Source organism: Neomonachus schauinslandi, chromosome 6 (assembly GCF_002201575.2).
Source record: "Neomonachus schauinslandi chromosome 6, ASM220157v2, whole genome shotgun sequence".
NCBI classification, from domain to species: Eukaryota; Metazoa; Chordata; class Mammalia; order Carnivora; family Phocidae; genus Neomonachus; species Neomonachus schauinslandi.
In genome coordinates, this window is record NC_058408.1 from 125718878 (window position 1) to 125790966 (window position 72089).

Consider the following 72089-nt stretch of genomic DNA (forward strand, 5'->3'; position numbering starts at 1 on the left):
GTGTGAATGAGAACAAGAAGTACGAAGTCGGTAATGAGAAGGGCTGGCGTTTGTTGAACCCACGTGATGGGCGAGGCACCAAGTTCAAGGTCTTGGGAGCCAGCCCTTGAGATAATGTGCTGGGCGCACTGCCTCGCTTCCACAGACCCTTTGGAGAGGAAACGAAGTGGCACAGATCCAGTGGGAGCTGGGAAAAGTCACAGGGGAGGTGGGCCAGGCATATTGGTCAATGGTAAGCCAATGGGAGGCAACAGCCAGAGAAGTGAGGAGCTGTGTTTGGGCATCTAACGTCTTTGTGGAAGGAAGGTTGGAATTTGACACTTACTAGGGGTTTCTCAAACCCCCACCAAGGTCAAGGTCAATGAGTGGCCTATGGACAACTACAGATTCCTCCCAGGAGCCTCCAGAGTCAGCTACCCTTACTAGCAATAATCATAAATGACCGTAGCAGCTGTTTGGGTGAAGGCTTTCTGTGCCAAGCACTGTGCTAGGATACATTTGCTTGTTTCTGTCTCAAAACCACCCTGCAAAGTTTAGTTTACGAAACGGGCTCTGAGTCATTAAGTGGCTTGCTCAAGGTTACACAGCAAGGAAGTGGCAAGAGTCTGGAGGTGGGCGTGCCCCTCCTCCTGAGGGGACAGTCCTGCCTCTGAAATTCACAGTGTGCACCTGCGTGAGAGGCCCTGAAGTCCGACTACGGTAAAGAAACCTGTGGAACTCCCAAAGCCCAGCTCTCCCCAAACCAAACACAAAACGCTTTTTCACGTGAGCATGGAGGGGACTAGAACATGGAGGGGAACATCAGCCTATATGTCAGGATAGAAGGAGGGCCCAATTCCCCTTGATTGGGGCTTTTTTTTTAACACAAAAATATTTTAGAACTTTGGTAGGGACATTTTGGTTTAAAGAAGTGTTTTTAACCATTTTTTTTCACTCGTGTCTTACCCCAAGAGAAAAATTAAATTCTCCCTAACAAGAGAAATGAAATACTAAGAACTGAGGCTTTGTGGAGTAGATCTGCACTTTGGAGGGCCACACACCATTTTACTGTCTCAGACTTCTCTTGCCCCCTTGGAGATACTGTCACCTCTTAGTTTTTTCTTATCAACTAGCAAATCCCTCTAGAGCATTCATTTTAAACTGTGGCTTACAACCCATTAGTGGATCACAAAATCAATTCCATGGGTCTCAATCAACTTTCATTTCTTTAGTGAAACAGAACCCAATAGGACAGAAACTATCGGACACACTGCTCACAGCAAGGGTAAATACTGTTGTGTTAAACTTCCGTTTCAGGTGTGTGTGTGTGTGTGAGAGAGTGTGTGTGAGAGTGTGTGTGTGAGAGAGTGTGTGTGAGAGTGTATGTGTGAGTGTGTGTGTGAGTCGTAAATCTCTCTCTTACCTTCCTTGCCCCAGACAACTAAAGCTTGGGGCTAGGGACACAACCATGCAGACTGAGCAGGAGATTGACACTCTGGGTAGAGATGACAAGCTTTAATGATACAGCCAACACTCACAATCACAGTTGGCTCTTCAGACAACTTGATCTTTGGGGCAAGATTTTGTGCAGAGTCAAGCAACACAGAAGCCCAGGAGCGACAGAGGCAACATTCTGGCTTCCAGTAAGGGAGCAAGATAACTACGTCTCATGATCAAAGTACCTTTTTATTCTTCTTAAATAAAAACCTTAATTTGCTCCGGCCTCCCAAGGGGCTCTGATCCCAGGCCCCCATTTCTTCACAAGGGATGCTGTCCTCGTGTGGGGCCGCCTTAAATGGAAGCCACCTCACCAGAGCAGATTCCAGTCCTCCGGAGTCTCTATCCGTGGCACACACAGCGAGGCTGGCACAGGCAGGGAACACACAGGACAGAGGGCCGCTTTGGTGGTGCTGGTTTGGGTGGTGTTTCTTCACTGAATTTTGGTGACTGCTTCATGGATGGAGGTGGCCACATAATCTAGATTTTTCGTGGTTAAGCCACACATGTTGATCCGACCACTTGGCAGCAGATAGATGTGCTTTTCGTTGACCAGATATTCAACCTGCTTGGCTGTTGAAAACCAAAAGAAATAGGATGAGAGTAGTAGGCATCCTCTCAGCAATGGGGGTTCAGAGATTCCATGACAATTGCCGTTTTCCTTCTTTCCCCCAACACAGAAAAACAAAATAAAAGGAGCTATTTTTATTCAATTCAAAAACATAGGGAAGTATGCTCCATTGATTCTTATTTCTAATCCCCAGAAAGTTTAATATGGCTCCTCCCAATGGGAAATTTTAATGTGGGACTACCTCCCAACGGAAGCTTGCATATTACCTTCACCAGGACACCCTTTTAAAACAAGCCTCAGACTTAAGAACATTCCACTGATATGAAAAACTGGTTTGAAGTGCTTCCTTTAGCTCTTCCTTAACCCCTGGAAGGAAGGGGGTTTGCTTCTCCCCAAACACACAGCAGCAAACTCCCTTTGACGTTTCCTTCTCACAGCACATCGTCCAAGGCCCTGTGCTAGAGGTAGTGGGTAAGTGCTGTGTGCATGAACCTGTAGGCTGAGATACTGCCAAGGCCCCTGTAACCTGGCACTTCTCAGGTCCCTCATTCACACACACACAGGAGGGCTATCCCGCGTGTTTGCAGAAATGCTCATGCAGGAAATAGGAAGGGACTGCCTATCCTTCCCTTATGCCACAATCTCTAGAGATTTTTGGTTTATTGCAAAGGCATGAGATAATTTTATTTGATTTTTGTCTAAATAATTAGCACCCTTAATTAGCACTATTGATTTGAAGGAATGGGTAATTGTCATGGACTGGATATTTGTGTCCCTCCAAAATTTCTAGGTTGAAACCCTAACCTCTAATGTGACGGTATTAGGGGCTGGGGCCTTTGGCAGGTAATAAGGTCTGGATGACGCCCAGAGAGTAGAGCCCCTGTGTTGACAGGAGTGCCCTTATAAGAGACTAGGGAGCTGCTATGTGTGTGCATGTGCGCTCTCTCCCTTTCCCATACCCCCAGCATGGGAGGACACAGCAAGAAGGCAGCTAGCTGCAAACTCGAAGAAAGCCCCCACAGGAACTGACCACGCTGGCCCCCTGATCTCAGACTGCCCAGCCTCCAGAATGCTGAGAAAAAAATGTCTGTTGTTGAAGCCAGCTAGCCCATAGTATTATGTCACAGCAGCCCGAACTCAGATGGTAATAAAATCTTAATAATCAGAGGAGCAGAGGGAGGTAAGATGGTGGAAGAGTAGGGGTCCTCGTTTCATCTGGTCCCTTGAATTTAGCTAGATGACTATCAAATCATTCTGAACACCTATGAATTCAACCTGAGAGGTAAGAAAAGAATTGCTGGAATTCTACAAATAGAAAGGCGACCACTTTTTGCAAGGTAGGAGGTATGAAGTGAATTGGAGGGGATTTATCGGAAGATAATCAGCAGGGGAGGGAGCCTCCGGAAGCTGGCTACCGGAAAGTGATACAGCCCCAGAGCGCAAAATAGGAACTTTTAGAGGTCTGCTCTGGTGAGAGACATCCCTGCCTGATAGGTGCTCAGTTGGCCAAGAGGGGCAGAATCCTAGATGAGACAGTGTGGTCTCAGGATCCCCGGGGTCACGGAAAGAATGGGGGTGCCTGAGTCACTCCAATACTCGGGAGACTAGCTATGGTCAGTGAGCCCAGCAGTGGGTGCTCAGCTTGGTTTGCCATAAAGCAGGAACTGCTGCAGGATCGGGTGACTGCTCTCCATCCAGGGGCCCTACAAGCAGCAGGCCCTCAGCAACCCTCCTCCCTCCCCCAGGAGGATCGGTGCGGGTGCACACTGCAGGAGTCTGCAGAGTTTGGCGCACACAAAAGTGAAGACTGCATTTCCCTGAGAGTTTACTGAAGAGAGAGGGCCTTGATCTTTCAGCTCTGGGGCTGGAGATCAGGGTGTGGCCATTTTATTTTCAGCCTCTGAATCGGCTTGGAAAGCCTTCAGGGAAGAAAAGCCACATAGAAGAACCTGAAGGAGCTTACACTGAGCCTGGCCCCCTGGCAAGGGGTGGTGTAACTCTGCCCAGGCAAAGACACCCAAGAATCAGCACAGCAGGCCCCTCCCCCAGAAGACCAGCTGGAACATCAGGTGAATACCAACTTTATGGAGCACACAGAACTGCAAAACTCCAGCACCAGGGAAAAAAGGTATGTATAATTCGAGGTTTCATCTCATGATTCTTTCATCTTTCAGTTTAAAATTTTCCTTTTCTTTTTTTTCCTTTTCAACTAGTTTCTTATTTTATCAGCTCTTTATTTTTAAGTCATTTTTTAACATTCATTTTTACATTTACATTTTACAGATACACTCTTCATTTCTGGCTTCCTTTCACTGTCTTCAATTTCATTTTTGTATATATATAGGTTTGGCTTTCTTTACAATTTTGGGATTGAGTGTCTTCTAACAAACAGACCAAAATACACCCAGGACCAAATGGATCACCCTGTTTTGTCCACCTGGAAGATTATATTCTCTCTTCCCCCCACCTTTTTTTTCTTTTTCTTTTCATTTTGGTGGCTGACCTCTTTGGATATGTCTAGTGTGTATTTCACTTGGGTCATGGTTGATATTTTGAGTTTGTTCTATCATTCATTCATTCTTCTCTGGGCAAAATGACTAGAAGGAGGAATTTACAACAAAGGAAAGAACCAGAGGTAATACTCTCTGCCACAGATCTAATCAATATGGATATAAGTAAAATGTCAGAGCTGAAATTCAGGACAATGATTATAAAGTTACTAGCTGGGCTTGAAAAAAGCATAGAAGACACTAGTCTCTTAGTGTAGAAATAAATTCTAATCAGGCTAAAATTAAAAATGCTTTAACAATGAGATGCAGTATAAATTGGATGCTCTAACAGCTAGGGTAAATGAGGCAGAAGAGAGAGTCAGTGACATAGAAGACAAGATGATGGAAAGGCAGGAAGCTGAGGAAAAGAGGGAAAAACAACCAATGGACCATGAGGGGAGGCTTCAAGAAATCAGCAATACCATAAAACAAAACAATATTTGAATTATTGGGGTCCCAGAGGAAGAAGAAAGAGATAGAGGAACAGAAAGTATATTTGATCAAATCATAGCTGAGAACTCCCCTAATCTGGGGGGAAAAAACAGGCATTCAAGTCCAAGAGGTAGAAAGAACGCCCCCCAAAATCAATAAAAATAGTTCAACACCCCAGGGCGCCTGGGTGGCTCAGTTGGTTAAGTGACTGCCTCCGGCTCAGGTCATGGTCCTGGAGTCCCGGGATCGAGTCCCGCATTGGGCTCCCTGCTCAGCAGGGAGTCTGCTTCTCCCTCTGACCCTCCCCGCTCTCATGCTCTCTCTATCTCATTCTCTCTCTCAAATAAATAAATAAAATCTTTAAAAAAAAAAAAATAGTTCAACACCCCAACATATAATAGTGAAGCTTGCAAATTTCAGAGCTAAAGAGAAAATCCTGAAAGCAGCTTGAGGAAAGAGCTCCTTAATCTACATTAGACTGGCAGCAGACCTATCTGCAGAAGGCCAGAAAGGCCTGGCATGACATATTCAGGCAACTAAATAAGAAAAAACATTGCAGCCAAGAATACTTTATCCAGCAAGGCTGTCATTCAGAATAGAAGGAGAGATAAAGAGCTTCCAGGACAAACAGAAACTAAAAGAATTTGTGATCATTAAACCAGCCCTGCAAGAAATATTAAAGGAGATCCTGTAAGTGAAGACAAAGCCCAAAAGTAACACAGACCAGAAAGAAACAGAGAAAATCTACAGAAACAGGGACTTTACAGGTAATATAATGGCACTAAATTCATATCTGTCGATAGTTACTCTGAATGTAAATGGGCTAAATGCTCCAGTCAAAAGACACAGGGTATCAGATTGGATAAAAAAGCAAGACCCATCCATATACTTTCTATAAGAGACTCATTTTAGACCTAAAGACACCTCCAGACTGAAAGTGAGGGGGTGGAGAACCATTTACCATGCTAATGGACATCAAAAGAAAGCTGCAGTAGCAATCTTCATATCAGACAAATTAGATTTTAAACCAAAGACTGTAGAGTAATGGATGAAGAGGGACACTATATGACACTTAAAAGGTCTATCCAACAAGAAGATCTAACAATTATAAATATTTATGCTCCTAACTTGGGAGCAGCCAATTATGTAAACCAATTAATAACCAAATTAAAGAAACACACTGGTAATAATACAATAATCAACATCCCACTCACAGCAATGGACAGGTCATCTAAGCAGAAGATCAACAAGGAAACAGGGGCTTTGAATGGCACACTGGACCAGATGGACTTCACAAATATATACAGAGCATTCCATCCTAAAGCAATAGAATACACATTCTTCCCAAGTACACATGGAACATTCCCCAGGATTGATCACATACTGGGTCACAAATCACATCTCAACCAGTACCAGAAGATTGGGATTATTCCCTGCATATTTTCAGACCACAATGCTTTGAAACTTGAACTCAATCACAAGAGGAAATTTGGAAGGAACTCAAACACTTGGAGGTTAAAGAGCATCCTACTAAAGAATGAATGGGTCAACCAGGAAATTAAAGAAGAATTAAAAAAATTCATGGAAACAAATGAAAATGAAAACACAACTGTTCAAAACCTTTGGGATACAGCAAAGGCAGTCCTAACAGGGAAATACATAGCAATACAAGCCTTTCTCAAAAAATTAGAAAAGTCCCAAATACACAAGCTAACCTTACAAAAGGAGCTGGAGAAAGGACAGCAAATAAAGCCTAAACCAGCAGGAGAAGAAAAATAATAAAAATTAGAGTACAAATCAATGAAACAGAAACCAAAAGAACAGTAAAACAGATCAATGAAACTAGAAGCTGGTCCTTTGAAAGAATTAATAAGATCGATAAACCCCTAGCCAGACTTATCAAAAAGAAAAGAGAAAGGACCCAAATTAATAAAATCATGAATGAAAGAGAGACCACGACCAACACGAAGGAAATACAAACAATTTTAACAACATATAAGCAACTATATGCCAACAAATTAGGCAAGCTGGAAGAAATGGACGCATTCCTGGAAACATATAAACTACCAAAACTGAAACAGGGAGAAATAGAAACCCTGAACAGACCCATAACCAGCAAGGAAACTAAAGCAGTAATCAAAAATCTCCCAACAAACAAGAGTCCAGGGGAATTCCACAAAACATTTAAGAAGAACTAACACCTATTCTTCTGAAGCTGTTTCAGAAAATAGAAAGGGAAGGAAAACTTCTAAGTCCTCCTATGAGGCCAACATTACCCTGATACCAAAACCAGACAAAGACCCCATCAAAAAGGAGAATTACAAACAAAGATCCCTGATGAATATGGATGCTAAAAATCTCACCAAGATACTTGACAATAGGATCCAACAGTATATTAAAAGGATTACTCACCACAACCAAGTGGGATTTATTCCTTGGCTGCAAGGGTGGTTTAAGAACCATATGATCCTCTCAATTGATGCAGAAAAAGCACTTGACAAAAGACAGCATCCTTTCTTGATTAAAACTCTCCACAGTGTAGGGATAGAAGGAACATACCTCAATATCACAAAAGCCATATACAAAAAGCCCAGGGCAAATATCATTCTCAATGGGGAAAAACTGAGAGCTTTTCCTCTAAAGTCAGGGACACGACAGGGATGCCCACTCTCACCACTGTTGTTCAACAGAGTACTAGAAGTCCTAGCCTCAGCAATCAGACAACAAAAAGAAATCAAAGGCATCCAAATTGGCAAAGAAGTCAAACTCTCACTCTTTGCCGATGACATAATACTTTATGTGGAAAACCCAAAAGACTCCACCCCAAAATTGCTAGAACTCATACAGGAATTCAGGAAAGTGGCAGGATATAAAATCAATGCACAAAAGTCAGTTGCATTTCTATACACTACCAATGAGACAGAAGAAAGAGAAATTAAGGAGTTGATCCCATTTACAAATGCACCAAAAACCATCAGAGACCTAGGAAAAGACCTAACCAAAGAGGTAAAGAATCTGTACTCTAAAAACTACAGACACTCATGAAAGAAATTGAGGAAGACACAAAGAAGTGGAAAAACATTCCGTGCTCATGGATTGGAAGAGTAAATATTGTTAAAATGTCTATGCTACCTAGAGCAATCTACATGTTCAATGTAATCGCTATCAAAATACCATCAATATTCTTCACAGAGCTGGAACAAATTATCCTAAAATTTGTATGGAACCAGAAAAGACTCCGAATAGCCAAAGGGATGTTGAAAAAGAAAACCAAAGTTGGTGGCATCACAATGCCGGACTTCAAGCTGTATTTCAAAGCTGTAATCATCAAGACAGTATGGTACTGGCACAAAAACAGACACATAGATCAATGGAACATAACCGAGAACCCAGAAATGGACCCTCAACTCTATGGTCAACTAATCTTTGACAAAGCCGGAAAGAATATCCAATGGAAAAAAAGACAGTCTCTTCAACAAATGGTGTTGGGAAAATGAAACTGGACCATTTCCTTACAACGTACACAAAAATAGACTCAAAATGGATGAAAGACCTAAATGTGAGACAGGAATCCATCAAAATCCTAGAGGAGAACACAGGCAGCAACCTCTTTGACCTCAGCTGCAGCAACTTCTTGCTGGACATGTCTCCAAAGGCAAGGGGAACAAAGGCAAAAAATGAACTATTGGGACTTCATCAAGATAAAAAGCTTTTGCACAGCAAAGGAAACAGTCGACAAAAACAAAAGACAGCCGACAGAATGGGAGAAGATATTTGCAAATGTCTTATCAGATGAAGGGCTAGTATCCAAAAATCTATAAAGAAATTATCACTCAACACCCCAAAAACAAATAATCCAATCAAGAAATGGGCAGAAGACATGAACAGACATTTCTGCAAAGAAGACACCCAAATGGCCAACAGACACATGAAAAAGTGCCCAACATCACTCGGCATCAGGGAAATACAAATCAAAACCACAATGAGATACCACCTCACACCAGTCAGAATGGCTAAAATTAACAAGTCAGGAAACGACAGATGTTGGCGAGGATGCGGTGAAAGGGGAACCCTCCTACACTGTCGGTGGGACTGCAAGCTGGTGCATCCACTCTGGAAAACAGTATGGAGGTTCCCTCAAGAAGTTAAAAACAGAGCTATGCTACAACCCAGCAACTGTGCTACTAGGTATTTACCCCAAAGATACAAATGTAGTGATCCGAAGGGGCATTTGCACCCCAATGTTCATAGCAGCAATGTCCACAATAGCCAAACTGTGGAAAGAGCCAAGATGCCTATCGACAAATGAATAGATAAAGAAAATGTGGTTTATATATACAATGGAATATTACTCAGCCATCAGAACGGACGAATGCTTACCATTTACATTGACATGGATGGAACTGGAGGCTATTATGCTAAGCGAAATAAGTCAATCAGAGAAAGACAATTATATGGTTTCACTCCTATGTGGAATATAAGAAACAGTGCAGATGATCATAGGGGCAGGGAGGGAAAACCGAATGAGAAGTCATCAGAACCATGAAAGACTCTTAACTATGGGAAACAAACTGACGTTGCTGGAGGGGAGGTGGGGGGATGGGGTATTTGGCTGACAGGCATTAAGGAGGGCACATGATGTGATGAGCACTGGATCTTATATCAAACTGATGAATCACTGAACACTATATCCGAAACTAATGATGTATTATACGTTGGCTAATGGAATTTAAATGAAAAAAAAAAAAGCAGAGGAGCAAACACTGTGCCAGACAGTATTCTAAGCACTTCATATTAACTCAGTTAATCTTGATAATAACCTTATCTTTCCCATGTATCGATGGCACAGAGGGAAGTTAGAAGACCTTCCCGATGTCATACAGCTAGTCAGTGGTGGGCCTGGGATTTAAGGAAGGCAGTGTAACTCCCAAGTCTGAGCTCTTAGCCATGAGGCTAGGCTGCCTCTGTATGAAAGTAGAAAATCTGGACCCTGTACCCAGTGCTACCATGGACCCCTCCAGACAAAGCGACCTTCACAGGTAGCCTTGACAAGCGTGAGCTGTGTGACTACAGTCAGACAAGCAGACCAGGCCTAGCCTCACACCCTCAGAGCCACAGGCACACCACTCTTTGTAAAGCCGAAGCCCCATTGGTAGATGTGGCTCCAGGGTTCCAATCCTGTTTTTGGTTTGTTTGCTTTTAAGATTTTATTGTTAAGTAATCTCTACACCCAATGTGGGGCTCGAACCACAACCTCGAGATCTAAGAGTTGCGTGCTCCACCACTGAGCCAGCCAGGCGGGCCATATCAACCCTTTTTTTTTTTTTTTAAATGAAAATGAAACTTCTCTCCTTTTGTCAGGGGAGGGGACCATCACAGCAAAGAAGCTAAACTTATGGACTCTTTCCCTAGAAAAAGGCTGATACACACATACACAATTTTTCAAGTATCATTTCAGGGGCTTCACAGATCTCCTAGAATAAGACACGGACGACAGGCTGCAAACCCGTTCTGAGGGACAGAATGTCATAAAGGAAGCGGGGCAGCATGAGCACGGTAGAACCGAGGTGGTGGGTACAATTCCGCCACCTGTTCTGTTTTAAAATTTTTCCTAATAAAATGTTGGGAGGGGAAAAAAAAACATAAACAAAAACTTGTTTTTAAAAAGGGTAAATAGCGCCAGGTGCTAAAAATATAACTTACATGTTATAGGCACAGATCTGTTCTCACGATTTTTTAATTCATAATAAAACTTCCTACTCTGGAGAGTGGGATAATGTGGATATCTTATGCGAAGACATCCCTACCTTGTGAGCTTTTAGAATATTACTACTAAATACCATTTCCACTACACTTAGTATTTTAAAAATTGTAAAGGACGATTTTACTTATTTAAATGAACTTAATGCCCTATTCCAGAATCACAAGGACAATTGGCTTTTACTTTTGGGGAAACCTTATTTTACCCCAAATTATTCCTAGGGATCAACAATATACAGTCGCCACCACCTTTCTTGTTTATATTTCCTTCTGCTTTTTCTGAGCTCATTTCACACAGGCGCCCTGATGGCCCCTGTTTACTGTGCTGCCCAGCACCTCTGATGTTCCATTTACTTCCCCACATCAGGCATAAACTGTCCCTAGAGCCACGGGACACAAGCTCTACACATAGGCAAGTAGCCAAACAGCACCATGTGACCCATGGCTTGGCCAGCAGGTGCTCGGGAGTTATTAAATGAATGAATCCTCTGTCAGCAGGACAACCAATCACTGATATGGCCCACCGATGGCTGCCCAAGATCACGTACAGCTGCCCGCTAGACTTCCAATGGGCTCTCAACTCCCAACTACCAGTTCTTATTTATGAACTAGAGAGATCACTCCATAACCTCTTTTTTTCAGGGCGATGCTTGGAGACTAGGAAAGACCTGTTAAGAAATTAGGTCCTTGAATAATCAGGTATAATAATTATACTTAAGATTAAGGAAAAGCCAAAAGGTACCCGAGCATTTACACGAGACCTTTCATAAAGCAAGGCTCCAGGCTACAAATCCTGTTACTTCCCGGCCCACAAAAATGAAAATATCCTAGTTACGGGTCAGCAGGTTTTCACTAAGAAAACCTAACTTGTTCTGGCCCAAAGTTATGGCTGACCAAAGGGGACAGCTAAAAGAGCCAAACCCAAGAGCACAGGGAGAAGGGCTGTGTCTGATAGTGAGCATTCGAAGTGGTTTGGGGACACTTACGGTTCAAGCCGGTGAAGCTGAACATTCCGATTTGCTCAGTGATGTGGTTCCAGGTTCCAGGAGTCTTGAGGGCTTCTAAGCGTGCCCTGAGTTCAGATCTCATGGTCAGAATCCGGTCAGCCATTGTCTTCACATTACCCGTCCTGAGTGGAAGCAATATAAATATCAATCCAGATTAGGGCAGATAGATGGCTCACAGAAGCATGTAGGTTTAAAAAATGTAATGTAATCTATACACGGAAAATGAGATCATGACCTCCCTGTGGTAGTAGGTGGGTGCCTGGCTGGGTGGACGAGCAGACCAGAGAGACACTTACCAGGCAGAAGGAAGGAAGTGAGCTTCTGATGGAGTTTAGTGCTCATCTTGGATCTACTGGCAGTAATACCATTCACGTTTTAACCCAGAATTCACCTAGGCCCTGACCCAGGCGGGATAATGTACTTTATCAGGCCTAAATGAGCAGACTGTAGATTTAGCTACTATATAAAAATTACTGTTCCAAGAAAAGGCAAAATAGATGCAAATTAAATAAGAATGAAGAGTCCCCAAATTGTCACAATGACTTGCAGCTGGATAAACGATTCTATCAGGAATTCCTTCCTGTGTTTCCTAACTGTTAGGGGAGGAAGCCTAGTACTGGGAGGGCTGGGAAAATGCCCCATTCCTCGAGTGCTTCCTCCTCTGGGCCAGCGCTGTGCACTCACATGTGTGTGTTACACTCACGGGAGTAGGCACCAGCCTCATTTTACAGAAGTACCTGAGACTCAGAATTTAAAGTAATTTTGTCCTGCCTCTGCCAAAATCAAAGGAAGAGAGAGTTAAATGTAAGGGGACAACTAACTGTTCTACATTCCCACACCTCACCCATCAGGCCTCGCGCCTCTTACCATTCCTTAAAGAGCTCAGGGTTAGAGAGGGTCCGGGCCACAATTCGCGCTCCCTGAGCGGGGGGGTTGGACCAAGTAATTCGCACAATCTTCTCCATCTGGGAAAGGACCCGCAGGATGCTATCAGGATCTTTTGCAACCACGGTCAGATTGCCCACTCGCTCATCTAAAGGGAGGGATGAGAGTCAGCTCGGAGCACTGAGGCAGGCGGGGCGGGGCGGGGCGGGGCTGTAACTCAGGAGAGCACTCACTGTAGAGCCCGAAGTTCTTGGAGAAGGACTGAGCGCAGAAGAGCTCGAATCCTTCAGACACAAAATAGCGAACAGCCCAGGCGTCTTTCCCTAGGTCTCCAGATGCAAAGCCCTGATAGGCTGAGTCAAAGAAGGGGAACAGAAACCGGCGCTGCGAGGAAGGAAAGCGAGTCAGGGCAGGAGATCCTTCTGGAACCAACCTGAGACACCAGCCTTCCTTCCCCAACTGGTGCCCGCACAGAATTTCTAACACTACCCATTTGTGCTCGCTCTCCCTTTCTGCATTCAACCACCACTTTACATCTGTTCCTCTGTTCAGCTAAATAGCAACCAACAAATCTAACAATTTCAGTAAACCTTATATTTTTAAGTATACCATCCTAGAGTCACGATGCCACTTTGCCAACAGGACTTATTTGTGAGGCACGGAGGTAGTGTCCTGTGTTGGTGGAGTCTTCCCTCTGAATTCCTGGTGTGATAAGCTTAGTCAGCTTGGTCTCTCCAGGGCTCCCCAACAATCTCGGGGCTAGTCTACCGGGCACTTAAGACGAAGGAGACCGTGGAGTCCCTATTCTCACCCCTCCGACCTCCTCAAAGAACTCCCGACAACTGAGCTTGCCCCTCCTACTGGACTCATGCTCTGAGTGGACACCACTTCTATGCCCCCAACTGTCCAAGCCAGAGGCCAGGGTGCATCCTCCACTCCTGGTAGCTCCTCCCTCGCATCCAGCTACATCCAACCACATCCCGGGTCCTATCACCCCATCTCCTGGGAGCTCGAGAGTCCTTTCAGGTCCGCCCCTGCCACGGCCTGCAGTCAGGTCCCCGTCAGCTCCCACCCGGATCGCGGTAACAGCCTCCTAACCGCTCTCTGGGCCTGTCTCATCTTGCCTCCCTCTGACCCACTCCCTGCTGCGTAGCCTGATGACCACGAAGTTTTGATGACATCAAAGTTTTTCAGTGGCTCCCCACTGCCCTCCAAATAAAGTCCAATGCCTCAGCACAGGATCTGGCCCCCATTTACCTCTAACTCACTCACAACCCCTTAGGACTCTAGGCTGTACCGAGAATTACTTCCAATTCCTTAAATGGGCCATGATTTCTGCCTTGGGCTGTGATCACACTCCTCCCTCTGTAGGGAACATTCCATCCCTGCCAGCCCCCACCTGTCCTCATCCTTCAAGGTGCAACATGGCTTCTTCTGCCACTACTGCTCTCCTAGCATGCGCATGCGCACACGCACACACATGCACACGCACGCACACGCACGCACTCCCTGAAGTCTGGGCTACATGCCTCCACGTAACCCCATCAACACAGCCACAGTACTTGGCTGTCTCCCCAGACAGGCTGTGTGCTCTCTGAGGGCAGGGACCGTCTCTGCTGTGTTCACTCTTGTACCCCCCTGGTGCCTGGCACATAACAATTTCTCACTGAATATTCTCTAAACATGTTAATGAAGAATATATACACTTTGAGCTAGAAATTTCAACCTAGGAAGTGTAATCCCAAAGAAATAATAAAAAGGAGTCTTATACATAATTGTTCAGAAGAACAAGAAACCTGAGATCTAAATGTCCATCGACTGATTTAATCAATCGCTAATGGGACATAGCCATGCATGGGAATGGTGCTACAGAACTTTAAATGGCATGTAAAGGAATTCAGATGAAACACAAAGTATGTTACAAAACCGTATAGATAAAATGATGCCATCTTTGTGAAAGAAATATATTTACATGTGTAACTACTTAAAAAACAACAACAATATTCTATATACCAAAATAGTAACAGTAGCTTTCAGTTAATACTTATTTTCTTCTTTAGGCTTTTCCCCATTTTCCAAACTCTTCCATAAACAGGTATTGCTTTTGAATACATAAAATAATAATACTATTTTTCAAGAGATGCTCTGAAAGAGCAGCTACCTTCATGACAGAGGCGATCTGCTTCCACTGCTCCGGAGTTGGGTCAGTCCCAGTGGGATTGTGTGCACAGGCGTGGAGGACAAAGATGGAGAACTCGGGGGCATTCTGAGGGGAAGGAAGCCACATCAGTTCTGACGCTAGCAGGAATATCCGGGGGTCAGAGTCAGTGACACACTGGGCAAGGGGCAGCGTATTTCTTCCTTATGTGCTAACTCAGAAACCACCATTTTGGTTTGAGTAGGGATGTTTCAGACTGTCTCCCTTATCAACTGATCCAAAGACCCTTCCCTGCTCCTCCTGACACCATGGGTCTGTTTACTTTTCATCTAATCGCCCACCTCCAGATCATTTAGGAAACCCTGGAGATCGAGTCCTCTCTTCGCTGCATCCCAGTAGTGATAGGACCGAATGTCTTTAAATCCAGTGGCAGAAAACACACTGTTATGATTCTCTGTAAGCAGAAGGGTAAAAAGTTAAATGCTTTGACAAAAAAGGAGGCATAACTGGAAAGGACACACATCAGCTGCCGGGGCCCTCACGGGCTCAGCATTCACTGGGCAATGTCGAGGTGAGGGGTGAAGACTTAGAAGAATGACTGCAACCACCAAGAACAAGTTCAATCAGTCAGTCGTACTAAACTTACATCCTACCACGGTGAGACTTCCTGTATCTATACTTTCTGCCTCCTCGGGGAAGTTTCAACATATGCTAAAACACGAGTCTACCAGCAGTCTTGAGAACAAGTATTCCTAATCTGGACTGGAGCATCGGGTTACTCATATACTGCCATAACCCACTGCTCAAGCCATTCCCAATGTCAGTTGATCCAGGGCTGGGCTACCTTTTCTGCATAAACAGTGAGAGTCATGAGGGTAATTCCCCCGGCTCCTCTGCAGCCCAAGGACTCACCCCAGGTTGGTGAGGACACATAGACGGGCGTATTCTTGTTGTTGGTTCCATTGTACCATCGGGCTAAGAACTCAGCTCCGATTCGGAGTGCGCCTGTCCCCCCCAGAGACTGCACACCTCCAACCTGAAAGAGAAGCAGCAGCAGGGTCACTGGCTGATAACGGTGAAGTCAGATGATTATCAGGAAAACCATGGTAATGACGAGCACTTACTTTGTGCCTGCTCTGTGCTAAGCCCTTTAAACACTCTCTTACGGAAAGCTCATAACTACGCACGGAGATAACTATGATTTGCCCATGCTTACAAACGAGGAAACTGAGCCTATGAGAAGTGAAGCCCTTTGCTCAGTAAGCAGCCCCTGAGCACTAAGGCCAGGTCTTCAACCCGGGAAGTCTGGGAGTCTGACTCTTGGAGGAGCTTCCCAACTGAACACAGGCTGAGGACATACCCAGGCCACATTCGAGTGTGCCCGCCTGGAAGGCAAACCCGTCCCTTCGGCACCCATCCCAAGATCAAAATTTATGCCTCCAGCGGAAGCCTGTGAAATGTCTCTGGCTTGCCAGTGACCTCAATCTGCAATACTCATCGCTATAAAGCAGGCCCATTAACCCGGAGAAATATGTTCTAACAAAGGTGACATGTGAAGATGACTTTCCTTAACTTCCTCGCATCTCAAAATGACCTCACGTGGGCGATGACAGAGTCCTAGTTCTTCCCATTTACAAAAGACCTTCACACACATTCTTATTTGATTCTTACACAATTCTCTAAAGTAAGTCCTAAATCCCCAACCCCAATACACATGAGGAAATCCATTCAGAGAAGTGGTCTGTGAAAGGCTAGGAGTGGCAGGAAAGCGGTGAGCGGCAGAGCTGGAAATGAACCCAGGAGGCCTCCTCGCTTCAGATCTGGTCACCCGCCCTGGTTATGCTGCCCTGCCTACATGCCTCCGATTCTGCCCTCTCGCAATTCTTAGTAGGCTTTGGCAAGACTCTTTCAGTAGAGGAATGGCCTACACTGCTCAATGTCAAAGGACTAAGGAGAAAGAAAGGAAAGGATCATCGGAGAAAATCTATCTAAATAAAAGGAAGGGCACAGCAATCTGACAACAATGGCAACCTCCAGGGAGCAGCCTAGGAGGGGGAATAGTGGTCAAGGGGTCTCTGGCCTACTCTAGACGTTATTTTTTAAATTAAGGAGAATGTGTTCATGTATTATTTGTAAAATTTTGAAATAATTTCTAAAATATATTTAGCTGTCTGGGATTTGCTGGAAAATAATTCACCTTTGGCATGGGGGTTGGGGGGTCATTGTTGAAGCTAGGCGATGGATACAACACGGGGGTTTGTTCATCACATTGCATTATCTATTTTGTAAATATTTGAAATTCTCCACAATAAAAGTGGTCTAAAAAAGCCCTTCCTAGACAAGAAGAAAAGCTGTAAATTTTTTAAAAACAAAACACTGATGCTAAAAGATAACAAAGGGAATAAAGTGGAAAAAGGGAAGACTAAGCTCATTCATGAGTATTGATACTCACTTTCCAAACAAACATTAATGGATAGCACGAATCCAACAGTACACTAATAAATACCCCCTTGCTCAAGTGACAGTCAGCCCATGAATGCAAGATTGTTAAGAAATATATTATAAAATGTGTCATGCTGGGTGTCTGGGTGGCTCAGTCAGTTAAGCATCTGACTCTTGATCTCAGCTCAGGTCTTGATCTCAAGAGTCGTGAGTTCAGGCCCTGAACCAGTCTCCACACTGAGCATAGAGCCTACTTAAAAAAAAAAAAAAATGTGTCATGCTGCTAGGTAGAGAAAATCCAAATGATCTTCCTAACAGATTAAAAGCATAGCTATTCCTGATTTTGACACTCAGTAAAACAGGAGATAATGGAATACTTCTTGAAAATAACAGGAGAAATTCATTCAGCCATGATGAATAAGTCAGCTTCATGACGAATAGTGACTCATTGGCAGAAATCCTCTTTAAGCCAGGAACGAGGCAGTGATACCAATTATCATCATTTGTTATTCCTCCCCAGTGTTCTATTTGTATTCAGAGGTCTGAGCATCTGTGAAGGAATGCTGTCTGAAACATGAAAAAAAAGCAAAGTGGACACTCAGGGGAAGGAGGCTGGGCACACCAACGTGCCTGTCCTTCAGGGTGACCCACTGAGTGCCAGGCCCCTCCCATTACTTTCAAGGTCTTTTTTTTTTTTTTTTAAGATTTTATTTATTTATTTGAGAGATAGAGAATGAGAGAGAGCAAGCACATGAGAGGGGGGAGGGTCAGAGGGAGAAGCAGACTCCCCGCCGAGCAGGGAGCCCGATGCGGGACTCGATCCAGGGACTCCAGGATCATGACCTGAGCCGAAGGCAGTCACTTAACCAACTGAGCCACCCAGGCGCCCCAAGGTCTTTTTTTTTTTTTTAAGATTTTATTTATTTATTAGAGAGAGAGAGATAGCAAGAGTGAGCACAAGCAGGGAGAAAGGGAGAAGCAGCCTCCCCGCTGAGCCAGGAGCGCAATGTGCGGCTCGATCCCAGGACCCTGGGATCATGACCTGAGCTGAAGGCAGACACTTAACTGACTGACCCACCCAGGTGCCCCTACTTTCAAGGTCTTGCCTTCACATTTCATCTATCTGGATTCTTCATACAAATCACTACCAAGGTGATGTTAAGCCATATGTGTGTTTTTCATGGATTTGTCACCAGCTAAGTTGAATGTCAACTTTATTCATTATTTCACATTTCAAACACCTAAGCAATTCTGGAATGTTGCTATTTCTATACAAATGAGCAAGGTTCCCCTTGAACCTGGTTTTCAGTTATCATGGATATGTGACAGGTGTATGTGGACAATCAGTGCAAACATTCCCAGGTATAATCTTTTATTTCCTTTCTCTCCCACTTCAAAACACAAATTCATTAAATAAAAGAAGTCAGAAGGTCAGGAGACTAGACTGAAAACATATTTGGAAGAAATAAACCCACTTCAGTAACATTAACTAATTCTTAACATTCATGACGTATATAACACTTGACATCAAATTCTCAAGAAATTATCACTCCCTAAAAATATATTGAACGTGGCATGGCTTCAGTGAAACACAAGCGACATCAGCAATTAAAAGAGAAACATTTGGGGTGAATCAATAATGTATCAATTTGGTCACTCTGGGAACCGAATTTTGGCAAAACTTCCAAAACGCCCAAGGAAGGCCTACATTTGGGATGAAGGTAACAAGTGTAAAGTTCCAAAGGAACCAGGCAACTAGCCCTGGGTGGCTACACTGGGGGAGTCCAGAACAAGAAAAATCCAGCAACACATGGTGTGCATGATGCCAGGAGGTAATCTACACTCCTGATTTAGCTACATGGCCGGAAGAAATCCCTGCTGGATTCGACAACACTTGTCTGAGACCACAGTTCGCCGATGTGATGTCTTCAGTGTGAGGAACAGGAGAGCGACCAGAAGCTGCTTATGGCCAAGGCCATGATGCATGAAGCTGGGCAGCCCTAGCAGTTCACACGGTCTCTGGCACAGGGTGCTAACACGGGCAAAGCCGATGAAGAAGACGGTGTTGAAAGGATGAGCCGCAGAGAAAGCCCTAAGCCTCCCAGAGGCGATGGTCAAAGTGAGGACCTGGGATAGCATCACATGGCCCACAAGCCCTCCTACCGATGGCAGCTCAGGAATTTCCAAAGCTGAAATACTACAATGCAGGAGGTGAAAACTGGACCTATGGTCTGGATCCTAAGGTCTAAAAATAGAAAGCAGTAAGAGGCAGTGGTGAATGTAGAAAACAGGTCTCCTCAAAATGGTTGATGGACCTGGTAATGTTAAATCTTGAGAAGACAAATCTAAGGGAAGAAATGATTACTGATTGTTTTCTGGTCCATTCATTCATTCATTCATGCCTCATCTCCTTCAAGTTTTGGCTGATGGGCACCTGGGTGGCTCAGTCCGTTAAGCGTCCGACTTGGTTTTGCCTCAGGTCATGATCTCAGGGTCATGAGATCAAGCCCTGCATTGGGCTCCATGCTCAGCGCAGAGTCTGCTTAAGACTCTCTCTACCTCTCCCTCTGCCCCTCCCCCCCCGCGCACGCGCTCTCTCTCTCAAATAAATCTTTAAAAAAAAAAAAGTTTTGGCTGAAATGTCATTTCTATTTCTATCTTAACTACCCTAGTGAAAACCATATCTACCCCACCTCCCACACTCAGCACCCCTAATGTGCCTCTTCTACTCTATTTTTACAGCATTTATATTCTTTTAATATACTCTATCATGTCCTTATCTATTACATTTACAGTTGGCTTCTCCTCACAAAACTGTAAGCCAGGGCAGAAGATTTTGGGTCTTTTGGTCACCGCTGTGCTCCAGCTTCTAGAACAGTGCCTACCCTTAGTGGTAAGCACTCATCTGTTGACTGAATGAGTGAATTCAAACATCTGAGAATCTCTGAAATGCCAGGCTAGGGCTAAATGCTGAAGATTTACGAGATAAATAAGTAAGCCATCATCCCTGCCCTGAGGGAAGTCATGGTCTTGTAGGAGACAGACATAAAATTATACATCATAGTAATAAGCACAGTTAAGTACAGTTATTCTTAAATTGTGAACAAAGTCCTGTGATAACTCAGCGCTGCCGGAGGGAGCGAAGGATTCAGCAGGGAAGTGACCCTTGGCCGGGCCCTGCATGACTTACAGACTCCTGGAATGGCTGGAACCCAAGGGGGATGGGGGGCTGTGAGTCACTGGAGAACAGGATGAAGGTTGGCCACAAAATATACATGCCCAGCTCAAAGTCTAGATTTGCCCTGTAGATAATGGAGGGGTTACTGTGTGTGTATGTGTGAGGCAGGGAGCAGGTGACATGATTATAAGGTTTTTTTGCTACGGAAGATCATCCTAGTTGCACTGCGCAGAATCTTTTTTTTAAGTTTTTTTTTTTTTTTTTTTTTGAGAGAGAGAAAGGGGCTGAGAGAGAGAACACGAGGGAGAGGGAGAAGTAGACTCGGGAGCCCGACGCGGGGCTCGATCCCAGGAGCTCAAGATCATGACCTGAGCCAAAGGTAGATGCTTAACTGACTGAGCCACCCAGGCGTCCCCGCACTATGCAGAATCCAATAGAATGGGGAGGAGACTAGAGGCAGGAGGCTATCACAAGAATCCAAATGAGAGGATGGTGGGCTGAACTAAGATGGCAGCTTGGGGATGGTGAGGACGTCCAGGGAAAAAGGAAAAACTCAGAGCTCAGAACCAGCCAGGACCTAGGGGGATGCAGATGCCAAGAGAGCATCCTAAACCATCGCCCGCCCCCCCCAAAAAAGCCTTCAAATATTTACAGACTGCTATCTAAATTTGTTCTCTGATCAAAAACACAACACAGGACGAAGCAGACGAAGAGGGCAGGCCATGTTCCACAAGTCTTACAGAATGAAATGGCCAAAACGGGAGCACTGGTCAGAGGAACAAGCACCTGGCCACGATGGTTAGTACATGTCTAAGAAACGTACAGTTTCAGAGGAAGAAGTTCCCCAACACAGAAACTGTTTTTCTTTGTCAACAACAGAATTCCATCAAATCTACCCATAGCGTCTCTCAAGATAACCCCAGCTGCCTAAGCCCCCCACTCTCAAACTTCATCAGGACGCTCCTCCAGCAAAACTCATTAATTACTTGCCTAATCATGACCCGAGTTCCAGGACCTTCACTCAGAGCCTCCCTGCCTCCTGAGAGAAGACTGGGCCCGTGTGCCCGTCATTTTTTCCCCTGGCCACCGAGGCATCTGAGTAACAGCATGTGGAGAATAAATGATTCCAAGATGTGGTCCCTTCCACGCACGAAGGCTGGGCTACGACACTGGCCCAGAGGAGCAGTCAGGACAGCTGGCTTTAATGGCATGATACCTACCTGGGCTATCGCAAAACCTGAGCCCATCCCCTGCCTACTCCTGCAGCAGGTGTATGTTCTTCGGACACTTGGACTGGCTAACTCCTCTGCTCAAACCTTCAGGTGGTTTCCCCTGCCCAAGGTGCCAAAATCAGCCTGGACATGCTCCCAGCTCCAATCAGGTAGGTCTCTCTTCCACCTAGTGGAATTCCCACTACTCCAAACAAATACCTCTCCTTTTTCCTTCCTCTGTACTTTGTGGTTCCCAACCTTGGCTATACTTTGGAGTCACCTGTGGAACTTTTAAAACTATGCCCTTACAGGGAAGGGAAGGGAACTGGGGGGAGGAAGGGGGAGCTGGGAGTGAAAGGGCAGGAAGGGGGGCGCCTGGGTGGCTCAGTGGGTTAAGCATCTGCCTTCGGCTCAGGTCATGATCTCAGGGTCGTGAGACTGAGCCCCAGGTGGGGCTCTGTGTTGGGTGTGGAGCCTGCTTGGGACTCTCTCTCTCTCTCTCCCTATCTCCTTCTGCCCATCCCCAATTCTGCTTGCACATGTTCTCTCAAAAAAAAAAAAAAAATTTTTTTTTCAAGGGGTTCAGAGGCCCCTTAACCGATCCCCTAAGCAAGTGTTCCCTGTGGGACCATGAACCACAAACTAGTCCTTTCCTAACATGTGGATGAGATGTAGGAGTTAGAGGGTAAATGCCTTGTCCATGGACAAAGAAGAAGCAGATCTGGGTCCAGACCCCGATCTCTTGATCGTTCCATTAAATTCCCTTGGCTTGGCATTTCCGCGGACGGCTTCAACCCCAGCAGCAGCAATCTGATCATCTAGGGCACACGACACAACAGTCACAGAGGCCAGGCTTGGCGTCTGGCCACACCACGTGCACTATCAGGGCCTTAAGATCACACTACTTAAACTCTTACTCACGGACACGTCAATAGACATAACACCTAACACTTTAAACCAAATTGAGTTTTCTTTTTTCTTTTTATTTTTTTATCACACACACAATGCTTTCTTACTTTATTTTTTTTTTAAGATTTTATTTATTTATTTGCCAGAGAGATCGAGTGAGCACAAGCAGGAGGAGCGGCAGGAAGAGGGAGAAGCAGACTCCCCGCCGAGCAGGGAGCCCAATGGGGTACTCGATCCCAGGACCCTGGGATCGTGACCTGAGCCGAAGGCAGACCCTTAACCGACTGAGCCACCCAGGTGTCCCCCAAATTGAGTTTTCAACCTTTTTTCACCTTTGCAGTTTCTAAAGAAAATACAGTTGACCCTGACACAGGCTTGAATTGCACAGGTCCACATACACCTGGACTTTTTTTTTTTTTTTTTAACAAATCCAGTGCAGTATTGGAAATGTATTTTCCCTTCCTTATAGTTTTCTTAATAATATCTTCTTTTCTCTTACTTTATTGTAAGAACACATACAAAATATGTGTTAACAAACTGTTTAGGTTCTCCATCAGGCTGCCAGTAGACTATCAGCACGTCAGTTTTCGGGGAGTCAAAACCGATACAAGGATTTTCGATGGAGCGTGGAGTTGGCACCCCTAACCCCCATGTTGTTCAAGGGCCACCTGTTCATCCTTACCCAAAACTCACCCGCTTCTCCTGGAGAGCTGGGCTATCGTCCCCGAGGGCCAGGCGGGAAGCACAGGACCGGAACTCGGCCAGGCCCAGGATCGGCAGGTACTCGTGGTTCAGGCTGTTGTCATTGGCGATCTCCTGCTCTACCTTCCTCACGACCGGCAAAACCCAGGGCTGGCTGTCATCTGTGCGATAAGCTGGGACATGGCAAAGAGTCACGTCAGAGAGAGGAGGCAGGCTTCATTCAAGTAAGAGCTGGTGCTGGGACTGGAGGGCCTTCCACCTCCTTCCATCAAACAGGACAGGGAGCGAAATGAAAGTAAAGCTCATTCACTGACTGCCCGCCTGCCCCGGGCCAGGCACTGGGCTAGGTGCATGCAGGCAGGACAGCCATGGTTCCTACCCTGAGCTCTTAAATATGTGACCTCGAAAAGACAGCATGCTGAAATGACGCTGGGACATCACAGAGCCTGACAGATGGGAAGAGTGCACGAGCGAGCACGATGCACACTCAGAAACACCTTACAGTTGTTCTGTTGATCGTCCTAGCACACTGAGCTCTGGAAAGCCATGAGCCCAGAATCTTCCTCCTTCTGCATCTCCCCAAGAGATTTCTGGAAAAGTGCTAGGTGCTACTTCACATGACTGCTGCAACTTCAAACATAAAATATGGAGAGGGGGTGGCAGAAGGGGGAAGCCTACGTCCTCCTCTTGTCCTGGAAGAACAGAAGTGGGACAAATCATGAGCAAAGGCCCCAGGGCTGAAGATTCCAGCAGATGGTTACACAATCACCCAACAATCTATCTGATACCTGCACACATCTCTGTCCTCTCTCTGCCACTGCTGGCCATTTTGCCTGTCCCTCCTACTTCATATTCCACACTTTTATCGATCTAAATGTATCTATTACATAATCTTGCCTACAGCAAATTCCTAAGCCCCTTGACACTAAAAGTATTTTTAGTCCCGTTATCCTATCACTGATTTTTTTCCCCCTCTAGTACAGTATGATTATCTCAGGCTTATAGCTTTAGAGGGCAGCTGCTGTGGCTTGCACCCAGGCCAGTGATTTGAGCAGATGCCTCACAGGGGTCATTTGAGTCTGCTGGAAGTTTAGGTCTCCAACAGACCCACACAAACACATTCTTTTTTTATAGCTGCATAACTCATGAATGTACCATAATTTGTTTTCCCAGTCTCTTGTTGATGGACATTTGAGTTGCTTCCCATCTTTGGCTATTACAAAACAATACTTCAGTGAACAACCTCATACATATGTCATCTTCCATGTAAATATATCCATAGGATGCAAGGTGGAAAATGGAAGAGTAGGCTAAGAAGTGTGTGTATTTGCAGTTTTGACAGATATATCCAAATTGGCCTCCATAGGGATGTTATCAGTTAAAACTCCACCCATCAATGTGTAAGTGTCTGCTTCCCACAGCCTCATCCAGAGTAAATTTTTGCCAATAATGAGGATGCAAATGGTACCTCAGAGTAGTTTTAATCCGCATTTCTCTTATTATGAACGCAATTGGGCATTTTTCTTATTTACTTATTTACTTACATACTTATTTATTTAAGTGGGCTCCATGCCCAGCGTGGAGCCCAACATGGGACTTGAACTCATGATCCTGAGATCAAGACATGAGTGGAGATCAAGAGTTGGAGGCTTAACCGACTGAGCCACTCAGGTGCCCCCATTTTTCCCATTTATGATCCATTTACAACACAATTTTAGTGGCTAGGCGACATTCCTTTCCACGCATACTTAACAATTTGTGTTGCTTTCGATGATCTGATATTATAAACATTGTGATAAACGTCCTTACATCTTTACATATATTCATGAGTGTTCCCTTAGAATAAAGTTTCTAGATGAAAAATTACACTCAAGAGTTATACAACAAATAAGACTTTATAAGATCATTTTGATTTGGGGTCTTTCTTCTATCAACTAACTCTACCCTCTAGGAATGTGTCATCTCCAAATCTGATAAGCACCTCAAACTAGTAATAAGAAAGTGGCCGGAGCTGCAGACTGACACAGCCACTAACAAACCACTACTGTCTGGGTAGGTGGCTGTGACGCACCACACTGTCGTAACACTCACATGCTACCCCCTGGCCTACTGAGTTCCTTCCAAACCAGTCAAAAAGCCTACTTTATCAGGTGGGATTCGGTCTGGGTTTTTTTTAAGATTTTATTTATTGGGGTGCCTGGGTGGCTCAGTTGCTTAAGCATCTACCTTCGGCTCAGGTCATGATCCCAGGACCCCAGGATCATGACCCGAGCTGAAAACAAATGCTTAACCAACTGAGCCACCCAGGCGCCCCTGGTCTGTTTTTTTAAAGAGATACCAAAATAACCACTTTTAAGTAAGAGTTGTCCCTGAAGGAAATCTATGATCACAATGCTACCATTGTTCATAATATTCTTGGAATTCTTCTTTTGGAATTATTTTTAGACACGATGTCTCATTATTTTGAATATCCTCAATGGTGCCAAATCTTTGTCCTTTGAAAGTAAATTTGATTTTTGGAAATGGAACTTGCAGCAAGAGCAAACACATCTTTAACTAAACCACACAGAGGGGATACTATTTAGATGTACAATGTGGGTGTTCATAGAAAAACCAGTTCTATTAATGCTTCACATCTGTGTTTGGAAGTTATGTATATTACATAATTATGACATATGTATTATATGTATGATAACATGTCATTTGTAAACCATGTATTAGAAATAAAGAGGAAAGATGAAAAAGTCCCAGAACTGCTGTTCTTACCCATACTGTATATTGTGTACTACTCTAAAAAATCCTGTCATATGACTAGACGCAAGGAGGCATTATGTCTATATTGTGACAAAAGAGAAATTGGCCAACTTATACCTCCCCTGCCTCCTTCACCGTCCAGTTTCTCCCAGGTTCAGTTCCAGATTTATTCCCCATGCCTTGCCTAACTGCCCTAATGAAGCAGATCAGCCAAAGGCTCTTGGGGGATTAGAGCAATGAGGTCAAGCTTATTAACAACTATGATTCCTGCTCTCCCAGGGGATTTTCATTCCTGTTTGTCAGATCCAGGAGTTTCTCATTCATGTTTTCATTCACTCACTCATTTAACAAGGACTTACTGAACCTACCGAGAACCAGACACTGGCTACAAGTAGCTACACAGAAATGGGTAAGGTCAAATAAGATACTGTCTGCCCTGGAGGAAACATAGAATATACAGCCCTTAATTCTCTTGTAACGAGTCAGGGAAGATTTTACAGAGAATGAAGGATGAATGATGAATAAGAATTTAAAAGGTAGTCAAGGAAAGGGCATTCCAGCGTAGAAGAGGAGATTTCCCTTCTACCCTTCTAGGTTCTTTGGCTGGTCTACTAATTAAATTGCCATAACAGATTAACAGAAGAAAAACAAAAGTTTAATAACCTCTGCCACTTGAATACATGGGAGAGACCCAAGAAAACTGAGTAACTCTCCGAAGTAGCCAAAGCCATCACCTTAAATACCGCCTTCAGCTAAAGACAAAAGATGTTGGGTGTGGGGAATCAGTTCTGGGAGGTGACCAGTAAAAGCACAGGAAACAAGAGAAAGGTCGTGATGCAGATTTAAGCCCCGCCTCTCCACTGATAAGTTCCTCCAGATTTAGAGTCATCTGAGAGAGACATTCTTACAAATGGATATTTCCCTTATAGGTGTAAATGTTTCTTATAAAAGGGTAACTTCTACTTGGTTTTCAGAGCTTCGCCTGTATTTGCAGTTTCTTAAAAATAACCAGCTTAGGGCATATTTGGGGGGGGGCGGGGGCAGTACATTTTGCTTCGCTTCACCAGACTGAGGGAACACCTGTCTAAAGGTCCAAGAGGCTTGGAGACATGACGGTTTTGAGGATCTGCATTTTCATGGCTCAGACATAGGACCCATGGAGGAATATGGGTTAAAGAGTCTTGGAGGACGTCCTCATCTAAGGAACGTCGTTTCAATGGGGAAACCACTGAAAGCATTAAACAAGAGGGTGATAAACTGCAAAGGGGAACAGAGATGGATCATTAAGTCAGGTGGGTACTGCAATAATTCAGAAAGGGAATAATGAAGTGTTCCATTCAGGTAGTGGCAGCAAGGAAAAAGAAAAGAGGAGATACTCAAAATAGATTTAGGAGGTAGAAAATACAGAACCTAATGACCAAATAAATTGACGTGGGATCAAGGAAGGGGATGACAAATGACTCAAAAGTCTCTCTAGTCTGGATAAAGGCTGGTGGTGATGCGGGGAGGTGGGGGTGGGGTGGGAAGGTGGTCTAAGATATAAAACATAAGCAGAAAAAAAAAAGAAAAGATTGAGGGGAAGGTGGAAATGATGAGCTGTGTTCTAAACATGTTGAATTTGAGGTGGTTGCAGGATGTGTCTAGCAAACTGTACCAAGTATGGGTCTGGCATTCAGGGAAAAAGTGCAGGATGGAAAGAAAGATTCCATAATTATAGACATCGATGGTACCTGAGCCACAGTAATAACAAGGACTTACTGAATCCTTAGTATCTACGAGGCATTGCGCTAAGTGCTTTACTTTTTCTTCTAACCCCCGTTTAATTCCTATAATGACTTACAATATAGATACTATGATCTGGAAACTGAGGTCAGAAGAGTTGAATAATTTGCCCAAGATCAAATGGATTATAAGAGCTAAGCTGTCATACTATTAAGTTCATGGATCCATGTGTTCTTTTTAAGAGCAAGAGAAAGCCTGAAGCAAGCAGGCCCCAGAGGCCTGTGTGAGGGGCCTCTTTATCAGCAGGCTCCCCAGCTCCAGGCACCTCTGCCCTTCTGCATGGGTACAAGCTCTTTTAGAGAAGTCACACAAGTTTCAGGGGAGTGCAGCAGTGCTGCTTTCCAGAAGAAAGGAAAACACAGGGAATTAAATGATCAAACCATCCCCCTCCTCTCCTCTGAACATCTCCACTTCCCTCCCCATCCCCACCCCCCAGGAGCCCCTGCACATATGTATGCCTCTTAAGGCCCTTTTCCAACTAGAGTCATGGGAAGAGGGCCAGGGAGTATTCAGAAACACCTGATACAGCACATATATCCAACAATTTTATGTGAAGATGCTAGAAATCCACATTAAAGTCCACAACAAATACTAAAATAAGAGTAGGCTATCTGGAACCAAAGGAAGCTAAGTTTACATGACAGACAGACAGGAGTCTATGAAGAAATGTCTTGTTTCAGGCTGCATCAGGCTGGACCCACGTCTCCCCTGCCCTTGAAGCACTAAAATGGTCAGCTCAGAGCACGTCACACTTAAAATGTGATGCTCTGCTTTAACTATAAGGAAATTATGGAAACAGTCACAAAGAATATCTCTGGAGAAATTCTCAGCAAGTAGAAACTAGGCAGTGAAATTATAGTTGCAGCTAATTTTTTTTTAAAGATTTATTTATTTATTTGAGAGAGCGAGAATGAGAGAGAGAGAGTACATGAGAGGGGGGAGGGTTAGAGGGAGAAGCAGGCTCCCCGCCGAGCAGGGAGCCGGATGCGGGACTCGATCCCGGGACTCCAGAATCATGACCTGAGCCGAAGGCAGTCGCTTAACCAACTGAGCCACCCAGGCGCCCCAGTTGCAGCTAATTTTAAACACGTCCAACATCACTAGAACTTGAGCTGGATAATCTCCACTGGGTTTTATCTTAACACGGGGAAAAAAAAAAAAGTATCTTCCCCAAAGTCAGTGATTAATTACATTTCCTTCACAAAGGATATACTTGGGGATGTGTGTTAACTAGAGCTAGGACATACAAAAGCTGGAAGGAGACCTCTTAATTCGACTCTAATCAGACCCTTATCTGAACACCTGCCATCCACAAAAAAAGAGATCATAAAAAGAAAAATAATATTTATATGACACTTTTCACTTATGTATCACATTTCACACATAACTATTCATTTAATCCTCAGCCAACTGATGAGGCCAGTAACATCATTATCCTACATGTAATGTGCGAGTGAATCTTCGAGTAGAATTTTACAGAGATCATTCCATCCCCACTCCTCATTTAACAGACTGAGTTCCAGGATGTTAAATAGCCCTCCCAAGGTCACTTTGCTGGACTGCAGGGATGGCCTGTACTCAGAATCTCCCGGCTCTTCCCACTACAGTGAACTGGCAGCCTCTGGACAACCTGAAGGACCCAAAATAGAGGAGAGGACAGTTCCATCACCAATAGCCATACGACCTAGGGCAAACTGCTTCACCCATCTGGGCTTCAGCTTCCCTATGTCTCAAACAATCCTCCATAGTTGTTGTAAGCATTAAATCAGATTAAATGCATAAATCATGTGTTCATGGTAAGGAGGGGCAGTTCCTGGGTTCCTGGGAAACATGACAAAAGCACCATCACATGTGAGGTGACCACCTGAACTGCAAACTATACTTCTGAGCCAATCACTTCTGGCCTGAGCTGGCAGGGTGCTTTTTCTCTGCACGAGCAGTTTATTTCTGAACCAATGTCAGAAATGATTTCATTTTGCAGTTCTTAAGCTGAAAATTTTTATTCAACATCTTCTGTGCAACCTACCCGAAGAAATGCCGAAACAACAATAATAGTAACAGAAATGCCCAAACAACTCTTACATAACCCCTACTTATCTGCCAGATACTATTCTAAGTACGTGAAATGTATTTGATTCTCACAAAAACCCTGTAAGATAGTTTAATGGTAACTGAGTCAAAAAAAAAAAAATTGAACATTTTTAAAAGATGTATTTAAGTCAACATCAACATATATATCTGGCCCTAAATAAATACTTGGAGGTTTTAAATTGTATTTAAATTAAGAGCTTGAATGGTGCCCAATTCCAATTCAACTCAAGGCAACCTTTCAATACTTCTCCCACTCAGGTGTCTGCTAAAAACATCACTTACTCGGGTGCCTGGGTGGCTCAATCGGTTAAGCATCTGCTTTCGGCTCAGGTCATGATCCCAGGATCCTGGAATCAAGTCCTGCATCAGGCTCCCTGCTTAGCGGGGGGTCTGCTTCTCCCTCTTCCTCTGCCACTCCCCCCCCACTTGTGCTCTCTCGCTCTCAAATAAATAAATAAAATCTTTTAAAAAATACAAATAAAAACATCACTTACTCTCCATGGCTGAAACTATGTGGTATTTACTTTTTTTTTTTTTTAAAGATTTTATTTATTTGACAGAGAGAGATAAAGCGAGAGAGGGAACACAAGCAGGAGGAGTGGGAGAGGGAGAAGCAGGCTTCCCGCTGAGCAGGGAGCCCGATGCGGGGCTGTGGTATTTACTTTTTAAAAAATGCTTTATTATGGAAAATTTCAAACATATACAAAAGTCACAAGAATGATACAATGGATGCCCATGTACCCATTACCTAGCTTCAACAAACCATGCTTTTTAATGGCTTTTTTCTCACCCCTCTCCCATACTCCTTAGTGAAGACTTATTTTTAACAGGTCCTATGTACAGTCAGTATAGGAAGCCTGATTCTGAACCTCCTTCTCACCACCATGTATTACAAATAGTTCCATTTTCTCTTTCCAAAATTTCTGGTCCTTTTACTCTAAATCTGTTCCTTAGCACAGAACATCATCACACTCATTTTCTTCAACCTGGCTGGTCTTTGTGTGTGGTCGGGAGTGTCTTTGAGGCTTCAAACATTCAAATGAGGATGATAAGAAATAACAAATTCACCAAAGGATAGAGTTATCCTGAGGCACTCCAGTCTAAACCCTTCTCTTCTAGAAGGGGAAACTGAGAGCCATACTCTGAGCTGTCCAAGGTGAAGAAATACAAGCAAGAACTGAGGAACTGAAGACAAGAATGTGTGAAAGTGAACTACTTTCTTTCCACTCCTTTCCACCATCTCTACCCATCCTACCACATCTGTGAGGGCCAGAATATTATCCCCAGATCCTCCCAGGCTGCATTAACCTGTCTCAGAAGCATTTTAGATTTCTATTATATCACACCTTGATCTTAAAATCCTTGAGACCAAAACCAAGCCTCAGTCTTTTCCCCAAGGCTTGGTAAAGTGCTGACTGATTGTGACCTACCTGGTAGTCACTCAAATATTTACTGACCCAGACCAGAGCACCCTAAGGCTTAGAGTTCTCCTTCATCCATTCTCCAGCAACCAGGACATCAAGCCTGTCAGGAGTCCTAGCTTCCTCCCTCTCCTTACCTTCTCTGGCCTCCCCATTTATTAACAGGCGAAAGGATGTAGTAGAAAAAACACAGAATGGGGAATCGGAAAAACTGGATTTGTGTCCTGGCTACTAGACCTGTATTGTGGACCTTGGACACATCTCCTTTTCCCAGGGACTCCACATGCCCATCTGTAAAATGGGCAGGTTGAAAAACAGCCTCGTGATTCTTGCTTTCTCTCCAGCCGGCGCCAAGCTGGGCCTCGGTCTCTCCCACCGTACCCACCGCCCGGGTTAGGTCCGCTCCACTCCCCAGGCTGCCCCTACTCACTGCATCTTTACCTCCGACTCCCAGGTTGACCTTGCGGGGGTCCGGATCCTCCCGGAAGTCGGCAGTGAGCTTAAAGACCAGGACCGGCTGGGCCTGCGGAACCTCGGCGAACACAGACGGAGGTGCCATGGCAGGAGAGCTCGAGACAGCTGAGAGCTTTCACTCCGCGTCTGGAGCCACTGGGTCGGGTCTAGCCACGGTGACTGGAGGAGACTCTCACCTTCACCGAACCGGCAGGGGCGGGCCCGCGGCCTCCAATGGTCTAGCTGCGTCCGGAACTTGGCAACAAGGTTAACCAATCGCGAGCTTCTGACGCAGAAAGGACAGGAGGGAGGGGATGCTATTAGCCAATCCAAGCAGAGAATCTTATCGGAGGCCAGTCATGATGCAACCAATGCCCTGTACGCGGGCCGAGAGGGGGACCCGGACTGGGGTCGATTGGCAGAGCGGACTCCTATGGCTGAGGGCGTTCTTCCTGGGGCCTCCGGGGCCGAGGGGAGGAGCCGAGCGGCCCGGGGGCGCCGGAGGTGGCCTCCCTGACCTTCGAGGGCCGGGCGAGGAGGGAGGTGGCCGGCGGCAATTCCGGAGGACCGGCCTTCCGGCACCCATGAGCAGGCGTTCTCGGTGCCGGGCCCCGCAGCTCGCGCTTTCCTGACCCGGGTTGGCAGCCAGGTCCCCGGCGTCTGTGCTCGGGACGAAAAGTCCTTGGCCCGAACGTGCAGCTCCGGAGCCCGCGCGGGCGACGCTGACCCTCCCGGCCGTCTGTTCCCCCTGAAGGAAATATGGGTGGGCCGCCTGCCTGAGTTTCAGGCAGGGGACATCCTATGAAAAGTGGGGGAGTGACCTCGAATTCCTTGCCGCTCTTAGAGTTTGACATTTTTGCTCCCCTTTCCTTACAAAGAGGGGCCTGGTCCTCAAGGACCTTCAGGATCTGGGCACGGCGTCCCTCTCCAGCTTTGCTCCCACGTACGCAACTCAACCAGATCTTGCTGATACCAGCTGGCTGGTACCCAAACTGCCTCTTCTTTTAGTCTGGCTGTTCCTTCCTCCCCAGCTCCCCTCTCCATCTGGTGACCTTCAAGACCCAGAGTAAATAAATGCTTCCTTCATAAAGACTTTCCCTACCCCCCACTCTGGTCAAAATCGGCCGCTTTTTTCCTGTGCTTCTGTACCTTGTTGGCAATATTACCATTTCAGAAAATGCCCTAGTTAAGAACCGAGCTCTGGAGCCAGACCACCTAGGTTTAGATTCTGGCTCTGTCGTTTACTGACTTAGGCAGGTTTAGGCAAGTGACTTAACCTCTCTGTTCCTGCTCTGTAAAGTGTAGATAGTAGTATTTTCCTTAGAGCTGTTGTGGGGATTATATGAGTTGATACATATAAAGTGTTTAGTTGCATATAGTAAGCACCCCCTAAATGTTAGCTGTTGTTGTCATTGCACATCTGCCACACCCCTTGTGGATGGGAAGCTTCTTTTAGCTAGAGATCTTACCCTGTGTAATATCCCCTAGTTTTTTGCACTTAGTAAGTATTCAGTAAATGGTGGAAGGACGAATCCATTCTCTTAGTGTTTCAGGAGAGAACAATACCTCAGCCTCTATTCATTGAAAATACGACAAATCTCAAAATGAATTTTCCATTCATAGTAATGAATACAAGACAAAGAAACTTTGTGCAACACCTGCCAACCTTTGTATCACCTGCTTTTTTTCAGAAGCTTTGCCTCTGCTTTTAAAGCTAACTGCCCATGGTGTTTCACTAACAATGCTTTCATCTAAGATTGCAAGTTCAACACTGAAGGTGAAATGACAACGAACTTTTAGTGGTTCCAAAAGCAGAGGCAAAGGGCAACTGCTGAGAGAGGTGTTCTATAGCCCAGCCTTCCCAGAGTTTCAGAAGGATGATCTTCGCAGCGTTGGCCAACAATATCATGGTCACTTCTTACGTCATTCCCTGGGGGAAAAACAACCCATGGTTACCTAAACATGATGAACTTAGCTAAATCCAAATAAATGTTTATTGACTATCTAAGCAGCTCCATAACCAAGTCAAGCTGATAGGGGCAAAGAAAGTGACATATGCAGTTTTTCTGCTTGTCTTCATAATATCTGTTCTAAATTTTAGAAAGGGGCAAACAGTTAACAGGGTGTAGCGGGGAAGAAAACTACCTATTATGTGGGATCCAAGTCTCAAACTTTTTCCTTGGTAATATTAGGTTCTTGGAGATTACATTCAGTTCCTTCTGTCTTGAGCCCTGCAGGCTACCCCTCTACACAAAATGCTAATCTTGAAATAAACAAAATGCTTTCCAGGCCATTGCTAATTTTAACACTTTGACTTGGAATTGAGCAATGCTGCCTCCCTGCTGAATGGATAGAACAAGCAAAAGACGTTTTAGAGGCCAACATTGCCCAGACAAGTAGGCAGCCATGTAAAGTCAGTGTCCAGAGAGAGGGCAATAGGGTCAAAGGAAAGAAGGACTAGGATTCTCCTCTTCTCATGATTTGCTATGCTTGTCTGTCATAGCATCCTCCCTACCATCTCCCTTCTGGCTTTTTTTCTTTCCCTTTTTTCTTCAAAAGAACTGAGAGGGAGGAACTGGGAACCCACACAGCAACAGCTTCATCTGGAATGAATTCCTTTAGAATATACTCTCCTGGAAATCGGAAGCCTTCAGGGCTGAGCAGTGTTGCCCCAAAGCATAAGAAGCAGGCCAGTCCAGGTTGGCCATGGACACTGCATGGACCTCTAAGCAAATCCAAACCTGCTTATTGTATTCAATTTTGCCCCTGATACCCAGAAGGTCTAAACTTAGGAACAAGTCAGGAGAGGGAGGAGTTTTTCACACTTTGCACTCAAGTGCAAAGTGCTTTGGAATAGTTACATTTAAATGTATGCTGTCACTAAGGGTAGGATATTAATCAAAAGCTGACTTGTGTGCTGAACAAAGGTTTCTTTAGAAACCAAACCTGCAAGAGGAGATCTGTTCAAGAATCACTGTGTGGCTAAATAGTAGGCAGTAAGATAAGCACAGAGCTCCTAAGGCGGTGCTGTTCTCTTGCTGTGTTGAGTTTACTCTTGCTGAGGAAAGTGATCGCTTATCAAGCTTGTCCTTCAAATTAACTGGCTTGTTTCCTGGGCATGCCTTAGTGGAACTATCATCTCCTTTTGCTTCTCTTCCCTCACATCTCTCCTTCCTCTTGTATGTATGACTCTTCTCCCCACCTGCACACCTGGATGGGACCAAGTGAGGGTCAATTGTTCCTTCCTAACTCATAGAAGGGTATGTGTAATGAGGCCTGAGGTAGACAGGATCTAACATTAGTTCCTTAACTGGGCACCCACATGGGCAGAACTTTTTTTAAAGTAGCTGAGACCTTTGTGTAACAGAGATATCAATAGGATGACAGCTATTGGTTTTATCTACTTGCTGAACATAATTCAGTTCCAGGGCACCATTTGGAAATTGTGCTGGCGCACCTGGATGGCTCAGTTGGTGGAGTATGGGACTCTTGATCTTGGGGTTTTGAGTTCAAACCCCATGTTGGGTGCAGAGATTACTTAAAAATAAAATCTTTAAAGGGGCACCTGGGTGGCTAAGTCGGTTAAGCACATGACTCTTTTTTTATATTTTTTATTGTTAATCACCATATATTACATCATTAGTTTTTGATGTAGCGTTCCATGATTCATTGTTTGCGTATAACACCCAGTGCTCCACGCAGAATGTGCCCTCTTTAATACCCATCACCAGGCTAACCCATCCTCCCACGCCCCTCCCCTCAGGAACCCTCAGTTTGTTTTTCAGAGTCCATCGTCTCTCAGGTTCGTCTCTCCCTCCGATTTCCCCCTCTTCACTCTTCCCCTCCTGCTATCTTCTTCTTCTTTTTTTTTCCTTAACATATATTGCATTATTTGCTTCAGAGGTACAGATCTGTGATTCAACAGTCTTGCACAATTCACAGCGCTCACCATAGCACATACCTCCCCAATGTCTATCACCCAGCCACCCCATCCCTCCCACCCCACCCCCCACTCCAGCAACCCTCAGTTTGTTTCCTGAGATTAAGAATTCCTCATATCAGTGAGGTCATATGATACATGTCTTTCTCTGATTGACTTATTTCACTCAGCATAATACCCTCCAGTTCCATCCACGTCATTGCAAATGGCAAGATCTCATTCCTTTTGATGGTTGCATAATATTCCGTTGTATATATATATACCACATCTTCTTTATCCATTCATCTGTCGATGGACATCTTGGCTCTTTCCACAGTTTGGCTATTGTGGACATTGCTGCTATAAACATCGGGGTGCACGTACCCCTTCGGATCCCTACATTTGTATCTTTGGGGTAAATACCCAGTAGGAGCATGTGACTCTTGATCTCAGCTCAGGTCCTCAGGTCTTGATCCTAGGTCTTGATCTCAAGCCCCATGTTGGGCTCCATGCATGGAGCCTACTTAAAAAAATAAAATAAAAATTTTTAAATCTTAAAAAAAAGAAATTGTTGTGCTGTCTAGTTTTTGTACTTAAGAAGCAGTATAGCTGTGGTTAAACTAGTACCAGAGGCCATGAACTAGTTTCCTCTGTATGCCTCAGTTCCTCATCTCATCTGTATCATGGGGATAATAACAGCTCTACCTCATGGAGTTGCTGTGAGGATGAAATGATGTATTTTTTAAAAGATTTATTTATTTACTTGAGATAGAGTGCACACGTGTGACTGGGGAGAGGGGCAGAGAGAGAGGGAGAGAAGCAGACTCCCCACTGAGTGCGGAGCCCCATGCGGAGCTCGATCTCACAACTCTGAGATCAGGACCTGAGCCGAAATCAAGAGTAGGACACCCATGCCCAAGTGCCCCAGAATTAAGCGATTTAATGGAAAACACTTTGAATTGTACAGGATACTTAATAAGTACTCAGTATGTTCTCGGTCACCACCATCATCATCATAGATGTTGTTTACAAGCACTTGCCTTTGAGATTTGTTTAGTTTGTTCATTGAATGAGGAGCTGCCTAGTAAAACTGCATAGGCTTGGCACCTACAATCAAATTCGAGTTTTGCCTCTCACTAGTCTTGAAACTTGGAATAAGCTACTTCACATGGCTGAGTGTAAATTGGGACAAAAAGATTTTTGTTAGTGTTGACACACACACCTTTAACGCAGTTGTAGAAATTATTGCTATTATTTTATTTTTATGATGATGATGATTATGATTACTATAGAGATTACACTTTGGTCCCTGGGTAGCTATAGAGTAATAGGCTAACTCTGAAATCTCTCTGCCCTGGCCTCTTGCAGGCATATACTCTGAAATTTTTTAAAGATAGAAAAGAAAGCAGAGAACACAAGTTCTCTTTGTAGAGATCTGTAAAATCCCAAAGTAATTTAAAGGTAACAAGACAACATAATATTTAATTAAAATATAACAATGTTAGTAATAACTCCTTGTGTTTCTATACTATTTCTTTCTGAAGAGAAGAAAGTGTTTTAGAAATGCTATTCCACTATTCTCTCAACATTTCAAGGTGGCTGTTGTCTCCTGTCAAAAAACACAAAGGAAGTGGATAGCTTTAGCAAAAAGCAAAAGAAAATACTTCAAATAACAGAAGAATGGGAAGTCTGCAGACCTTAAGTGATAAGAAAAGTTCCTCTCCTTGCCCCGTTTCTCCCTAAATGTATCACAAATACAACCTCTTACTTCTAGAGCAAGTTCTTAAGCTTTTGTCCCCCGCCCCCATCCCAAACGGGGATATCCTTTTTTTGTTGGGTCATGTCCTGACGTCCTATGCTTTGATGCAAGATGAAGGTAGATGAAGAGATAATGAAGGGAACAAATTCAATGGGTTTGCCAAGAACAGATTTCTTTTAAACAACTCCTAAAGGGATAGTCTAACGCAATGTAATATATTATCCTAATCTATTCCACATAGCTCTTGAGGATATAGAGGTGTATTGCTAAATTTCAACATCCAGCAGTAGAGGGCAGCACTGCCCTTCTTTTGGGAAACACTGAGCACTCATAAGAAGGAAAATAAAAGACACTCTTGACCACAGTGTCTGTGTGTTTACTTTTACCTAATGCTTTAGAAAAAAAAAAAACTATTGGAGTCTTTTTCTTACTGTTTGGGTGATTAGGTAGAAAGAACGTCAGAGCCTGTATTGCCTTGAAGTAAATGGTGAAAAACACAGAATATGCTCAGGATATGGGTTCTGTCCAGCAAAGATAAACAGTAGCTTGACCCTGGGCAATCAGATAGGGTTATTGTATGAACAGACCTAATTCTCCTGCACTTTTTGGGTAAAAGTCAATCTACTGAATTAGCAGGATGTGGTTTTAAAAATTTGTGTGTATCTCATATGGTCTTAGCCCCGATAACTAGTTTTAAATCCTGATTCACAGACTTTATTCTGCTGTTTGTGTTAGTTTTCCTCTCTGTCAGACCTGGGTCAGATCAGACCTATCTCAACTTTACCACTTGTATTATGACCTTAAAGAATGATGTCAGACATGATGGTAAGGAATGTCTTTCATGAGACTGAAGCTGGCTAAAGGACCGTGTATATATAGCAGTGAAACTGAAGGCTGGTGTGCTAGTCCTCATTTTATTGCACTAGGATTTGAGTTTCTCTGTCCAGTAAGTAGAAAGAAAAAAAAATCTGTTATTTTGTACTAAAAGTTGCTTGATGCTCCTTGGCAGGATGACAGAGAGGAGAAAATAATGGTAACTTTAGCAAATACGTAACCACAGTATCCCTAGCACATTTGGGTTCTGCTCTAACCCTCAAAACTTTTTTGGCAGCAAATCTTCTGTGCCAATTCAAATAAATTCTACCAGGAGTAAGAGCTGGGAGACAGAGTCTAGTTTCCAGCTCTCTGTGTGAACTTGGAAAAATTACAACCTTTGAGCCTCTGTTTCCTCAACTGTTAAGCAGAGATAATGCCTCCTAGATCTAGTAAAAGGGTCAATTTGGAAACTATTTATTCAAGTGCTTTGAAAGCCATGGAAGTAGCTAACAAATATTTCTATCACTGTAGCCCAAAGAGATTCTTGCCTTTTCTAAAAATAAGACTGTGTGTCATTTCTCCGCATTTGGTATCATTATATTACCTGAGATGGTTCATTTTCATAGGTACTTAACGTATCCCTCCAACTTGATTGCTTGTTAGTTCCTTGAGAACTGAAACCGTCAACTATACTTCCTGGTATCCTCTATGAGAACATATTTGGTACGTAATAGGTACTCAAATATGTGCTGCTTGATTAAAAACAAAAACCAGGGGCGCCTGTGGTGGCTCAGTCATTAAGCATCCGCCTTCGGCTCAGGTCATGATCCCAGGGTTCTGGGATCGAGCTCCGCATCAGGCTCCCTGCTCGGCGGGAAGCCTGCTTCTCCCTCTCCCACTCCCCCTGCTTGTGTTCCCTCTCTTGCTGTGTCTGTCAAATAAATAAAATCTTAAAAAATGAAAATAAAAACAAAAACCACAATGCAGAACTAATTTTTTATGGAATCGTGGTAAAAAACACACACACACACAATGTAAAATTTATCATCTCGACCATCTTAAAGTGTATATACGGTAGTGTTAACTATATGCACATTGTTGAGCAACAGATCTCTAGAACTCTTTCATCGTAGTTATTTCTATTTCAATTTAGTTATCCTTAATAACTATCTTCCACATCTCATGGTGTCCAAAGTGCTTCTTTATTGATTGGACAAAAATGGGGAAAAAATACAGGACTGTCCCTCTGTAGCTAGGGATGTGTGGAACAAGGTTATCAAAAACACTTCTACTCTTTTAAATCCTTCCTGCCCTCATCAAGGTTCTGCCCTCGTCTCTCTCTAATCCACAGATCAGTCATTTTCGATAAACTTGGGAACATATGCCAGAAAGGGAGTGCCTCTCTAAAATGCCTCCATAAAATGTGTTCACAAGTCACTTACATCTAACACATAATTAAACATTTATATGAAGGAAACTATTACATTAAAATAGCAACCCTTTGCCAATTATTTGATTTTCAGAATATCTGACTTTCGTTAATTACTGAAAAGAAAGTACTATTTTAAATTGTTAATGATATCACAGTCGCACTTTTATTTAGCTGGTATGGGCAGGACTGGAGTATAGGGGGAAACTGTCCTCCAAAAAGACCTTGCTTTGTCTATAGATCTATGTGCTTTTAGGGCTCTCTCAGGAGAGCCCGGCAGTATTGAACTCTCAGCATGTGGTTTTAGAAACTGCATCTTTTCAAGCACAGAGCTTCATCTAAAGTGACTGTCGATTATCATGTCAAATTCATTTGAGATAAAAAATTTGGTTTTCTCTTTTCCACCAAGTGAAAACAAAAATAAACTCTAGGTGGATTTAAGATTTAAACATTTTAAACTACAAACAAAATATGGAAAATAAAGGAGATTTTTTTAAAACAGTATTACGGTAGTAGAGACTTTCCCAATCAGGACACAATCTCAGAAGCCATAAAGAAAAAAATTGACTTTGTATGGTGATAGACACCATAAATAGAAATATGATGACTTGGAAAAAATATTTGGAGCATGCTTATCATGCATATCACATCTATTATATGCTCAGAGCTTCATTGTATTGATAGAAAAATGAATTAAGGATATAAAAAAATCAATCACAAAAGAACAAATACAAATGGCAAATAAACATACCAAAAATCACCCTTATTATTAAGTTGAAACCACACCAATTCATCCATTTTTGTCCATCAGAGTGATAAAAATTAAAAATATTGGTGAATGATGTTGTTGAGAGTGCAGGAGAAAAGATAAGCTCATGCACTATTGGTGAGAGTGTTGAATGATGAAACATTTTCTTTCAGTGCATTTTGGCAATATCGGTCAAAATTAAAATGGACATATCATTTTACCAAGCAAGTTCTCCTCTAGGAATCTATCCTAACAAAGTTTATACAAGTTTGACAAGATAGGTAGGTACAGAGGTAAACAGCTGTACATTACAGCATTGCTTTAATAGAAAAACACTAAACAATAACAGACTTTCCAACAAATGTGTCATTTTATAATGTGAAAAATCAAGTTTTTATTGAAAAAATAACAGATTTGAAAGAGATTTCACAAGAATACTAAATTAAGATAGGCTCTAACAATGACAATTAATTAGAACAGGAAGAAAAATAATTGTCCAAAGCACTACAGATGTTGCCATTTAAAGCTTCAGAAGTTATGGGAAACTACTTTTAATAAAGAATAATATGGTGTGCTATAGTTTAGAGCTAATCTGGACATTGAGAGAACTACAAAACTCACTTTTTAATAAAATAGTGATTTTTAAAAATGTAAATTCCAGACTCTGTATCCCAGGACCTATTTAAGACAATTCCTGACATCTAGTAGACAATAAATATTGGCTGAATGAATGAATGAGAATGACACTTCCATCAGGGTTGTCCTAAGACATGATGCAAAACTGCCTAAAGATTAGTGCTTGATATATAACAAGTGTTTAGTAGATTCACTAATTTAGTAGATTCACTAATTCACTAGATTTAGTAGGTTCACTACTTTCCTGGAGGCCTGTTGGTGCTTAATACCTGCCTGGAACATCACAGGAGTTTGTTTATTTAAAACTATGTATATAGTCCTTCCCATACGCCAGATACTGTTCTAAGTGCTTTACAAACACTAACTCATTCAAATTACAATAAGCTGAAGTATCTGGTCTTATTATCCCATTTAACAGATGAAGCAACTGAAGCAAAAAGCAGTTGAGCAATTCGCCCAAGATGGCCCAGCTAGACAACAGCAGGGATATGAACACAGATAGTCTGGTTTCAGGGTCCCCGCCCCACTGTGCCACATTCATTGGTCATGTGAGAAAAATTTATCCAATGAAAGAATGAATGTTACTGTTTTTAGAAATTATATTGTGCTTTTAATCTAGGGAGCTCAGAATATTTTATATTAAATCATACCTGAAAGTTAATCCTGCAATTTCCCTTTGAGGGAGAGCATATTTTAAAAACATTTAAAACGTATTCCTAGTTCATGAACTGTGTTTGAAAAGACCATGGGTGGTCCTTGTTCCTGGTGATGAAGTCACTATATTTGCTTTCTGATGTCATAGAATTTCCATGCAACAATTCAAAGTTCTGAACAGAAAGCCATCCTGCTGGAGAAATGGAGGAGGCATAAGGGCTTACAGAGACCAATTATATAACAAGATCAAAATTACTGAAAGGGGTAAGGGGGTGTTGAGTTTTAATCTTCCACGTGACTAACACATTGGATCTCCACCTTGTCCAATCAGGAATCCTTCTTCTGTAGCTACGCTTTGTAGACTTCTTGAGAGCTTTTTACTCGTTTGTTTTAGTTTTAACCTAATTCAGCTGTTTCTTTTTCCATGATTTATTCATTCATGTATTCAATTCATTCAATTAATATTTATTGACCACCTACTATCTGCCAGGCATAACACTGAGTGTTAAGGATAACATGGTGAACAAAAAAGGTCCTCATCCTCATGGTTTCTCTAGTCTGATGGGGAAGACAGATAATGAGAACACTGCATAAACGAAATGATAAACATCACAGCCATGATAAGTGCTTACCTTCATGGAAAAGGCTCATGAGAGCGTATGAGAGGGGGAATGAATCTCTGGCCTCAACTAGATTTATTTATTATATTATATTATATTATTATATTTATATTCCTCTCAGAATGTTCCCTCCAGCATGGAGAGCATTCCTCTTCTAATTCCCGTCCCAGCAGCACCTCTTAGATCCCACAGCTTGCACATATTAATCTTCAATTTCTGGAATCCGTTTTGGCAGCCAATATATTCAAGAGAAAATGGCCCATTAAAAATAATACCTTTATTATTTCATTATTGCTTCTAGCTCTTGTGTGCCAAAAGATAAAAACACCAAAACATCATTTTAAAAAATCTAATTTCTAATGTATTTTTTTAATTTAAAGATTGCATTGGTTTTGGGGTGCCTGGATGGCTCAGTCGTTAAGCATCTGCCTTCGGCTCAGGTCATGATCCCAGGGTCCTGGGATCGAGCCCCACATCGGGTTCTCTGCTCCGCGGGAGGCCTGCTTCCCCCTCTCCCTCTCCCCCTGCTTGTGTTCCCTCTCTCACTGTGTCTCTCTCTGTCAAATAAATAAAATCTTTAACAACAAAAAAAAAGATTGCCTCGGTTTTATTGAATGATTTATGAATGTGCCCCTGTTTAGGGCATGGGATTCTAGGATGAGGGCATCGTGGCTTAGCTGATGTAGAAGACGGGTTGCCCTCCATCCTTCCCCACCCTGTATCCCCTTCTCCTTTCACTCTTTCCTTTCTTTTACCAAGTGCTCATCAGTCTGATGACACCCTATGTCTGCTATTGGATTGGGTTCTCCATTGTATTTAGCTCATTACCCTTTACCTGCATGTTTATTAATCAGTGTGGTCCTCAGACCAGTCACATCAGTGTCACTACTTGTTAGAAATGCAAAATGTCAGTGCTTGTTAAAAATACAAAATCTCTGGCCCCACCCCAGGCCTACTAAGGCAGAATCTGCATACCGAGAAGATCCCCAGATTTTTTACTAAGCACATTAAAATTGAGTGGCATCATTTTATCCCTATTAGCTTCCAGGAATGTAAAATGGACAAGGTCATTCCTGCCCAGCCCACCGTGCTCAGAACTTTGAATTAAAGATGCTCTGAGATTTCAAAAAACAAAACAAAACAAAACAAAAGCATTTTCAAGAGATAAAAATGCTATGTAACTATTAAACATCAAATTTAACATTATTTATTTTCACCTAGACAACTTGATTTACTAAACTGGTTTTCAGAGGAAACAAAGATTACTCCCGACGATTTGACGGACTCTGTTCCTATAAAAATTGGTTGCACTGTCTTGAAATACCCTAGAGTTCTGTTTTATTTTGTGTAATGTATAGATCAATGATCCTTGCTGCACATGAGAATTTTCAGATTTTTTTTTGAAAATCCAAAGCCTGAGCCCTACTCCCAAAGATTATTCTGATTCAGTGGGTCAGTGATGCAGCTTGGACAGATGTACTTTTTTAAGGTTCCCCAGGTAAATCTAAGGTTCTGCTAGGGTTAAGAATCATTGATGGAAATAAGTAAGAGGAGAGTTAGACCTATGGTGTAATAAACAAACATAGAAATAGCAACTGCAATTCTGTTTTTAGGAATTTATTCTACAAGAATATGTGTACAAAGATGTATGTGCACAGAGCCTCATTGCAGCATTGTTTGTAAGAGCAAACATATGGGATACAATTTTAATATCCACCAATTAGCAAATGATCACATAAGCAGGACACATCCATATAATGAAATACTGTGCTAATGTTAAAGTGAATGAGGAAGACGTATCTACTGCCATGAGAAGATCTCCAAGATATTTATTAAATTTTTAAAAGTTACCTCACAATATGTGATAAATTATCTCATTCATGTGAAAAGACAAGTGTGCATATATACATACATGGGTATGTAAATGTTTAGAGAGATCACTGAAGGATACTCACCAAACTGTTGACAGTGGTTACCTCTGGGAAGAGAATGGGTAGGAAAGGGACTTTTCACTGTGTAAACTTCTAAATATTTTACAACAAGAATGTATCCATGCGCTACTTATATAAGTATTCAAAATACATTCCAGGGCTGCTGGCTGTCATACCATCTGTAATCCTGCATAATAGACTATTTAAACTAATTATTATTTTGATATTATAATCTTGAATATAATTGTACAATAAATAGTACAGTGGCTGACAAAAACAAATCTATAATACCTACACAACACAAACACTGCAGGGGCACCAAGAATTTTTGTTATTCGACCTGTCACTTCTCAACTCCGGGATTACTGGAATTATGTTGTTCTGACTTCTGGAGATACCATCCCATCCGATGTTATACTTGGCATTGACTCTAACGACCGCTCTAGTTCCTTGAGTAACTTACCCATGCAAGCAGATCCCACTTCTAGAGAGATCTCTATATTAGCACTCTGTAAATTCTCCCTCGTCCAGCCCTAGAAATCACTAAGGACAGAAGGCCACCTACAACTCAGCCTTGCTGAGAGCCGGGCCTCCTCCATTTTATATCATTCATTGGGAAGAGCAGGCTGATGAAGCTATAATGTGAGGGATGTGCGTCCTGTCTCGGGAAAAATTCTCCAATTCGGCTGTGAGAGCTCTTCCTCTTTGAAATGGTGAGTAAGCCCTGGAAGTGTATAATGAGAGAAATTACTTATGAATCTGTCCCTCTCAGCCCCAGGCCACCTCGAATTCTCTGAGAGAAACTGAAGGATTTTACGCTAATAGCATTGGAATAAAGTCAGGGCAGAGGCCTCCTGACAAAGAGCAAGGTTTCCAGCCCCGAGCGGGGCCCTGTTGACAGCTCGTTAGAAACTGTCTCTCTCCCGAGCCCCCTTTCATTTCTTCAAGTTACAGAGCCTGACAGAGTTTGATGGGGAAAGCAAGGCAGGAACATCCCCTGTGGCAACCAGCTCCCTGCTCGTCTGTGTCTGACAGACAAGAAGAGTAGATGTCACCTACAAAGCATCTCACTCACCTGAGCTGAGTGTGCCAGGACGGGCCCTACGGGAGGGATCCCGACAAGACCCACCTACCCCAATTGAGATTTCTCTCGAAAGAACATCATTGTAACCAGACAGTTCCTGGTAACACCTCATGACTCCAAGGCAGTTATGCTTTGATTCACAAAAGTCTTTTTCGGGTTACACCCTCCACGTGGGCCTTGAGGGCTGGTGACCATCTGAGACCTGAGAAGTCCGTCTGCGATTCCCAGCAGCATGTCTGGAACTCCAGCCTTGCCAAGTTACCAGGCAAGGGGGTGTGATGAAAGGAAATGCTGCTCGCTCCAGACTGCGGAGAGAGAGCACGCTGGTGGCCCGAGGTCTCTTCTGTCAGTGGCTCTCCAACTGTAAACCTGCCTCCGAAACATCTCAGACGTTCGTTTAAAATGCAGATCCTGACTCAAAAGGTCTGGGGTGGGTCCAAGGAATCTGCATTTTACAAACTCTCTAGGGGATTCTGGATGCAGGTGACCCTGGGGCCCCACTTCGAGAAACACTGCTGCTACCGAAGCCAGGACCTCCAGCCGGGGCTCCTAATGGCGCTTCCAGCACACCTCTTGGTCAACAAGCCTGGAGCCAGGTCTCAGCAGCTATTTCCATTGGAAGTGGAGCCAGCTGTCTCCAGGAATATCCTTCGGGTAACGATAATCCTCAGAGGCCACTCCCAGCAGAGAGGCATCTCCCAGAAACCCATCATTCAGAGCCCCCCGTAGAAGGCAACTCCCAACAATGAGCTGCTGAGCCCATCTGCTGCTACATGGTCCTAGAGGTTGATTAGAACCAATTGATTTTTATTAGATCACAGGTTCTTAAACTTCATTCAGTATGCATCGGAACAACCAGGGCAGCTTGGTTAAAGTCCACGGACCCAGGCCCCATCCCAGAACCACCCCTGGGGTGGAGCTGGTTGAATCAGTATTTTAACAAGCTACCAGATGATGTAGATTTACTCTAAAGCTTGAGAACCGTCATCTAGAACAAAAGCATCATAAAACTCCAGCCATGGTACCGCGAAAATTAAAATCTAAAGCATTATTTTTTAAAAGATTTATTTATTTATTTTAGACAGGGGGCGAAGGGGCAGAGGGAGAGAGAAAATCCCAAAGCAGACTCCCTGCTGTGTGTGCAGAACCCAATCAATGCAGGGCTCCATCCCAGGACCCTGAGATCATGACCTGAGCCAAAACCAAGAGTTGGCCGCTTAACCAACTAAGCTACACCCAGGTGCCCGGAAATCTAAAACATTATTAACACTGAACACAATTGGTTCTCCTTCCTTGTTCTCTTAATGTCCCTAATAATTTTCCACCCAAGTATTCAAATACTTTCCTAGAGGAAAATAGCTACTAGACTTTCTGACTTGCTAAGTACCAATATGCTGTGGTTTAAGAAAATCTATACTCAAAAATCTAAACTTTTAAAACTAATTAAAGATTATTTTTATCATGACAAAAAATATGGTGATAATAACTAATATTTATTAAGTTCTTATTATGTGCCAAGTACTGCTCTAAGCATTTTTTAAATGTTAAAATAATGGGGAGCCTGGCTGCCTCAGTCAGAAGAGCACTCTACTCTTGATCTCAGTCATGAGTTCGAGCCCCACACTGGGTGTAGAGATTACTTAAAATGAGTAAATAAAAGCTGAAATGTTAAAATAACTAGCATTCATTGAGCATTTGCTTTGCAATGAAAAAGATTATTTCATTTACTCTATCATTTCACTTAAGCATTTTAGACGGAATAACAGATAAGGAAACTGAGGTACAAGCAAGTTAATTTACTTGCCAAACATTGCACAGCTGTGAAACAGTAGGGCTATGTTTGAATCCAGAGACCAATTCTTAACCATTTTACCACCTTGCTCATATTAATCATATTAGTGCTTTATTCAACAGATATCTATCATAAGACTATTAAGTGCCAGTATTGGGGGTTATGTTCTAAGTATACAGTGACAAACAATACAGTGCCCATGATCTGTTGAACGATCCAAATGTGTAAACAAGTTATTCAGTGCAGCGTGAGGAGCACGATACCAGGAAACCACGGGTCGGGGGATAAGACACACAGCCTAGTCCTGGAGGAGTTAAGGAGGGTTTCTCACAAAAAGTGAGGCATGAGTGAAAATCTAAAGGATGAGTATGAATTGGCCAAGAAAAGAGAAGGTGAAAGGAGAGTCAGGGCTGAGGAGAGTAGTTGTGAAGGCCCCACGTTAAGTGAGCCCATGATGCGGTGAGTCAAGGAAATGAAAATAATTGGTTCGATGGGAGCAGGGAGGGACAAGGGCAATGAGTGAACAGCGAGACTGGAGAGAGAAATCCGAACCTGGTTTTGAAGTGTTAAAGGATATTAGTGTGGGGAAAATGGGGGTCCATTAAAAGGTGTCAGTCAAAGCATGGAGCTGAGGGGAGAGATTTGGCCTCATCCATTGACTTACATATCACAGGGAGATCATATCCCCCAGGGAAGGGAGAAGACCACAGCCTTGGGACCACCAACATTCCAGGGCTGGAAAGAGGAGGAGGAGCCCCCAGAAGAGACTCAGGAGGTGTAAGAGGAAAACAATGAGAGGTGACTCCATTTACCCAAGATCACAAAGCTAATAAGTGGCAAACTCAGAATTCAGAATGTCTCTATCTTCCTAAAGCCACGTTCTTGACCTTAATGTCTCTTAAATATTGTTTTCCTTTACTACCTAAAATTATGGTTGATATAAAAATTTTATTTATACATATTTTTCCAGTAGCTCATTTATACAAAAAAACACCCAAAAAACTTGTCAAGAAATTGGTTCACTGGATCCTTAAATTGCATTAAGGAAGCAAACTCATGAAACAGGCTTCTAGCTGCCTCCTCCTCTCTCTCCTGGTGTGCCCCGCCATATCTTTGGCTTGGATATGCTTTCATTCTACCTAAGAATGTCTCCTAGGATATAGCCATGTATAGCCCATGGGCAAAGGCTTAGGATTTCTCTTCAGAGGTCCTCCCGTGTGGCACCAGGGCACCTGTACAAGTCCAGGACCCACGCAGGTACCCAGAATTCTCCAAGGCACAAACCAAACCTTAGTAACAATCTTGTTTCCAACCACGTGTGTGTCTTCTCTAAAAGACAGATTAATGAAAACTCTGGCTGCTTAATTAACTGTTTATCACTTTATTAAAGCAATAAATGCTCATTCTAATATATATATATAATTAAGTGCAGAATATACAACAGTTCAGAAGTTATAGAGTGAAAACAAAGTCTTACATTCCCCTGCCTGCCTGTCTCCTCCACGCCATTGCCTATAACCCCATTTCCAGAAATACCGTGGTTAACAATTCGATATATATCTCTATGTGCATTTCTCTACACATATACAGAGTTCTTAAATGAAAAGGATCACATTACCTGCATTGTTCTGAGATCTGCTTCAATATTTTATTTATTTATTTGAGACAGAGAGAGACAGCACATGAGAGGGGGGAGGGTCAGAGGGAGAAGCAGACTCCCCGCCGAGCAGGGAGCCCGATGCGGGACTCGATCCCGGGACTCCAGGATCATGACCTGAGCCGAAGGCAGTCGCCTAACCAACTGAGCCACCCAGGCGCCCCTGAGATCTGCTTCTTAAAGCAAGTATAGTGGCCACCTCTTCGTGTCAGTGTCTGCACCTGTAGCTACTTTAACCTCCCCGCAGACCTGCCCACGCATGAAGGTGCCACTATTTCTTTAACCAGTCCTCCACTGATGGCCATTTGTATTGTTTCTGGGGATTTTTTGGCCTGCTCTTACTCTACAGAGCATGAGGGCCCCAAAAGAATGTTGTTTGGCCTCAACTTTGGACTGCTCATTTTTCTGAATTTGCCATTGTTTGTCCTTATGTTTCCTCCCTTTTTGAGCTTGGTGGATGCTTCCCTCCTGCTGTTCTCTCTAATCAGACTACTACTCAGTGTAAGGTATGTTTGTTTGTTGCTTTAAAGATCTCCTTACAGAGTCTAGGACTCTTTGGAGGAGGTAGGTTCAGCAAATAAACAAACTACTGTCCTAACTTTACATTCTTATTCTAGAGGATTTTAGAGACACTGGAAAGAGTTCTCTTGTTATCTGGGAATCAGCTTAAAAACCTCCTTATGTTTGAACTGTGCTTTTCATTTCCTTTCAAAGAGCACCCCAGACAGAGATGGGCTGACTATATTTAAAGTGAAGGCATATCCTATAACTCCCAAGAGCTTACATCTCCTACAGTCTGTTGGGAAGCAAAATTAGCTGGGGCAACAATTAAAGAGCAGCTGAGTGTTAATTATGTAATTATGTGTTAGGAGCCCCTGGGTACCAGAGTTCAGGGAAGACAGAGCTGGAGGAGTTCTCTGCCTTTAAGGGGAAAGCACTTGAGCTGGGCTAGGAGGCAGGAGATGACATTCAGAGAAGTCTAGGCAGAAGGTGGAAGGCTTTTCAAGTACCTGGTAACTGGTCATACTTTTTTTTTTAATCTGACCTTCTTTTAGTTTTTGTTTAGGATTTGCCGACCCAAGTGAGAACCTTAGCTTGACGAGGGCAAGGACAATGCCTTGTTCACTCCAGAATCCCTGGGTCCTGCAACAGCGCCTGGTACATGGCGGATGGCCGATGGGTACAAGAACAAATGAATGAATGAGCAAATGACCCTGGGTGTGTGAGGAATGGTGGGAAGACTGGCCTATTTGGGAAGAAGTGTGTCTCCTTGAGGAGTGGGGGACACTGCAACAGACCAGCTGAGGGGCACCTAAGTGGGCCTGCATGAGATTCAAGCCACAGGGTGAGTGAACCTAGCCGAACAGGGTATGGACACCACCAACAACTGCCAAGGTAGACCCTGTATAGAGGGCAATAGGGGACTTGAATCTGAAATTAAACTAAAGCACAAACAAAACAAAATTGTTCTGCACTGTGCTTGGTCAGCCAACGGTTATACTTAAAAAAGAAAAAAGATCCGTTCAGTCCTTGTTAAGAACACAGTAAAATATTAATAGGATCCAAGACTTTGATTACTACTACCTACAATGATTATCTTCACCTTTTAAGCAGATAGGTCCATCACCTCATATTGAACCAGTTATTGACTAAAAAATATGTTTTGTTGTTGTTTTCACATAAGCTATTGTTTGGTAGATCTTTCCATCTCATACTTGCACAATTGATTATTGGACCTAAATGCAGTACTTCCCATTCCTGGCACATCCTATCTTATTGATTTTAGACCATCTTTCACCTTATGGAATTCATTTTAAACTTTGATCCTATCATCAATCACAGTTATTCCTCTTAGCTGGGTGAAATCCATAGATGTGATCTGCAATCCCCCAAGGACTGGGATGTCTAGAGAGAATTTCGAGAGCTCTAAGGCACAGGGAGCGTTTACCAGTGGACACACCACCAGAAGAAAGAAAGGATGTGTGACCCTAAGACCGCAGATATGGGGCACAAAAGGGTGGGGGGTGAGGGTGGGTCTGGAAGGGAGTAACTGCTAGAGCTCCAGGTTAGAGCAAACCAAGTCAGACTCTCCAGTTGAAGCAACCCACAAAGGTTTCTTCTAGGAACGAGCATTTTATAAGTAAAAGCTTGACAAGTTTTGAGGCAGGCAGGGAGGGAAAGGGGAATTTTGGTCCCTTTGGAAGCCAAACTGGGGGGTGAGAAAAGGATGAGCCCCTCCCTCACTGCTGGGCAGATAACAGCTTCACTTAGAATTGCAGGCTACTTTGAATATCCTTCCCCTCTAGCTCTCAGGAAGAGATCCCACTCTGTGTCGTAGGACGTAGGACGTTTCTCCACACTTAGTCACCCTCCAAGTTTTTCACTGGAAGTGTGCATCACCCAGTCTCCTCCGTACTTCTCCCGCACTCCGCCTCTGCTGTAAAATCAATTACGACTGGCTTCCATCTCCAGTTATGGGTACATGTTCCATCTGCTCCCGACATGCACACCCTTCTACCGCACCGCTGCCCGCTCCTCTGCCTCCCCCCGCAACCCCTCCCCATGAACGCTATCATCTCAAGCAACTCAGGAACACAGATGTTTTCACCCTGCTGCTGCAGCACACGGGTATTTTCCCAGTGTCTCTGTGTGTATATGCTCCAGGCACCGTCTCTCTGGGGAGGGAGAGAGTAAATGTTTTCATTCCTAACCCTCAGGGTCAGGTCTTGTTTGTCTAAACTGTGTTTGTTGCTGTAATTATCAGATTAGCTGATCTCTGGCAGCAAGTTGGGGGGCAGGGGAGGGGGGAGTGTTAACCCTTTGTGGGATGGTTGCTGTGCTCCATCATGGGAATCCCTTTGCGGGCAACTGTCATTTCTCTTCTAACCTGGACGATTTGGCTAGAATTCTTTTTGCCAGCCCTAGAGGCCTCAGGAAGTCTCTGAGTTAGTCCAACCATCCAATGGGCTCCACTGCTGGGATCCAAAAGGCATTTAGCAGAGACGCAGGGTTGAAAGGGCATCTCTCCCGGGATCTGCTGGGAAAAGAAAGAAAGGGAGCTTAAGGAGGGTCGGATAAATAACTCAACAAAGGGTATGGGTGTCTCTCGAGCCGAATAAGGAAGCCAGGAGTATGCACTGGGTGGCTTCAGCTTGTCCACCCACCCTCTCCCCCTAGCATAAATGCAGTGAGACTCCCCGGCCCCATTTAGGTTTGTTTTGGGATTCTCTGTTGTTCCAAAGAATATCAAGATCATTTTTCACCACTGCTATTTAAAAACAAAACAAAACTCAGCAGTCTTGCCTGGTTAAGCCATTCCCAAGCCTTTGTCATCAGACTCAAATGGCTGGTCATGTCAAGGCTTTCTCATCTGCCCTGGTCACCCACCCTCAGCACCCCTGAACTCTCTGGTCTCCAATGATACCATAAACACAGAGATTGCTCTCTCCTCCCAACTCCAAGAGGAACAACTCTTTTGCATTTTCATTATCTATTTTACAAATGACTAAATCTTGTCTCCTCAAATATAGTGTATGCTCTTTGAGGACAGGAAGTACCCTTGAGCCCCACATGTTGGTCATCTGGTAGAGGACCCGAATGTATCAATAGCAGGTGCTTAGTCAATACCTGTTGATGGCATTTTTCTAAATTTTTTTTTTCCATTTCTCACCTCTGTTCCTTTCTGTTTTGTGTTTGATTTTTTTTGTTAGTTTGATTGTTTACAGATCATTTATTCCTAAAATGGTCCTCCAATTTATATTCTTCAACTTAGTTCCTCCTCTTCATTCCAAGTACACACACACGCACACAGAGATAGAAGGAAACTAACATTTACTGAGTGTCTATATACTCAGCACTATGCAAACTTATTCTATGTGCTTTTCAAATATCTTGTTTGAAACTCACATTGGCTTGTGAAAGAAGTGCTATTACATGGAAGGAAGTGGAAACTTAGAGAGTTAAGTCACATACACAAGCTTCCACAATTATAAGTGGTACAGTGAAGATTCAGCCCCCTGGTGTATGTGACCCTAAAATCCCTAAAACCTCAACTTTCTAGTTAGGAAGTGGAGAAAAGTTCAGACAATTAAGGAAAACACACTTTTGCCCAACACCTAATTAAAAATCAAACAATCTCTCTTTGGTATTTTTTCCCAACAAATACAACTATAATTATATCTATATTAAAAAATAAAAGAAGCTCAAACTCAATAAACATTTTGAACAATAATTCTGTACAATAAAATAGTTTGGGAATAGCCTAGCATTAGTTACATGTTGAATTTGGTTCATCTGTCCCTGTCCATACTGTTTATAAAGCTGTCATTATTTGAAGGCAAATATGATTTTAAAATATTCTATGTGCCCACACACTGATGCACCAAACTCATTAAAAAAAAAAAAAAAAAAGAACCTGCTGACATAGAATATTCCTGTGTCCTGAGAGCACAAAATCTTTCCTCTCTATGAATGCTGCCAGATCTCGTTCCAAATGTGGATTGGACATAGACAGAGGCTCTTGGGAAGAAATGTTCACAACCAGCACTGGGCAGGAGTTTCCATATCGTGCTCCTGGGCTGTCCCAGGAGCAAAATTTAGATGGATTTCCATGAAAGCAAACAGTCAGGGATCCAGCTTATTTCTCTCCCGCCAGAGAGGTGTTCTGTTCAACATACAGCCAGCTAAGACACTACCCATTTCCTTTTCTACCCAAAGGTCTCCTCTGCCTGACACCCGCTCTCCCACTGCTTCTTGTATCCTTCACCACAAGCCACGCAAGGAAAAAGAGCCAGCAGATCTTGAATAGGTCAAGTGAGCTGTGTTTGTCAGTTGTTGTGGTAAAAGCCTATGGTACTGAGGTCGAAATGATTGTTTTGTTCCCAAGCCAGAAATCACACTCTCACTTGGGGAGAAACTCACTTGACTACCTTAAAAAAATTTTTAAGTAGACTGGGAAATGAAAGGAGAGATGATACATGTGCTGAAAGGGAATTCAAAGAAGGGCTTATTTTAAAAGACAGGAAGGCAGGAAAGATAGAAAGGCGATTTTGGCACTTTATTGCACATGGAGAGCAAAATGAGGCAGAGTCTTTCAACAAAAGAATCTCAGGTTCCTAAAATACTTGATCCTGGCTCTGAATGGTGAGCTTATTGTTATCAAGACCTTTGAGATCCCACCCTGCCCCTAATAGCTGTGTGACCTAAGGTAAGGCACCTACCTTCTCTGGGATGTATTGGCAAAGTTGGGGCTGGGACCAGATGACATTTCAATTCCTTCTCTCATTGATGTGCCATTATGTTCTGACCCTTTTAGGAAAGCAAATAGGAAAAGTTATTTAGAGAAATCATATTTCTTGATTTAATGTATACAAAATGCTTAGAATAATGCCTGGCCCATAGCAAGTCTATAGACATGTTAGCTGTTACTATCATGCCTGATGATGAGGCTGATGAGAATGAATCCAGGCACTACAAACACATTTTTATCTCCACATCTGTAAATTTCAAAAAGACAAACAATCCAGTACTCTGATAACTTCAAAGCCCTTTCTCTTGCAAAGAACCTGATTGGAGGGGAATGACCTGTGGCTACTGAGAATGAAGAATAATTGTCACTCATGGAGGGATAGTTTGCTAAGTAAACCACCACCGTGACCAAACATGAGAATGTTTTCTTTGAAAATTCAGGTTTCTTACTTGGCCATGTAAGGGACCCGGGCTGCCTTGGAAAACAGTGAGTGTCCCCTTCCCTGGATTCAGGGATGCAGATGTCAGGTGACACAGTGGACTACATTGACTTTGAAGAGACTTTCTGCCAAAGTCTCCATAATTCCAAAGCAAAGTTGACCAAGAATTAGAAAGTGTCCCAGTGCTGGTGGGCTGTAGAGTAGCTGAGGCTGGGTTTCAACCAGAATGCCTCATCCCATAAGAGCATAATATCAGCCTGGTACATCTCGCATCTTAAACAGTGAAGCTGTGTCTTCTAAACCTTTAGTTGAAATGTGATTCGTGGAACATGGTACTGAGCAAAATCATAGTTCATTCTCTCTTGTCAGTGCTGAAACTGAAAACTGAAAGCACTAAGGGAATAACAGAGCCACACAGTAAGAGAAAGGCCAAACCCAGAGCTCTGGATTTTTCCTAGCTCTTCCTCTCTATGAAGAGATGGAGTTGTCTTGGGCTGAAGATGAGTGGAAACTCCTGTGTTAGAGCACGATGAATGGCGAGTAAGACAGAAAAGTAAATAAATAACCAGAACAGAAGGGCAAAAGGGCAGGAGATAGAGTTGGAGAGGCAGAGAGAGAGAAAATAAGGGAGTGAAGAGACTTTTTTTAAAAAGTCTGTGCTCAGAATAAGAGATGTAGAGAGACATATCATAAGGAAGAGGATTGCAAAGAAAGATGGTAAGATGCATCAGGTACTAAGAAATCTAAGCAGGAGAGAGCGATTAGGATAAAAAGAAATAAAGAAGTCTATTATAATTTAACCTAGGTTATCTGGTGAGAGTATCCGGAGGAGACAATCCCTGTCTCTGCAAAAGAGATTCTTAGCCAGAAACGTCAGGATCGGGAGAAGAGATGACCTGTCTACTCGCCAAGGATCTCAGCCTATGCAACCCAACGCAGGTCCATTGTCAACATGGTAAGAAGGCAAAGCTTCTGTGGAGCCACCTTAGAGCCTTCACACCGCCTGTCTCTGGAGGGCTCCCTTCCTCCCTCCTTTCACCTCTCTCTTGTTCCCTTCTTGACATCCGTTGCTACACCTTGCTGACTCTGGGCTGGTTGGTCTGGAGAACCTTTAAAGCCTTCCAACCCTCTGAGTCAAAAATTCTCCATTTTTGCTTTCATATTTCCTTCTTCTTTCTATTGATGCTGTCTCCTTTATTGGGATCTGGGGTTCAGGGAATAAAGTGAGGAGAAGCCATAGGGGCAGGGACCACTCACCCAATAGCTTAACCATATTGCTATTGCTCAGCTATCTCTTTTTTTCTGGCGGAAAAACCTGGAAGAGTTGATTCCAGAGTGGTGGCTTGTTACCAGGTATTAGTCACCACTAGAGGCAGAAGCCATGTTTCCAAACAGCTGTTATTTTATTAACAACAAGAACAATGAGGAACTAAGTAACTTAATGAGTACTTAAAGATAAAAACCACAGAACCTGCCCTTGAGGGGCTCCCAACCCCGAAATGGTAGCCCTAAGTCTTGCCAGTTGGATAGTGATCATCGCTGCCTGGTCTTGAGCACCGAGTGGCTGGGTACAGTGCTAAGCATGGGATAGTCATCATGGTATTTCATCCTCAGAACATCCTAGTGAGGCAGGTGCTGTTGTCACCCCCACTTTATGGATGAGGAAGTGGAAGCCTGAAGATTAAATGATTCACCAAGATCGCTCAACCTGTGACAGAGTGGGATTCAAATAGTGTTGGAGGCACTTTACTAGACCGCCTTTGAGAGTCCCCTTTCTGCATCCACCAGAATCGTTGAGTGACTCAAGATTGACTGCAAGAGGAGTGAGGTCCCCAGATTTCTCTCACTCCTATTTCAACACTCATTTCAAGGATTCATGCTTGAGAGCCACTCCCATGAGCCCTTCCTTAAAGTGTCACCTGTGATCCAACCTGCTTTAACCTGTCTGTGCTCTTGCCTGTCTGAACCTGCAGATGCCCACACTGAAGGATCCTTGGCCCAGGTTCCTCCCTCTCTTTCCCCTTCTCCACCAATCCATCCACAACCCCAACTACATCAAGCCTTCTCAGCAATGGTGGTATTACCCCCAACTAACTGTGCATGCCTCTGACCTTTGGAGCTCCTACTTGTTGCTTGTATTCTTCATAAATTAAATGAATGAATCAACGAACATAAACCTCCTTCGAGACATGTAGGCCTGCTCTTGAGAATCTTGTCCTCCAATCCAAGGCATGGTGTCTTCTTTACAAGTACTTTCTACCCATAACAACAGTCCAATAAAAACCTTCGCCTGGGCTCTCTGCTAATTTTGAATTTGAAATCACTAGCTTTGAGAGATTATCTGCAAAACATTCATGTGACCAGGATTTGTGGATAGAAGAGGACAGAAATGTTTTCATGTAACAACTATTAATACGGTGATTACAAGTCACATTATTAGTTTTTACTGCCTCTAACAATACTTTTTTCAGCCCAGTTTGAGGATTACAATTGTCTGAAAACAATAATGTAATATTAAATATGATAATTCAGACTTCTATTTTTTTTTAGATCAACTTCCCCATTCCTCCAGGCATCCAAAATGGTACAACCTATATGAATAGGGCCAGGTATCCTCTGAATACTCAGTAAATATTAACCAACTGACTGTCCCAAGGAATTAATCTATTAGCTTCTGTCTCTCAAATTCAAATCATTTCCTCTCCTTTCACTAACATGGGCATTCATGCATTCAATTCAACCAGTTGTTCACTTAGGGCTGTTATGGCCTCCATGAATGCGCTGCTTCGTAATGGTGCAAGACAATAGGAGAACAAGAACTCATATAAGGGGCTGCCGCGATAGGGAAGTGGAAAGAACGGGCCCTCGATCACGGCAGACCTGTGTTTAAAGGCTGCCTCATCAGTATAATTGGAGCATTGACACCTAGTGCACAGGGTCATCGATAATAGTGACCATTTGGGGATGTTACTGAGTGCTGTGTGCATTTACCACTTCAGTCCTCCCCGATACCCAACATAAGAGGGAAATGCGACGTGGAGCCATGGAATGATTTGCCCAACCTGAGGTCTCACCGCTAGTGGTGGATGCTGCTGGAATCTGAACACACTCCTAACTCTTCCTTAAAACACCCTGTCTGTGGGCACACCCTCACACTGCATGCTCCTCTCACACCAGGGCTCAATATGTTAGTTTCCTTTACCATCACCCCCGCCCCCCAAAGAGGACAGTAGGTTCCAGGTATCATGTCACTTCAATGTTGGAGAGATGTGAAGGTTTTGGCTCTAGGAACAATGGTCCGTTTGGCCCCCAGACCCACTGTTGGCCCAGGAAGGATGAAGGAGTTAGAATTCGGCTTCCTTCCCCTTGAAGAGATCTGGGAGTGCAGATGGGGAATAGAACTACAGCCAGAGATCAACCCTGAGCCACTCTGGAAGGACTCCATTACATCATGAAAAAGGTCTCCCTTCAGTCAGTACATCTACTCTGATGCTTTTGTCTTTCCTGATTGCAATTTGGTTTGGTTTCATCTTAAAGTCACAGCAAATATGCCTTTACTTTTGGTAAGTGCTCTCCTTGTTTCTGCTCAAAACAGGGAAGAAGGGGATTTGTCTTCACCTGGGCTGGCTCAAGGAGAGGATCGAAGTGCCCTTTGGGTTAGATGTGGTGATGGCTGCCGGAGAACTGGTGGGGAGGGGAGGGTGCTGGGAATTGGGCAGCTAGAGAGGGGAGCCAGGGGAGGTGAGTCAGAAAGCTGTGATGACTCATCCCTTACTGCAGGGGATCCTCCTGCCGGCTCTCATTGGCAGGTTTTCCAGTCCCCCACAGAAGGCAGTCAGTGCTCCAGGGGGTCAGAAATAGAGATAGCTAACGCCTTGGAGTAGAAGGAAAAGACAGGGTGCAGGCAGTAGAGTAGAGGAAGAAAGACATTCCAAAGCTTTGGAGTCAAAGACACCGCTTGTGAGATTTGATTCAGTTACCCAAGCTCTCTGAGTGCCCTGGTGTATAATGGTGATGATAACACGCACCTCTCGGGGAAGCTGGGCAACCCTGTGAAATTATGTTCATAAAGGGCCCAGCAGAGGAGGTGACCCTGGAGCAAGCACTTAAGGGAAAACACAACATTCAGGCTACAGCCCCAATAAGTGGTACCATTTGGTTTTTGCTGAATCCTACCCAAAATGTGGTAAGGCAAAAATTAACTGGAGTTAGTCTATTTGGGAAAGAAAAAAAAAAGCTGCAAAAGAACTCTGCTGTTGGAGAGGGGGAAATGGAAAGGCATATCTTAGAACAGAAAATACATTGTAAATCTAGAAAGAAATCTAGAGTACCTCAATAGAAAGTCTAAATTTAACCATAAAAAAAAAGTCCAAATGCCTGAGGTGGGAAACCATTTTGCTGGCCATTCAAGTAAGATCTTGATAATGAGAATAGAAAAGAGGCTTTTAAAGAATGATGGTGGGGCGCCTGGGTGGCTCAGTTGGTTAAGCGACTGCCTTCGGCTCAGGTCATGATCCTGGAGTCCCAGGATCGAGTCCCGCATCGGGCTCCCTGCTCGGCAGGGAGTCTGCTTCTCTCTCTGACCCTCCCCCCTCTCATGCTCTATCTCATTCTCTCTCTCTCAAATAAATAAATAAAATCTTTAAAAAAAAAGAATGATGGTGAAGATAAGGCTAAAGAAAGGAAAGCCCACATGTGACTCCTTTTTTTTTTTAAACTGTGGTAAAATACGTATAACATAAAACTTACCATCGTAACCATTTTTAAGCATACAGTTCAATTGTGGTAAGTACCCTCCCATTGTCATGTAACCATTACCACCACCCATCTCTGAACCTCTTCATCTTCCCACACTGAAACTCTATCAAACACTAACTCCCCATCTGCCCTCCCCCAGCCCCTGGCACCCACCATTCTATTGTTCATCTCTATGAATTTGACCACTCCAGCTACCACATACGTGGAATCATACAGTATGTGTCCTTTTGTGGCTTTCACTCAGTATAATGGGCTCCCAACTCTTAAACTACATATATACATAAACTAAATATATAGATATATATATTCTGAAATCATTTGCAAAGTGATTTAAATAAACTAAAAATGCAGATCCTACCAGGCTGGCATTGATAAAATGCCAATTTCCGCATGGAAGAAAAATGAAGATGGCTCTTCCTAGACCTGGAGGAAGGAGTGGATGCAGATGAAATGTGGACCCAGTGAAACCCCAAATGCAGTTTCTGGGAACAGAGACCTCTGTCCCTTTCTTGAATTCCTTTGTGTTGCCACAACATAAGAGTCCAGAGGGGTGTTGACCTTAATATTCATAACATTTCCCTTTATGTGTCCTGTAGGATCTGTCCCATTATTACCCCTTCCTAGAATGTTCACTCTAGCTCGTAATCAACAGGCAGATGGTCAGTTTAAACAGATTATATTTACTTAGCACTTGCCATGTACCAGCCACAGCCAACAGTTTAAAGTGGATAGTTTTAAAGAGGAAATTATAGTGAACACCATAGTCACCTCCCATCTTTTCTCCTTTCTTTCCCAGATTATGAAACAGCTTGTGGAATTTGGAAGGGCTGAATCTTCCTTCAGCTCTTGGAATGAACTTTGGTTTAAAAGTGAGTCAGTAAAGTCCTTCACACTGGCCACAGTGATTGGTTTGGGACTCAGTCCACACCATAATCGCAGCTAATGAGACATGTTCACGGAGGTGAACCAGGAAGCACAAAGTCTCAGACATTCCACACTGAGAGAGTAAACAGTCTTAGTATGAAGGCAACACTATGGACATCAAAGTCCTTGAGGATGTGGTTCAGGCTCTAGATCACCTAATCCTGAGGCTTACCCTAATTTCCCTCCAGTTATCTGGGCCAGCAAATGCATTTTATGGTTTAAGCTCCTTGAGTTGGATCTTCTGTGAAATCATCCTAACTGATCACTATGGACTATATTGTGTTCCTTCCAAATTCATTTGTTGAATCCCCAACCCCAACATGATGGTATTTGAAGATGAGGTCTTTGGTTAAGATGAGGTCATGGCCTTTCTCTCTCTGCCATGTGAGGAGGCAGCTGTCTGTAAGCCAGGAACAGAGCCTCAGCAGAACCTGACCATAGCAGCCCCCTACCTCTGAGATGAATCACAAGCAAGCTGCCTTGGGGGGTCTCTGAGAATGGCAACATCACTTAAGTAAATACAAATGACAAGAAGAACAAGGAGGAGAAGGGAAGAAAACGAAGGAGGAGTAGGAGGGGAGAAGAGGTGAGAAGCAGTATGATGAAGGGCAGTTCATCTCCCTTGTTCCCACCAGAAGAGCAGAGAACAATGAAAGAAACGTCAGAGGTCTGGGGCAGGGCCACAAAGTGTCCACATTAATGCCAATATCTTCAAAATCTTGTATTTTAATCATAAAAAGTCATGCAAGTTCTGCATTCTACTTCATAATGTGTCTTTACATTTTTTATACCAAAATGTTTCCCTAAGCGCCTTGAGAAGTGCCATTTTATCCCAAATCTTTGAAATAATCTCCTGGCCCTGCCCTGTCTGCTCTGGAACATCATACCCCAATGTGAGCAGGATAAGTACATCAGAAAGGGTGCTGGCCTCTGAGTTTTCTATTCTGGATTCTTTTTCCAATTCCATCCCTTCCTAGCCGTATGAGCTGGCAAAATCACTCGCCTTCTTTAAGCTTCTCTTGCCTCCTGAGTAAAAGGTAACATGACATCTTTTCTGCCTTTCTCACAGGGCTGGCAAGCTCCAAGGAATTAATATGAGAGAAAGGACTTTGGGAGATCAGGAAAATCTGACCCCACGGCCCTGTAGGGTCATATTAGTATTATTCCAAGACCATTTTGGAAGTTTCCCCAGCCCAGACTAATCCATTCTTGGACCAAACCTTCCTGTTCATTCTGATACCTGTTTATCCAATTCTTGCACCTGTGTTAGGAAGAGGAGTACAGAGAGCAAAAAGAATGAGGAAGGGCTATTTATAATCAGCTGCCAAAGGGGATAAGAGAAAAGTCATCTTATTCTCATGTGACTTGGCATGTCTTAGTTCTCTGCATTTCTACATTTTCCACCTTTATTATGGAATCTCAAGTTTCCCTACTCAGAGGAATCCTGAGCCTGTAGCCCATGCACTTGCTTTATGAATAAATTCCCTAAGATATAGGGTAGAGCAGGAAAAAACAAGTTGGTTTCACCTTCAACACCAGCTCTGATTAACTGGTTGCTGAAAACACTGTATTAAGAAGTAAAAAAAAAAATCACTCAATGGGAAAGATTGTAGATTGATTAGAGACGCTTGCCATAGGCACAGACAGTGAGGATAGCAGCCCATGAGCTGTAGCTGGCCACCCCTGGTTTACAGGCTTACAATGAGTCAACTCTTAAATACACAGCAAATACTGAAAGTTGGAAGGTTCCCAGAAAAATCTCAAATTTTTTTATCCTTGGGGTCTTGGATCCCCAGGGCATTTATAAAATCAGTATTAATGAACGGCTTATGTCTTATTTTTTAATAGTATGAAGGGCCAACTCTTTGTTTCTGATGGGTTGACTAGGTTAACCAAATGTTAAGTTTCTTTTCTTTTGGATAGAATACTATCTACTCTATTCACTGACCCTAGGTGTATCACACTAGTCACTGTGACTTAAATTTGTTGAAATTACAGAAATTTTTGGAATATCATTGATTGACAGTCCAGCATTGAACCCATCGGTAATTGTGGACATGAAGAGAGCAAAGGCCTAAGTGACTGCAGGGAAAAATGTTAAAAAAAAAAAAAAAAAAAAAAAGTCTTAGTGATTAAGGCGTTGGGAGTCACTGTTCGAATGAAATCTGATGTCAGTCTTAATGAAACTGTTTCAAATCCTACCCCATATTTCTGAGAACTCTAGGGGTTTCAGATTTGGATGACTCCATGAGTTTATTTCAAAATATCTATTTCTGGGCACCTGGGTGGCTCAGTTGGTTAAGCATCTGCCTTTGGTTCAGGTCATGATCCTGGGGTCCTGGGATCGAGCCCCGCATCGGGCTCCCTGCTCAGCAGGGAGCCTGCTTCTCTCTCTGCCTCTCTCTCTCTCTGTCTCTCATGAATAAATAAATAAACTCTTAAAAAAAAAATCTATTTCTGGGACATCTAGGTGGCTCAGTTGGTTAAGGGTCTGCCTTCATTCGGCTCAGGTCATGATCCCAGGGTCCTGGGATCGAGCCCTGCATAGGGATCCCTGCTCAGTAGGGAGTCTGTTTCTCCCTCTCCCTCTGCCTCTCCGCCTGCTTGTGATCTCTCTCACGCACGCTCACTCGTGCTCTCTCTCTCTCTCAAATAAATAAATAGAATCTTAAAAACCAACAAACAAAAAACAAAATACCTACTTCTATCTTAGCATGTGTTACTTCAGTTTTTTTTTTAAATAACAAAAAGCTTTCATTAAATAATTAAGTAACTTTTTGTTGGGGAATTCTAAAGGGTTTGGCTCTGTGTACATGCACTGCATTTAAGCTTTTAGGAATTTATTTTACCACTTCGGTACTTTCAGTTTGCTTGAAAGCAGGCCCTTTTGGGTGAAAGGCCCCAAATGGCATTTAAAAGCTGTCAATTTCTTTAGGCAAATAGACTTCCTGGCTGAGTAGAGTGTGTTTGTTTAGTTTTGGTCATGTCCTTTTGTGCTACCAGAAGCTACACGACATCAATAAAAGATGTAGTAATTAAATATTTTTGGATTTTCTTATTCTATGTTTTATTTTTTCTGGGTTTCTTTAGGGCCCACCATTTATTTCTATATTCTGAGTTTCCCTTGCTAATGAATTCTTGCATTTTAAGTACTAACCATTGAGCAAGGGCCTGCAAGATGGGTAACAGTGTCAGAGAAAACCCGCCATAGAGAGTGACAAGCTCAGGGCTGGGGTGGCCTTTAGGGGAGTTGAACGTGGAGGAGATTACAGGCTCCCGGGTCTCTCCTCAAAGCAGTGGGAAGGTGGTTCTCATAATAAGTGGTCTCTCTATTGATACTTCCCTGCTCTACTCTTTCTTTTCCTCATTCTCTTAAATGTTTCCCTTCTCACTTTGCATCCATTCTCATTTCCTTTCCTCTTTGTGTTTCTCTTCTGTCCCTTTTTTCCAATTTTCCTTCCATTCTCCTGCTTTCCTGTCCTCTTCTTTCTCTCTCCCCCGTCCCTTCTTTTCTGTCCTAGCTCCCATTCTCTGCCCTTTCTGTGAAAACCATTTTCCACTGTGGTTTCTAAAGTATGTTCCACCAAGTGCTAGATCCATGAGATGCATTGTGGAAAATAAAAAAGATATGAGTGGGGGCTGGATCTGTGCTTAACTAAGCTCAGAAACCATGGCATACCACTCCCTGCCCACCCCACACCCCAACACCTTGGAGCTTCAGCATCCCTGGTTTGCAATTTGCAGGAGAAATCCTGCTGTGAAGAAACTGGTCTAAACAGGTTTATACCACTATTCCCAAAACCTTCTTGACGCAGTCTCTTTTCCCTCCAAATAAATGAATTTCACTGAGAATACATTTTGGGAATTCTCCTGTGCTTAGAGCCTCTTATCTTGACTCACCCTGGGGCTTCAGAGAACAGACTTCATCTAGGCTTGCCTGATGTCAGAGTCTTCTCACCTGTCTGAGCCTTCCTCAAGGACAGGCCATCATAGCCAGGGTGTCCTTTTCTGTCTGTCCCCCTCACTGCCCAACATTGCAGTCACCCACCACCGTCCACCACCTAGACTTGAAAAGTTCCATGCAGCTGACCTCTTACATTAAATGTTTAGGGTTGATTAGTTTTTGTTTTTTGCCTAACAAATTGTCAGAGATGGTTTTTAAAGGATAATATGCAGTGTGGTAACAAGCAGGGGAAGGTTTTGATTTCTTGCTGGTGGCCCTGTACATTGGTATAATCATTTCAGAGGGCAATTTGACAATATGTAGTCAAAGTCTCAAGATGCTACTTTAGGGACTTTACCCTAAGAAAATAATTAAGGATGTAAACAAAGATTTAGCTACAAGGATTTGTTTACTGGAGTGTTGTTTGTAATTGTAAAAACTTGGAAATAAGCCCGACATCCGACAGTGGGAGTCTGGTTGAGCATATATGACATATTCAAATGGTGGGCATTATGCAGCCTTTCCAAGTAGAGTTTTAGGGGAGTATAAAATAGATGCCCCAAATGAATTCCACATAAAAAACATATATATACAGTGTGAGCCCATTTTTGTGAAATCAACATTGGGATATATGCATATAAATATGTAAAAGCTGGAGAGAGTATTCACCAAGATTTAGCAGTAATTATCTCTTAATGGATGATGGGATTTCAGCAGCTTCTTGTTGATCAGAGCTTTCTGATTTTTATATAAAGAGTTTGTGCTTTTTGGTTATTGGAAGGAAACAGTAAGTTAGAAAAATGAACGAAAATAGTTGATGATCCTATACAAACTTTGCTATGATTTGAACTCCCAGCTGATTCCAAATAGGGTCCTGTCAACACCAGCTGGGCCTTTTCTGTCTCCTGGGGGAAAAGTGCTCCATAAGGAAGGTCTAAGACAGTGTCCACCTTCCTTCTGCTATCTGAGGAAATCTGGGCACAAGAGCTGGCTTCTATGTTGTGATGCTGCAATTTACTGGGGGAAAAAAAGATCAACACATCCCACCATCTATTTATTTAATATTAAAAATAATATTTCACTGAGTTTGGCTGGCGTCAGCTAGAGCAGTTACTCATACAGGAATTCAAACAAAAGCAGCATTGGCCCTGAGCCAGTGGGCTGGTGCTGGGTGGTCCATGTCCGTCCTTAGCTCAGAGGAGCTCCTAGTAGCTTTCAGACCTGCTTTGGGTTGGGAAGATGATGTATTCATTTATTTATTAGAAATGTTTTAACAGGAAATGCTAATAGTTTGCAGTTAGGGAGAGTCACCCAGGACAGCTGGAGGCACCCAGCAGACATGGCTGGGGAGGAGATTGCTGATGTTAGCCTTGGAGTCACATCAGGGCCTGTGGTAAGAGTCTACACTGCAGCCCGGCACCCCACATTAGCCCAAAGGACCCTGGTTGCTTTGTTTCAGGACAGAAGAGGAAGGAGCAGGGCCATTCTCTTAGCTGCCCTGTTTCCCTTCTCTGTTGCCATTTGTTTCTAGGAAACCGGAGATGTGCTTTTGATGTGGCTCTGAACAGAAATGTTGGCTGTGCTGGGAATGAACAGGCCCTGTGTACACTAACCTCCAGGTGGGAGTGTGCGAGCTGAGGTGTAAGCAAGCACCCGTGTAACTCGAGCCCACTTTGAGTGTGGCTGTGGGCTGGTAGAGTCATGTGTGAGTTCAGGGGTTATATGTGCACATCCTTTCTGTGTGTGAGGAGGGGTGAAAGACAAGTGTTTGCAGGGGATTTCAGGCATGTCCTCGAGCTCCAGAGCGCATTCCAATGTTGGGTCACATTCGCCAGTAATTCTGTGGTGCCAGAGACAAAAGGAAATACAGAGGGGAGTAGAAATTGAGCACAAGTGTGTGTGCCTGAGAGGAACATGAGCAGGTTTGAGTGTTTTTAAAAATCCTCTTCCAGCTGTTCTGGAAGAGTATAGAACTTCACTGGTGGGGGAAGGGCATGATTCCAGAGCCGTGGGGAATGGGGTCCAATGTGTAACCCAGTCTGGCCCGACAAAAAGGCTGTTCCTGTGTTTCCAGATAACAATGGAGGTGAAGCCTGACCCTGGAAACCAGTCAAGATTCCTGGAGATAAACCCTCAGGCAGCGAGAACACTGTCAATGAAAAGAAACTGACCTTTTGCCTTCTGGAGTCACAGAATTCCCACAAATGCTATGTCCTCATCAGCCCTGGCAGGCTGGCCACCACAGCCCCAGACTTGGACGCCAGTTCATAAACAGCACAGAGGGTGCTGCTGAAAGCTCTGAGGAGGGGGCTGAGCCAGGAGTCAGGCATCTCCCACCTCCAGCACCTCAGAAAACAGGATGACCCCTACCTCAATTTCCTTCTGGAGGTTTACCTTCCCTCCAGGCTCACAAAGCTATGAGAGAGCCCCTTAAAGGGTTTTCCTCTGCCCATGTGTTCGGATCTGCCAGAATATTGTCTTTGATGGCTTTGCTAAGACTGCCCCCAATAGAGAGCTCTGCCTTCCACAGGACGGCTGCTCGGCCTCATGATTCAAAATTGGGAGAGTGGATAAACAGAGACAAGACAGAAAGAAAGGAGGAGGAGAGCAAGAGACAGGGTCTCATGGGCTGACACTGCCGGGAGCTTCAGGACAGGAGAAATGGAAAGTGAGGGGTGAAGAGAATGAGACGTTCCAGAGCTAATGAAATGTTAAGAATTACCGAGAAGAGGAAAGTGATGCTTAAGAATTGTTCCTAAAGCTTATGAATTGCATGCTTTTTAATGTTCTTGGAGAATGGCAAGCAAAATTCTTAATTAGTTTTAAAATAGTTTGCTAGACTTTTTTCAGTTCATCGTTGCTGTGAGACTGGGTCATGTGGACGTCCATCTTATATCTAGGTTATACACGACACCCCCTTCCTCATTTGCCACATCTAAACAGTTGCCAAACCTGGTAATTTTATTCCCTTCCAGGCTTACCATTCTCTGCTGCCCAGCAACACCATACATGCTGGCTCGACTTTCTCATATATCTCAAACTTTTTTCCTTTGCTCAACAGCTCATTCTCTTTCTTACACCCAGAATCACTGCCCATTTCCATTGTTATTTCTTTGCTTCAAAGCCCAGCTCATATCCTACCTTCTCAAGGAGATCTTCCTCTTAATGCTCTGTAGTCTACAATCCTTCCAGCTCCTGTATATGCAATTCTCGAAACAACAGCAGCAACGATGATGATACTAATAGCTAATGTTATATTAAGCTCACTCTGTGCAGACACTGTTCTAAGTGCTTTGCACATATGATTTCATTTAATTCTAACAACCCTAAGAGGCAGTACGGTGGGAACTAAGACTGGAAGGATGGGTGACTTTCCCAAGTTGATACAACTATCAGTGTCTCAGATAGGACTCGAACCCATGCCCCAGAGTCTGCCTTATTTCTATAGTGCACTTACACTTTCATACTTCAGTACATGCCTGAGATGTCCTTGTCCTTCCTCTGCATCTCCAGGCCGTTTTCATTTGTTACTATTTCATATTTTCACCCCCCTCCCCCTTCAACACTGTCAAATAAGTGCTTGTGCTTTCCCTATCGTCAGATTTACATAGTTACTTAGCAATTCCCACTGGTATCCAAATAGAAGACCTCAGCATGTGCATGTGCAGGACTCTGACTTACAGAGATCCACTTTAGGGTGAAGTCTTTAGGGACACTTAATCTAAGAGCAGGGAGCGTATGTTTATAAATCTTACCTTTGAGTTTCATCATCTTCTTCATAATGTCTTTGACGTGTCAGCTGTAAAGCAAACCACAGAATGGCCAGACCTGAGTGAGGCAAAGATTTAATGCCACTGCTCTAGTTCAAGTGGCTATACCTAGAACTACAGTTGTGTTTTGCAGGTCATCATGAAATACACACACAGTGATTTAATGCAGCTTGGTTTACATTCAGAGGCAGCTCTATTCCAACAACTTGGAATGAGCAGTGGGGTTGCTATGAAAGCAAAGGGCAATTCGCTTGGTCAGGAATAGTTTCCAGGTGAAGAAAACTAGAGTTTTGGTTGATAAAGACGTAAATCAATTCTTTTTAATTCCTTTAAATGGTTAAAGAACTTTTAGGATCAAAGCACGCTTTAAAACTTAAATGCAGACTTCCAATACTGGCCAAGATACAGGACTGGTTTCTCCCATCTGAAACAACCGAAAAAGTTGACAAAATATCTGAAACACAATTTGAAAGGCACCAGATATTAAGCAAGGGATAATGATCCCTGCCAGATGTGAAAAAATGAAGTCAGCACTACAATGGCCCTGGCTTACTGCCTTGAGAGAGTTTCCAAGTCATAGTGCAAAGATGGGGAGCCCAGGCCGAGCCAGGCAAACTCAGTGACTTGGGAAGACAAAGTTGAGAGCCTGAGGAGATCAAGGCTGCTAGCGCAGAGTATAAGAAAGGAAGCAATGATGCAGAGAGAGGAAGCTCTGGAGGTTTGCAGAGGGTTCTCACTTGGGTATTCAGCTGAGGACTGATCAACACATACATGTAAGGAAACTATCTGAAGCCAAAGAAAAACCATCCAAAAAGATTAGAGGTAATTGACTGGCACTCACATAGGACTGGGAACAGTGTCTGTCTTCACCAGCTGTGGACTTGAAAACCTTAAGATTCACGGGGGGTGGGATGGGAGCATAGAGTATCCAGAAGGGTATTGCCTCAGTAGTAAGAACTAATTACTCCTAGACTGAACACTGCTCCAGTCCTAAGGGATCTTAAAAACAAGACCCAAAGGATCAAACTGTTTCCAGGTGATTTAACCAAATCCTAGAACAAAGCTCCAGAATATTTATAGAAATACAGAAATATCCAGTACCCAACAAAATAAAATCCAAATGCCTTGAATCCAATAAAAAAATTACTAGCCACGCAAAAAACCAGGAAAGTACAATCCACAGTGAGGAGATGAAACAGTCAATTGGAACTGATACAGGACAGATACAGATGTTAGATTGAGCGGAGAAGGATATTAAAGCAGTTGGAACTATGTTACACATGTTTCAAAAATTAAGTAAAGACGTGAAAGATATATTTAAGGAAACAAATACCGTTTGTTTTATTTCTAATTATATGGTTAGAAAGAACATGTTTTTAAAATAGACTACAGGGATGAACAATATTAATACTTTTTCCAAAAATATTTTTGCATTATGTTAATAGATTCCTTGTTCATTATCTTTTTGCTTTATAATCTATTTTGTGTTTTGCTGTGGATTTTTTATTGTGGTAAAAATGCATAACATAAAATTTACCATGTTAACTATTTCTAAGTATACAGTTGAGTAGTGTTAAATATATTCACATTGTTTTAGAACCAATATCCAGAGCTTTTTCATCTTGCAAAACTGACACTCTATACTGATTAAACAACAATTCCACATTTCTCCCTCCCTCCTGTTCCTGGAAACCACCATTCTACTTTATGTTTCTTTAAATCCAACTACTTAAGATACCTCATATAAGTGGAATCAGACAGTATTTGTCTTCTTGTGATTTATTTTACTAAGTGTAATGTCTGTTTCATCCATGTTGTATCAAGTGTCAGAATTTCCTTCATTTTTAAAGTTGAATAATATTCCACTTATGTGTATACTACATTTTGTTTATCCATTCATCCATCAATAGACACTTGGGTTTCTTCTACCTCTTGGCTATTATGAATAGTGCTGCCATGAACATGGGTGTACAAACATCTCTTTGAGATCCTGCTTTCAATTCTTTTGAATATATACCCAGAAGTGCAATTTCTGTATCATAGACTAATTCTATTTTTAATTTTTTGAGGAATGGCCTTACCATTTTCCATATTGGCTGCACCATTTTACATCCCCACCAATAGCCCACAAGAGTTCCAGTTTCAACAGATTTTTACCAACACTTATTTTCTGTTGTTGCTTTTTTATAATACCTATCCCAATGAGTGTAAGGTGATAATTCATTGTGGTTTTGATTCACAATGATTAGTGATGTTGGGCATTTTTCATACACTTATTGGCTATTCATATATCATCTCTGGAGAAATGCTTATTTAAGTCCTTTGACCACTTTTTGATTAGGTTATTTGTTTTGTTGTTGTTGTTGTTGTTGTTGTTGTTGAGTTGTAGGAGGAACATACACTTTGAAAAGAAAAAGATCCAAATCACATTTGTAGATACGAAAACAGCAATGTGTGAGATGAAAAATACACTCGATGAGATAAATGGCAAGTTAGACATGGGAAAAAACGATTAGGGACCTTGAAGATAGAGCAATAGAACTATCCAAAATAAAACAGAAAGAAAATATGGTAATTTTTACTCTGGAAAACACTATGGAGATTCCTCAAAAAGGAAATGGTAAAATTTTTTTCTGAACATTAGGAAAACCCATAGATCCAAGAAGCTCAGTGAATTCTTAGCACAAGGCACATGAAAAACTATACCAAGGCGCATCATAAACAAATTGCTCAAAAGGAATGATGAAGAAAATATATTAAAAGAAGCCAGAAAAAGAAAAAAAGGACACTGCTCTGCAGGGGAACAAAGATAGGTTGATGGCAGATTTCTTTTTAGAAATAATGTAAACAAGGAGACAATGGAGCAACATCATTAAAGTAAAAAAATATTGTCAAACAAGAATTTTTTTTGAAGATTTTATTTATTTATTTGAGAGAGAGAGAGAGAGAGAGAGAGAGCACAAGCAGGGGGAGGGGCAGGCAGAGGGAGAAGCAGGCTCCCCGCTGAGCAAGGAGCCCAATGTGGGACTTGATCCCAGGATCCTGGGATCATAACCTGAGCTGAAGGCAGACACTTAATGGGCTGAGCCACCCAGGCTTCCCTCAACCAAGAATTTTATGTCTGGTGAAAATATCCTTCTAAAATAAAGGCTGAAAGAATTCATCATCAGCAGATCCATACAAGAGAATTATTAAAGGAAGTCCTTCAAGCAGAAGAAAAATGATAACAGATGGAAATACAGATCTATACAATGTAATAAAGAAAGCTGAAAATGGTAACTACATGGCTAAATACATGAATTTTCTCTTTATTATTTAAGTCTTTTTGAAAGCTAATTGAACATCTAAACAAAAATAATAATAATACATAAAAGTAAAATGTGTGGTAACAATAGTACAAAGGTTAGGTGGTGAGAAATGAAAGTATACTATTGTAAGGATCTTATACTATTCATGAAGTGGTATAATATCATTTCAAGGTACATTGTGATATATTAGAGATGTGTATTATAAACCCTAAAACAAAACAGAATTATAGGTAATGAATCAACAAAGACAAAATGGAGTCATTTAAAAATTTGCTTCATCCCAAAGAAGGTGGAAAAAGAGGACAGTGGTACAAAGAGTAGAAGGGACAAGAAGAAAACACATATATCATATAAAACCTAATCATATAAATAACAACATTTATGTACATGGTCTAAATACCTCATTTAAGAGTCAGATTATTAGATTGGATTACATTTTTAGAAAGCAAGACCCAATTATATGCTCTATAAGGAGTGCACTTCAAATCTAAAGCTACAAATGGGTTAAAAGTAAAATATAGAAAAGATACGCCACACTACACAGCAAAAGAAACCTGGAGTCGTTATGTTAATTTAAGATAGGATAGATTTCAGAGCAAAGAACGTTACCAGGGATGAAAGAGTCGAGTCAAAAGATATAACAATCTCCTAAACATTGATATAACTAATAACAGAGCTTCAAAACATATGAAGCAAAAACTGATAGAAATGTAAGAAGAAATGGACAAATCCACAGTTTTAGTTTGATATTTAAGTACCCTTTTCTCACAACTGATTTTATCAGTTCTATCAAAAGTAGAAAGAAAAGCAGGATAAAGAAGAGTTAACCAACATTATCAATCAACTTGACCTAATTGACATTTGTAGAACATT

The 72089-nt window shown here is 43.0% G+C and overlaps 1 protein-coding gene across 1 annotated transcript; it reads right to left on the minus strand.

Moving 5' to 3' along the window:
* Positions 1 to 1646: 1646 nt before the first annotated feature.
* Positions 1647 to 32017, minus strand: GOT1 (glutamic-oxaloacetic transaminase 1). The gene is made up of 9 exons (XM_021699905.1): positions 31770 to 32017; positions 23272 to 23453; positions 15751 to 15874; positions 15180 to 15292; positions 14842 to 14946; positions 12914 to 13064; positions 12663 to 12828; positions 11775 to 11917; positions 1647 to 2049 (listed from the first exon to the last, which is right to left on the minus strand). The coding sequence occupies exons 1-9, from the start codon at positions 31885 to 31887 to the stop codon at positions 1910 to 1912; spliced, it is 1242 nt and encodes a 413-aa protein (XP_021555580.1). The 5' UTR covers positions 31888 to 32017; the 3' UTR covers positions 1647 to 1909.
* Between the last annotated feature and the right edge of the window lie 40072 nt (positions 32018 to 72089).

What these genes read in the sequence shown, in the direction of transcription:
- GOT1 (XM_021699905.1), bottom strand. Translation starts at nt 31,887, where the DNA reads ATGGCACCTCCGTCTGTGTTCGCCGAGGTTCCGCAGGCCCAGCCGGTC. An exon ending in GTTTCCTAAATGATCTGGAG is followed by an intron (nt 14,947 to 15,179) that starts GTGGGCGATTAG and finishes CCTTCCCCTCAG; the next exon opens with AATGCCCCCGAGTTCTCCAT. An exon ending in CAGCTTCACCGGCTTGAACC is followed by an intron (nt 2,050 to 11,774) that starts GTAAGTGTCCCC and finishes GGTTTTCAACAG; the next exon opens with CCAAGCAGGTTGAATATCTG.